General features: G+C 42.2%; 1 protein-coding gene and 1 long non-coding RNA gene across 2 annotated transcripts; one reads left to right on the forward strand and one right to left on the reverse strand.

The window, feature by feature from the left end:
• Window positions 1–5,595: 5,595 nt before the first annotated feature.
• LOC139080376 (uncharacterized) lies at window positions 5,596–10,626 on the reverse strand. The gene is made up of 2 exons (XR_011534849.1): window positions 10,306–10,626; window positions 5,596–5,901 (listed from the first exon to the last, which is right to left on the reverse strand). It is a non-coding gene; the product is annotated as an uncharacterized lncRNA (long non-coding RNA).
• DRAM1 (DNA damage regulated autophagy modulator 1) lies at window positions 10,372–49,402 on the forward strand. Its single transcript, XM_008517636.2, has 7 exons — window positions 10,372–11,214; window positions 29,218–29,285; window positions 32,425–32,567; window positions 39,295–39,472; window positions 43,144–43,202; window positions 46,396–46,488; window positions 47,069–49,402. Exons 1-7 carry the CDS (start codon window positions 11,084–11,086, stop codon window positions 47,111–47,113), a joined length of 717 nt encoding a protein of 238 aa, XP_008515858.1. The 5' UTR covers window positions 10,372–11,083; the 3' UTR covers window positions 47,114–49,402.
• The last annotated feature ends 11,225 nt before the right edge of the window (window positions 49,403–60,627 follow it).

Below are 60,627 nucleotides of genomic sequence, written 5' to 3' on the forward strand. Positions count from 1 at the left end.
TCTTCCTCTTTTTGCTTGAGGAAGATTGTCTCTGAGCTAATATCTGTGCTAGTCTTCCTCTGTTTTGTATGTGGGATGCCACCACAGCATCACTTGATGAATGGTGTGTAGGTCCACAACTGGGATCTGAATCCGTGAACCCTGGGCCGTCGAAGCAGAGCACATGAACTTAACCACTATGGCACTGGGCTGGCCCCCATTTTGGGTGACTTTAATACCTCACTTATATCAATGGATAGATCATCTAGACAGAAAATCAATAAGGAAACATTGGCCTTAAATAGAACAGATGGACTTAACAAATATTTACAGAACATTCCATCTAAAACCAAGAGAATACACATTCTTCTTGAGTGCACATGGAACATTTTCCAAGATATGTTATGCCACATTATACATAACATAACATCACATCATATTTTAGGCCACAAAACAAATCTTAATAAATTTAAGAGAACTGAAATCATATCAAGCATCTTTTCTGACCACAATGGTATGAAAGTAGAATTTAATTACACAAAGAAAACCAGAAAACTCACAAATATGTGGAGATTAAATAACATGCTACTGAACAACCAATGGATCAAAGAAGAAATCAAAAGAGAAATAAAAAAATACCTTGAGACAAATGAAAATGGATGTAACATACCAAAATCTATGGGATGCAGCAAAAGCAGTTTTAACAGGGAAATTTGTAGTGATAAATGCCTACCTCAAGAAACAAGAAAAGTCTCAAATAAACAACCTAACTTTACACTTTAAAGAACTAGAAAAGAAGAACCAACAAAGCCCAAAGTCAGTAGAAGGAAGGAAATAACAAAGAATAGAAGAGGAATAAATGAAATAGGGACTAAAAAGACAATAGAAATGATCAATGAAACTAAGAGCTGGTTCTTTGAAAAGATAAACAAAATTGACTAACCTTTAGCTAAACTCACGAAGAAAAAAAGAGATAGGACTCAAAAAAAGAGAAATGAAGGAGATGATACAACTGATACCACAGAAACACAAAGAATCATAAGGGACTACTATGAACAGTTATACACTAACAAATTGGACAATCTAGAAGAAATGGATAAATTCCTAGAAACATACAACCCACCAAGACTGAATCATGATGAAACAGAAAATCTGAACAGATCAATTACCATTAATGAGATTGAATCAATTATCAGAAACCTCCCAGGGCTGGCCCAGTGGTGTAGTGGTTAAGTTCAAGTGCTCGACTTTGGTGGCCCGCGGTTCATGGGTTCAGATCCCAGGTGCAGACCCACTCACTGCTCATGAAGCCATGCTGTGGCAGCATCCCACATGTAAAAAAGAGGAAGCAACAGATTCTAGCCCAGGGCCAATCTTCTTCACCAAGAAAAGAAAGAACTCCCAACAAACAAAAGTCCAGGCCCAGATGGCTTCACGGGTGAATTCTACCAAAAATTCAAAGGAAAATTAATACCAATCCTTCTCAAATTCTTTCAAAAAATAGAAGAGGAAGGAATTCTTCCAAACTGATTTCACAAGGAGTTTAGAGTCTAGTGAGTAGGCTGACAGGTTAACATTGTGAAATATATAATAGCAGTAGGCCAGGATGCTTCCAGAGGCAGAGAAAAATAGCACAGAGGTGAGAACTTGGGGGCTTTAGGGAAGACTTCCCGAAGAAGGTGATTGCTGGGGTAACTATATTCAGCAAAAATTTATTAAGCACTGCTCTAAGCCTGGGAATATAGCAGTGAACAAAGCAGGAGGAAAGTCTTGCCCTCCAAGAACTTACACTCTAGGAGAATACCTAGAAGAAAGTTTGCCTGATGAACAATCTAAAAAGAAAACAAACAATATATCTTAAAAGGTTAATTATGGGCTGGCTTGGTGGTATAGTGGTTAAATTCACACACTCTGCTTAGGCGGCCCAGGGTTCAAAGGTTCAGATCCCAGGTGTGGACCAAGCACCACTCATCAAGCCACACTGTGGTGGTGTCCAATGTAAAATAGAGGAAGACTGGTACAGATATTAGCTCAGAGTCAATCTTCCTTCCACACACAAAAAAGGTTAATTATGTACAAGTGAGTATAGTTTAGGCATCAAAAAAATCTGACTTGCCATGTAACCTCTGTCCTATTTCAAAACATATGGAGAACACGTTGACATTTCCTGCCTTTGTATACAGTCAGGCGACTTCTTCCACTCCTGGGAATGGGGCCCAGAATCCATTCACAGCTTAGGGGCCCCTGCCATAATAAACACACACACACACACGTATGCAGAGGGACGTTCACATGGTGACCAACACCCAGGTCTTGACATCCCCATTGTGACAGTGTCCCTTTGCCAGAAGCAGGAATACAGGGAAGAGATTCTACCCAGCTCCTAACCTCAAGAGCATATTTTAAGTTTCTTCCTGATCATAAAAGGGAAAGTAGAACTTATGCACGGTGCCTTTTAAAGAGGTGATACACGTTAGTACATGTGTCCTTTTTCTCGTAGCAATGATTATACATATTCACTCAGATAAATTTCCTTGACTGTTTCAAAAGGCTTGAAAGGGGAAGCATAGGGATATGCCACTTGGTGTAATGCTCCCTGTAACCACGCCGTTCATTGAAAAATATATTTTGACTTAATTCTAAATGTTTTGAATTACCATAATTTTTATTCACTTTAGTTCTTCTCTATTTGTTTGCTGTTCACAGCAGTGTCTGTTATCTGCCTGACCCTCTCTGGGAATCTAGAAATACCATGTAATGTTCACTAGTCCAGATGATTTAGACAAGGTGGGGGACTCAAATTAAATAGATGTATTTTTTAGTTAAGGTAATGTGAGCCGCCGTGGCAGATAAACACAGAAATCTCGAGGGCTTCAGTTTTGTATTTATGTAAAGATCCAAAGGAGTGTCTCTTAATGGCTGGGCGTGGGGTTTGGGTCAAGCGCTTTGCTTCACAAAGCTGTTCAGGGACCTAGGTTGACATTGTATCCACAACATGTGACTTCCAAGGTCATGGTGGGCGCTGGCATCCAGCCAGCTGATGGGAGAAGAGAGAAAGTAAAGAAAGCACACCCACTTTTTCACCATCCGGCCTGGGAAGTGACTCACGTCTTCGCTTGGCGAGAACTAGTCCTCTGATCCCGCCAGAAGGAAATGAAGTCCCTGCCTGTGAAGCCCCTTCCTAGTAAGAGCTACACAATGGAAAAGGAGCAGGGATCTTTCATTCCATTTGCACATCTAATCATTCCTGCCACAATGTATGTTTTCTGCTTCTACAGTATAATTTAGAACCTCATAACATTGTCATAAGGTGACTAATGAAATGTGAGATTTTAAATATGAGATCTTAACATTGAGTACTGGTAATTAAATTACTATAACTTTAAACAATATTTGGAATAATTTTAGATTTATAGAAAAGCTGCAGAGATAGCATAGAGCATTCCCACACACTTGACCCAGTTTTCCCTAATATTAACATCTTACATAACCATGGTACACTTGTCAAAACTAAGAAATTAACATTGACACATTACCATTAACTAAGCTATAGGCTTTATTCTAATTTCACTACTTTTCCCACTAGGTCCTTCTTCTGTTTCAGGATCCAAACTTGGATACCAGATTGAATTTAGACATCAAGTCTCCTTTGGCCCCTCTAGTCTGTGATAGTTTCTCAGTCTTTCCTTGTTTTTCATGACCTTGACACTTTTTTTTTTTTTAAGATTTTATTTTTTCCTTTGTCTCCCCAAAGCCCCCCAGTACATAGTTGTATATTCTTCGTTGTGGGTCTTTCCAGTTGTGGCATGTGGGACGCTGCCTCAGTGTGGTTTGATGAGCAGTGCCATGTCCGCACCCAGGATTTGAACCAACGAAACACTGGGCCACCTGCAGCAGAGCGCGCGAACTCAACCACTCGGCCACGGGGCCAGCCCCAACCTTGACACCTTTGAAAGTACTAATCAGGTATATTGTAGAATGGCCCTCAATTTGCGTTTGTCTTGTTTCCTCCTGGTTAGACTGGGGGGAAGGGGTTTTGGGGAAAATACTACAGAGGTAAAGTACCTTCTCATCACATCATATTATGATATCTTATTATATCAATATACAGAATATCAATTTATTACTGATGATGTTAACTTTGACCTTCTGGTTAAAGTGGTGTCTGACAGATTTCTCCTCTGTAAGAATATTTTATTTCCCTTCCCCTACTCTCGTCTTCTGGAACAAGTTGCTAAGTTCATTTTACATTCAAGGAGAGGGGGTACTGCAACTTTTATTTATTTATTTTTTTTAGGAAGATCAGCCCTGAGCTAACATCTGCCAAGCCTCCTCTTTTTTGCTGAGGAAGACTGGCCCTGAGCTAACATCCGTGCCCATCTTCCTCTACTTTATATGTGGGACGCCTATCACAGCATGGCTTGCCAAGTGGTGCCATGTCCACATCTGGGATCCGAAATGGCGGACCTCAGGCCACCAAAGCGGAAGGTGTGCACTTAACCGCTAAGCCACCAGGCCAGCCCCTGCAACTTTTAGAATAGAGAAATAATTGAAATTTTTACTGCCTGTGAATAAAAGTATATAGAATAAGTAACGACTTGAGAGAAATGGAATTACCAGTGCTAATTTTTATACTTTTTTATCTGATGTGAAAGAGTTAAGTAATGAAAAGTGACCAAGCTACGGAACTGTGAATTTTTAAAAGGTGCTTTTGCAAGAAAGATGACAATTTATTCTTAATAAAAGAAATGGACCTAATGCAATGCCCCGGCTTCTGCTTCTAATCCTATTGGACTAGGAAACTGAGACAACTGAATGAGGAGTTTTTGGGCCACGATCTCTAAAGAGAACAGAAATCCAGAGGCGTGAGCCCAGCTCTGGGGCTGTTTTTGCCTGGGGGTGTCTGCTAGTCAGGAGATGCCACTGAGCAGGGCTTTCAAATACTTTCTAGGTAGGGGCTAGGGGAATAAGCCTTGGAGGCCAAGGCCGTGGGATGGAAGTAAAGGAGAATAAGAAATAATCAGCACTCATATATACCGCAAGTCTGGCTTCAAGGTAGCTGAGTGGTGCAGAAAACCTCAAGGCCTAAAATGGGGTCCAGATGATGCTGAATAGCAAGTTTCCCCAGGGCTGGCAAGAAATAAACAAAATTCTCTCCACAGAAAGGCGATATCATTCAAGACCTAAAATTATTTCTAAAAATAATTTTTCAAATACAGGGTCTAGTAATCAATCCAGGATATGTGTTGCCTTAAAGTAGAAACTCTAAGGATGTAAAAACACACTTTAAGAGGGGAACAAAGAGACCAGAGTTTGAGTTTGTAAAATTATCATGACCTGGTAGAAGAAACAATCAAGTGTCTTAAGCAAATTTAGCATATGCAAATCCAGATTTACAGAAGGGATACGTTATGGGGTAATTTACGAGAGGATTCATTATATACTTCAAAGTTGGTGTTATTTAGAAAGATGAATTTATACTCAGTTTTCTAGGAATATAACCCATTGAACAACCAGGCACCTGAGATTTAGAGACATCATAAAGGGGATGTGGTAAATCAACTAATATAGGAAGTATTAATTGTGGCTACACGTAAGAGAAAACTCCCCAAATAATAGTGTTTAAGTAAGATGGAAGTTTATTTCTCTTTCATATAAAAGAAGCTCAGAGGTAAGCAATCCAGGGCTGCCTCAGTAGCTCCACAATGTCAGCAGGGACTACGGCACCCATCTTTTTTGCTCTACTATCCTCACTTATGGCTTCTCTCTTCAAGGTTGGTGACTGCATACTCCAAGATGGCTGCTGGGGTCCAGCCATCCCATCATGTTGCAAGCCAGCTTCCCTTATGCATCCTTCTTATATCACATAACACTTCTTATTATGTGCCATAGGCCAGAACCAAGTCACATGGCCACCCCTACCTGCAAGAGAAGATAAGAAAGCTTATCTTTTTGTATGGGACAGAATGTGCCCCACTCTAAATTAGGGATTTATTACCAAAGAGGAAGGGGAAATGGATGCTGCATCGGGTAACTAGTGATCTCTATCACAACAATGCAATAAAGAACTGATAGCTTTAAAAGGAAGTATAAGTTAAAATCTTGAGTAGTATTTTATGGCTACAGTACTAGGTAAGACTAACAATACAGAAACGGAGCGGCTGGCCCTGTGGCGTACTGGTTAAGTTCAGTGTGCTCTGCTTTGGGGGCCCAGGGCTGACCCAGTGGTGTGGTGGTTAAGTTTGCATGGTCCACTTCAGTGGCTCAAGGTTTGTGGGTTCAGGTCCCAGGTGCAGACCTACACACTGCTCATCAAGCCATGTTGTGGTGGCATCCCACATACAAAATAGAGGACGATCACCACATGTTAGCTCAGGGCCAATCTTCCTCAGCAAAAAGAGGAGGATTGGTGGCAGATGTTAGCTCAGGGCTAATCTTCCTCAAAACAACAAGAACAAAAACAAAAAAAACCAGGGGCTGGCCCTGTGGCCGAGTGGTTAAGTTCGCGCGCTCTGCTTCAGCAGCCCAGGGTTTCACTGGTTGGGATCCTGGGCACGTACATGGCACTGCTCATCAGGCCATGCTGAGGCAGCATCCCACAGGCCACAACTAGAAGGACCCACAACTAAAACATATACAACTGTGTACCAGGGGGCTTTGGAGGAGAAAAAGGAAAAATAAAATCTTTTAAAAAAATAAATAAAATAAAAATAAATAAATTAATTAAAATACAGAAATAACTAGATAAGCATAAATGTTTAGCGTTGGGGCAGTGAAGTAAATTATAGTTCATTAATTTGGTGGGTTAATATAGAGTAATTAAAAGTGGTAACTCGAAGACTGTAACAGCATGGAGTAGATACTTAATACAAAAAGACAATCGAGCTACTTGGGGCCGGCCCAGCAGAGTAGTTAAGTTCGCATGCTCCATTTTGGTGGCCCAGGGTTCACAGGTTCCGATACTGGGTACAGACTTAGCACCACTTGTCAAGCCACGGTATGGGGGCATCCCACATGAAAAACAGAGGAAGATTGGCACAGATGTTAGCTCAGGGCCACTCTTCCTCACAAAACAAACAAACAAACAAACAAACAAAAAGATAATCAAGCTACAAATTTGTAACTATAATTCGATCTTGAATATTCCTATGAGTAAGAGCCAAACAGAAACTAAGAAACTGAGAAAGTTGACTTGGTAGGAAATTATGGATGCTTCTCAATTATTTGTTATATAATATAGTGCAAGTTTTTCAAATTGCATAAATATATCCATGCACACATACATACACATATACAAAAACACAAAAATAAAAGATAGCTACATATATTTTTAAGGAGTTTCCTCCTGTAATGCTGGAGTTTGAGGAATTAGAAGAGTAAGACAGTTCCTCCCAATGGTTAGGGCTGCAGGCTTTTGATTCCGATAGGCCTGGATTCAATTCTGCATCTCTGTTCCTTAGCTGCGTGACCTTGAGCCTCAGCTTCCTCACCCATAAAGAGGGGCTGATATTCCGCCTTTCAATACATGGTGGCCACCAAGGAAGAATGACTTCATCCTCAAAAGGACAGTCCATTGAGACCCTTACTTTGAGTCAGTGTAACTTCCTTTGACAGAGAGAAAGTCAGGAATCATTTCAAGGGAAGAAGCACAATTTTTACTATATATCTTTTTTGGGTTTTTTTTTGAGGAAGATTAGCCCTGAGCTAACTACTGCCAGTCCTCCTCTTTTTTGCTGAGAAAGCCTGGCCCTGAGCTAACATCCATGCCCATCTTCCTCTACTTTATGTGTGGGACGCCTACCACAGCATGGCGTGTCAAGTGGTGCCATGTCCCTACCTGGGATCCGAACCGGTGAACCCCGGGCCGCCGAGAAGCAGAACGTGGGAACTTAACTGCTGCGCCACCGGGCCAGCCTCTTTACTATATATCTTAAAGGTACCCAGTGCTGGGGAGGAAAAATATTTTTTCTTGTACTCTTCTAGATTCTCAGCTGGGTCTCTGTTAACAAAAAGCAGATTAACAAGAGAAAAACAAACGGAAGTTTATTAATATGTATATCTCATATATACATGGGAGAAACTCAGGGATGAATAAGTCAAAGAGGTGGCTTGTGTATATAGCATCCTAACAAAGGAACAATAAATTTGTACAGAAATGACAGGACAAAGGAAAATGTAAAAGGCTTCCAAGTGTGGGAAACTGGGAAGGTAAATATATGCGAGGAAACTAATGGAGTAAGATTTGTTTGTAGATTCCTCTGGTGCTCTCTGTGGGCTGAGAGTCTAGTCATCTCCGGTAAGGGGAATTTATATCCTGCCTTTAAAAGAAGGAGAGAGAGCCTTTCCTGCTTCTTAATTGCCTTCAGCTCAAAATAATTCTTATGTCAGAGAGGTATATTTTGGGGTGACATATTCTGTTTTCCTTCACCAGTAAGGTTGTTTTCTAGGACTTTTGCATTTCTATTGTTTTTAAGGTATGTGGGGTTTTTAAATTTTTTCTTTTCTTTTCTTTTCTTTGTTGGTGAGGAAGATTGGCCCGGAGTTGACATCCATTACCAATCTTCCTCTTTCTTTTCTTTTTTTCTTCCCAAAGCCCCCAAGTACATAGTTGTATATCCTAGTTGTAGGTCCTTCCAGTTCTTCTTTGTGGGATGCTGCCTCAGCATGGCTTGATGAGCAGTGCTAGGTCGGTGCCCAGGATCAGAACCAGCAAACCCCACGCTGCCAAAGTGGAGCACGTGAACTTAACCACTGCACCAGGGGACGGCCCCTGCATTTCTTACCATAAAAACTTTACTATTCCAAACAGAGAGCGTTATACAATCTATGGTACTGAATGCTCTTAGAAGGGAAAGCAACTCTGTGCTTCTCAGGGCTGCATGACACCATATGTACATATGTTCGGTTAGTTATAGTTATAGTTACATACATGCTTTAAATATATCCATGTATACATATTTTAAACTACAAAATACCTATTGCCGTTATAGCCAGACAATTCTTGTAATTATGTTTGTGTTAAAAGTGATTAGCCAATTGGGTTGCTTAACGGAATTAATTACGTCAGCAAAAGATAAGATGATCAGGTGAATTCCACTTAATGTCATAACTCCTCTGCCGCAGGGAAGGTTTTTAAAATCAGATGAATCAGTAGTAGAGTAGGCAAAAAAGAAAAGGGAGGGCGTGGGGAAAAGGAAGGAAAACCAGGGAAGAGAGCGGTTTTCAGAGCTTACAAACCTAAGTGGAGATGTGCAATGGACGGCCATGGATGGCCGCTTTGGTGGTGTTTTAAAAGCCTGGAAGCTCCCCCTTTATTCAGTGTGGGAGTCGCTCCCCACCAGCCACAGAGATCTCCCGAAAGACAAGTCCGTCCACGTTCCTACACTCTCCTCACAGCCCAAGTGAAAACAAAACCAAAACCCCAAGATTCTTAGCAAGGCTCTGGAGACACGGCCTCTGTGCCCACCTCTCCATTCTCTGCCTTATACTTATTTGAATGCTTTTCTAGTTCCAGAAAAACAAGCAATTCCAGTTGTTTCTCCAGAAATCGAGTTCTTTTCCAGAAAACAAGTTCACTTGTTTTTCCGGAAAAACAAGCAATTTCACTTGTTTATGCATTTTCTCTTGCTGTTTCCGCTGTTTCCTCGGCCTGGAACGCTAGTCTCACCCTTCTTTACCCGGTGAGCAATCACGTACTTTTAAAGCTGTAACATCGCTCGCCAGGGAAACGTCCGTGGTTCTTCCTCTGCGCGCCGGCCGCTGCCTTTCAGCTCTGTGCATAACTCTATTTTATTTTTTTATCTTTTCCTATTTAATATTGCATACCATTTTATTTTATTTTGATATGTCAGTCTCCTGGACCCCATGGAACTATTTAATCTTTGTATCCTGTCCCCCCCCGCAGGGTGTGGCACCCAAGAAACGTTTATACGGCTGAAATGAATGCAGTGACCTCGGCCACATACCTGGGCTCAGAATCCCTAAACTACACCTCAAAATCGCTACGCTTGCAGGCGCCTCCTGAACACAAACCTCTTTGGCAGGGTTTGAAACGTATCACGTCACCATTACTCATCTTAGGTCGTGGCTTCTAGCCCCGGCTAACCCTGATCCGTGAGAGGAGATAGCGAAATCTAATTTCTAGGAAACAAATTCTCCAGGTCGGCTCTGGCGGAAAGCAGAAGTGTGGGCAGCGCACGGAGCCGTCCAGGCTCTGCTCGAGCTCGTCCCACCCCGCCCCCACACGCCCCTACACACACTTGGTTTTGAGGGGGACACTATCTAGGTGGGCGTCACATCGGTGCCTCGTGGCCTGGGGAAAGTCACCTGACACTCTGTCCCCACCCCTGCAGCAGGAGCAGAAACAGCGCGGCAGGATGCGGTGGATGTCACCACACGGTGGCCACCCTCTCCCCCGCGACGCGCGGGCGGCGGGACCTCGGAGGGGAAGTTCTCGGGGTTCAAGGCCTGGTACCCCGGAAACCCCGAGGGAAGGAGTGGCCGGAGGACTCCATCTGTTGCTCCGGAGTTGTGCAAGAGCGGGGCGGCCGGGCGCGCTGGGACGGCCAGGGCAGGCATCCCCGCCGGCGCCCCCAGCGCAGCCTGTCCGCGCCGACCCTCCCACCCCGGAGAGTCCGAACCAAAAGCGAAAGGAGCCCGGCCACAGCAGCCCAGTAGCCCCGGCGTCGCGTCCGCGGGGAGGTCGCCGCGCGCCTCCAAGCCGATCGGGCCGCCGCTTTGTGACTTCACTCATTTCGCAACAAGCCCGGGCCGCCCGCGCCCCACCCACCCGGCCCGCCCGTCGCCCGCCGCCCGCCGCCCGCCGCCCCGCTCCGCTCTCCGCCCGCCCGCCGCCCCGCTCCGCTCTCCGCCCGCCCGCCGCCCCGCTCCGCTCTCCGCCCGCCGCCCCGCTCCGCTCTCCGCGCTCCCTGCCTGCGGCCGGGCCTGCCCTGCCGTCGCGGAGCCTCCAGTCCGGCCGCCCGTGGCCGTGCGCGCCGTGACCGCCGCCTGGCGGGCCAGCACGTGCGCAGCCCCCGCCTCCGGCGGCCCGGAGCAGCCCCGCGCCCTGGCCCCGCTGAGCGCAGCGCCTCCCGGCGGCGGCGCGATGCTGTGCTTCCTGAGGGGAATGGCCTTCGTCCCCTTCCTCCTGGTGACCTGGTCGTCCGCCGCCTTCATCATCTCCTACGTGGTCGCGGTGCTCTCCGGGCACGTCAACCCCTTCCTCCCCTACATCAGGTGAGGGGCACGGTGGGCAGCAGGACTGGGGACCAGGCAGAGGCACCCCAGGGCAGCGCTGCGGATGCAAAGGGAAGGGGTCCAGACCCAGCTGGGGCGTCTTGTGGAAAGACCGAGATCTGACGATGAGGAGAGGATGCTCCTGGCAGCCCTGGGATGTACAGGGAGGCAGCGGGTACAGAGCTGAGCAGTTCTGACTTTCCCCTCAACACTGGACACTGAACAGAGTGGCAGCAGGAGGGGTTCAGGATAGAGTGTAGAACTTTAAGACGGGGCATGGGACAGAATCTCTGGAAGACGCTTCTTTGGCGATATTGAAACAAGGATGGGTTCTGATGGATGCCACTTATTGAGTGTGTGAGAGGCAGATCCAGGTGTGTGCTAAAACAGCTCACATATTTCGCTTCCGCTTCCCAACATCTTCGTGAAGTGGATGTCTGGCTCACTTTTTGTTTAAGGAAACTAGTTTAAGCAGATGTTGAAATATCATCAATGTGACACTGATGTCATAGCTAGGAAATGATGGGAGCAGAATTCACACCTAGATCCGTCCCATAGCAAAAGCAACACTATGCTCCCTCCAGATCTTTGGGAATCTGGCTTAAGCTCTTCTGGATGGAGATGCCCAAGATCTCTCTGGGTACTGTGCCCCCAAAGTCAGAGCCCTCAGATTGTCAACAACTTGTGACCTCTTGTGTTGTCATTATACCGTTTCCTTTTTCATGAGTTTCGGCCTCCTCCTTTCTGAGGATCACTTCATCAGTGCCCAGGACATGTGTCCAGATTCTCTTCATATGGCTCCCAGCTCTGTGCTTGCCCATGGTAACGGGCGTTCCTTAAACATTAGAACAATCTGTTCTTATCCAAGTAGTGTGACCCCCCCCGGACCTGTATTGGTCAGTGAGAGGATAGAGTGGGTGACACCCAAGGTTTGTGACTACTTTGTGATTGTAGAGATTATAGAGACTGCAGGGCTTCTCCCTCCTGCAGCCGTTCCGCCTGGTGAGCTATGTTCTCTAATGTTTTTTGTGGATGAGGAAGGGGGAATGAATGTGAGGGAGTAGAGTTTAAAGATGCAAGGAAGAGAGCAATATGAAGAATAGTGCACAGAAGCAAATCTATAGTAATGGTGGTGGTTTTGCCCGCAGAAGAAGAGGGGTTCCATGCATCCAGGATTTTCCCATCAGGCCTTGTGCTCCTGCAGAAACCTGGGCTTGGTTTCTCATGGCTCATTTCAGTCCAAAGTGCCATTGCCTCCCTTCTCTCGATTCTGAAGCAGGATAGATCCTCTTAGACTTGAGTGGAAAGGAAGAGCTTCTCTCGTGGTAATGCTTTTTATTGAGAAAATTATAACTGTGTTTGTCCCGGATCTGAAGTTCAGGGACAGATAATATTTGATATGTGTTGCCCAGGTGCTGAGAGGCAGGGTTTGAGTCTGTGTAGAGGTGTCTGATGTAGTTGTGATTAATATCATCCCAGGGTGAACTTGAAATGGAAGGCATTCAGAAATCGGGAAATGAGCTGAGAAGACGAACCACTTGCGAGATGCTCAAATTACAGACATTCCAAGGAAAGGGTTTTAAATTTAACAAGGAAAAGAAGGCTTCAGGAAGAGAAGAATTAATTATAGGAGAAAAAGGCATGAGATTATCCTCTTGTTGCCAGGAGCCGTTAGCCTACAAACAACAAACATATTGCTTGCCCATGTGTCTGAGGCTTGTAGGTTGTCTGCTCTCTCTGCTCAGGGAGCAGCTGGGGCACTGGATTGCCTCTGCCCCTCGTAGAAAATTAAGTCACTGGGGTAGGGCAAGATGTAGACAAGAACGAGGTGTCAGGAAGTGATAGGAGTAATGCCAGATTTATCCATTTGACCCAGAGATTTTTGGCCTTATCTCCTGTAACTCATCTCTGCTCTCTTGGCCTCCCTACCTCCCTCCAGATAGCTCTAACCATGCTGGCCTCCTTCCTGTGTCTTGAACACGTCAGGCCACCACCTCCTCATGGCCCTTACATTGGCTGTTCCTCTGCCAGAATGTTCTTCCTCCAGATATGGCCAGGCTTTCTCCCCTCACCTCCTCCTTTGTTCAGGTATTATCTCGGTGAGGTCTGCTCTGATCACACTATTTAAAATCACACCCTAAGCCTCCTGATCCACCATATCTAGTCTTATTATTCACCATAGCACCCATCACGTTCTTTTTGTTTTTTGTTGAAGAAGATTGGCTCTGAGCTAACATCTGTTGCCAATCCAATCTTCCTCTTTTTGCTTGAGGAACATTGTCGCTGAGCTGACATCTGTGGCCATATTTTGTATGTGGGATCCCGCCACAGCCTGGCTTGCTGAGTGGTGTGTAGGTCCGCATCAGGGATCTCTACTGGGGTCTCCGGCTGCCGAAGCGGAGTGCATGAACTTACCTGCTACAAGACCAGCCCCCCCCCACCACCCCTGCCCATCACCTTCTAACAAACCATACAATTTACCTATTTATTCTGTTGATTATCTGTCTTCCCTCGCTGGAACGTAAGATCCATGAAGGCTCTCAATACTTGTTGAAGGAATATTGCCTGGGCACTCACCATGGGTATTGTTATTCTTCCCCCTTGGACAGGGCAGATCCCTTTAGGGAAGGCTTGATGAGGTCATTGGTGGTTGGTCAGTGATTTGGACATATTTAGGATAAGCCCCCTTTGACTCAATGACTTGAAACAATCTGATGTTCTGATATTTTTTTAACAATGTCGAACACTTTAAGAGCCATTGTGTTTTAAATAAGAGCCGGAGGGGCCGGCCTGGTGGCGCAGTGGTTAGCTGCGCACGTTCTGCTTTGGCGGCCCGGGGTTTATTGGTTTGGATCCGGGTGGGGACATGGCCCCGCTTGGCAAGCCATGCTGTGGTAGGTGTCCCACATATAAAGTAGAGGAAGATGGGCACGGATGTCATCTCAGGGCCAGTCTTCCTCAGCAAAAAGAGGAGGATTGGCAGCAGATGTTAGCTCAGAGCTAATCTTCCTCAAAAAAAAAAAAAAAGAGCCAAAACCCTAAGAGGACCTCTCTCCAGTATGACATGCAAACTCAGCTTCCTTATCAGATATTTTCTGGTAACATTGCAATTCATCAGTATATTGGATAAATGGGCAAATAGCTCTTAGACATATGGAAAGATGCTCAACATCATGAATGGAATAAAAATTCAAATTAAAACTCACTGATGCCATTTTTCATCTCCTGGATTGGCAGAAACCCAAATGCTTGATAGCACGCTCTGTTGGTGAGACTTTGGGGAGACAAGCTTTAATGCATTGCTGATGGGAATGTAAACTGATTCAGTCCGTATGAAGGGACTTTGGCATCATCTATCACAATGACAAAAATATATATCTACAAGGTTACTCATAGCATTGCTTTTAATAACAAAAGTTTGGAAACAATACAAATGTCCATCCATAGAGGACTGGCTACATAAATATGGTTTATCCAAAGAATACTTCAAATGAAAGCTCTCTATACATAGAATACGCTCTTTAATACATTGATATGGAAAAATCTCTGATACACTGTTACATGGAAAAAAGCAAAATGTAGAACAAAATATGCTTCCGTTAGCGGGGATAGGGGGTGGAGGGAGGAGGTCATGGTCAGCCAGACCTTAGCAGATGGGAAATAAGGATGGGCATAAGACTTCCTGCTATGATTTTTAAAAATAATCTTTTTTTTTTTGAGAAAGATTAGCCCTGAGCTAACATCTGCTGCCAATCCTCCTCTTTTTGCTGAGGAAGACTGGCCCTGAGCTGACATCTGTGCCCATCTTCCTCTACTTTATATGTGGGACGCCTGCCACAGCATGGCTTGCCAAGCTGTGCCATGTCTGCACCCGGGATCCGAACCTGTGAACCCCAGGCCACCGAAGTGCAACGTGGGCACTTAACCGCTGCGCCACCGGACCAGCCCCATGATCTTTTTATTTTGAGATAATTGTAGATTTACATACAGTTATAAAAAATAATACAGAAAGATCCCATATATCTCTTACTCATTTTCTCCCAAAGGCAACATCTTGCAAACCTAGTATACCTTTTTGTATATATTTATTTTTTAGCAAAATGGATGTGTTTCCTATCAGAAAATTAAATTAGAAACATGAGATTCAAACAGCCACTAAATTTGACAAGTTGGAATATCATAGTGTGATGTTTCTGTATTATGAAACCATTAATGCAAGAATGTCAAAACCAAGGACAAATAAAATTCAACCTCAAAGGAGTAGTTTAGATTTTTACCAGGCCACACCAAAATTCTTGAGCACAATCATGCTTAATTTTTTCTTTTAATTTTTTAAAATTTATTTATTTATTCATTTATTTATTTTTTGATGAAGATTAGCCCTGAGCTAACATTTGCCGCCAATCCTCCTCTTTTTGCTGAGGAAGCCTGGCCCTGAGCTGACATCCATGCCCATCTTTCTCTCCTTTATATGTGGGATGTTATGTGTGGGACGCCTGCCAGATCTTGGCCTGACAAGCAGTGCGTAGGTCTGCACCCAGGATCCAAATTGGTGTACCCCGGGCAGCCAAAGCAGAACGTTGTGAACTTAACCACTGCGCCACTGGGCTGGCCCCACAATCACGCTTAATTTGTTATAGCTTTTTGTCTTTCCTCTGTGACCAAACCCCTCAGACTATGTTGAATCAACTTTACTCATCAGCTCCTCCCAGTTGATCAGCCACTCTTTTATGTCTTCTTTGCCTTGTGTCTCATGCTTCCAGAATATTCTGCAGACTTTTACTTTTAAAGCTTTGCCAATTCTGCAGCCTGGTTGCTTTTTATTATTAGCCTAGTCTCATTTTTTGTGCAAGTACTGTTTACCGGATGGACTGTGGTCTTTGGCCACTCCCATCGTGTCTCCTCATGACCACAAACCCTGCTCAGTGATTGGTAGCAGAAAACTGGGTCACCTAGAATTAAGGCATCTTTAAAGGAGGACCAGAAGGGTGTAGTAAACAAAGTCAGAGAGGTTGGGTCTCCAACTCCAAAAATGAATCTACAAAATTAGGGAAATTATTTTATCTTTCATTTAGTTAACATTACAACATTAGGTTAGGATCACGGTTATGTGTTAATTCTTATAGTGAACAAAATTCATTATAATGAACAAAATAAAATGAAAAGACAAAATCCTTACAATGAACAAAAATCTTAAAATCATTCGGGTGCTGATTGTTTTTATTTTTTTTATTTTTTATTAATGTTATGATAGATTACAACCTTGTGAGATTTCAGTTGTACATTATTGTTAGTCATGTTGTGGGTACACCACTTCCCCCTTTGTGCCCTCCCCCCACCCCCCCTTTTCCCTGGTAACCACCGATCAGATCTCCTTGTCAATATGTTAACTTCCACCTATGAGTGGAGTCATATAGAGTTCGTCTTTCTCTGACTGGCTTATTTCGCTTAACATAATACCCTCGAAGTCCATCCACGTTGCTGCGAATGGGCCAATTTTGTCTTTTTTTTATGGCTGAGTAGTATTCCATTGTGTATATATACCATATCTTCTTTATCCAATCATCAGTTTCTGGGCATGTAGGTTGGTTCCACGTCTTGGCTATTGTAAATAATGCTGCAAGGAACATAGGGGTGCATGGGACTCTTGGGATTGCTGATTTCAGGTTCTTAGGATAGATACCCAGTAATGGGATGGCTGGGTCATAGGGTATTTCTATTTTTAACTTTTTGAGAAATCTCCATACTGTTTTCCATAGTGGCTGTACCAGTTTGCATTCCCACCAACAGTGTATGAGGGTTCCTTTTTCTCCACAACCTCTCCAACATTTGTCACTCTTGGTTTTGGATGTTTTGCCAATCTAACGGGTGTAAGGTGATATCTTAGTGTAGTTTTGATTTGCATTTACCTGATGATTAGCGATGATGAACATCTTTTCATGTGTCTATTGGCCATATTTATATCTTCTTTTGAGAAATGTCTGTTCATGTCCTCTGCCCATTTTTTGATCGGGTTGTTTGTTTTTTTGTTGTTAAGCCGTGTGAGTTCTTTGTATATTATGGAGATTAACCCTTTGTCGGATAAGTGGCTTGTAAATATTTTTTCCCAATTAGTGAGCTGTTGTTTTGTTTCAATCCTGTTTTCCCTTGCCTTGAAGAAGCTCTTTAGTCTGATGAAGTCCCATTTGTTTATTCTTTCTATTGTTTCCCTCAACTGAGGAGTTATAGTGTCCGAAAAGATTCTTTTGAAACTGATGTCAAAGAGTGTACTGCCTATATTCTCTTCTAGAAGACTGATTGTTTCAGGCCTAATCTTTAGGTCTTTGATCCATTTTGAGTTTATTTTGGTGTGTGGTGAAAAAGAATGGTCAATTTTCAATCTTTTGCATGTGGCTGTCCAGTTTTCCCAGCACCATTTGTTGAAGAGACTTTCTTTTCTCCATTGTAGGCCCTCTGCTCCTTTGTCAAAGATTAGCTGTCCATAGATGTGTGGTTTTATCTCTGGGCTTTCAATTCTGTTCCATTGATCTGTGGACCTGTTTTTGTACCAGTACTATGCTGTTTTGATCACTGTAGCTTTGTAGTATGTTTTGAAATCGGGGATTGTGATTCCTCCAGCTTTGTTTTTCTTGCTCAGGATTGCTTTAGCAATTCGCGGTCTTTTGTTGCCCCATATGAATTTTAGGATTCTTTGTTCAATTTCTGTAAAGAATGTTCTTGGGATTCTGATTGGGATAGCATTGAATCTGTAGATTGCTTTAGGTAGTATGGACATTTTAACTATGTTTATTCTTCCAATCCATGTGCATGGAATGTCTTTCCATCTCTTTATGTCGTCATCAATTTCTTTCAAGAAAGTTTTGTAGTTTTCATTGTATAAATCCTTCACTTCCTTGGTTAAGTTTATCCCAAGGTATTTTATTCTTTTCGTTGTGATTGTGAATGGGATTGAGTTCTTGAGTTCTTTTTCTGTTAGTTCATTGTTAGTGTATAGAAATGCTACTGATTTATGTATGTTGATTTTATACCCTGCTACTTTGCTGTAGTTGTTGATTATTTCTAATAGTTTTTCTATGGATTCTTTGGTGTTTTCTACATATAAGATCATGTCGTCTGCAAACAGCGAGAGTTTTACTTCTTCGTTACCTATTTGGATTCCTTTTATTTCTTTTTCCTGCCGAATTGCTCTGGCCAACACCTCCAGTACTATGTTGAATAGGAGTGGTGAAAGTGGGAATCCTTGTCTTGTTCCTGTCCTCAGAGGGATGGCTTTCAGTTTTTGTCCATTGTGTATGATGTTGGCTGTGGGTTTGTCATATATGGCCTTTATTATCTTGAGGTACTTTCCTTCTATACCCATTTTATTGAGGGTTTTTATCATAAATGGGTGTTGGATCTTGTCGAATGCTTTCTCTGCATCTATTGAGATGATCATGTGGTTTTCGTTTTTCATTTTGTTGATGTAGTGTATCACGTTGATTGACTTGTGGATGTTGAACCATCCCTGTGTCCCTGGTATAAATCCCCCTTGATCGTGGTGTATAATCTTTTTGATGTATTGCTGTATTCGGTTTGCCAGAATTTTGTTGAGGATTTTTGCATCTATGTTCATCAGTGATATCGGCCTGTAGTTCTCCTTCTTTGTGTTGTCCTTGTCAGGTTTGGGGATCAGAGTGATGTTGGCTTCATAGAATGTGTTAGGGAGTACTCCATCTTCCTCAATTTTCTGGAATAGTTTGAGAAGAATAGGTATTAAATCTTCTTTGAATGTTTGGTAGAATTCTCCAGAGAAGCCGTCTGGTCCTGGACTCTTATTTTTGGGGAGGTTTTTGATTACTGTTTCTATTTCCTTACTTGTGATTGGCCTATTCAGATTCTCCATTTCTTCCTGATTCAGTTTGGGGAGGTTGTAGGAGTCTAGGAAGTTGTCCATTTCTTCTAGGTTGTTCAATTTGTTGGCATATAGTTTTTCACAGTATTCTCTTATGATCCCTTGTATTTCATTGGTATCTCTTGTGATTTCTCCTCTCTCATTCCTAATTTTATTTATTTGAGATTTTTCTCTTTTTTTCTTGGTGAGTCTGGCTAAAGGTTTGTCGATTTTGTTAATTTTTTCGAAGAACCAACTCTTTGTTTCATTGATCCTTTCTACTGTCTTTTTTGTTTCAATATCGTTTATTTCTGCTCTTATTTTTATTATTTCCCTCCTTTTACTGACTCTGGGCTTTGTTGGGTGCTGATTTTTTAAGGGAGGAGTACATACTTTTTCCGATATGGTTTTATGATTGAATGATGTAAAGTCCTTGATTTCACATTTGTCTATTGAAGGAGGATATGAAGAGGCTCGTTTTTGCAGAAATGTTTTATGACTTCAGTTCTCCCAGTGATTGTTTTTAATCTTTGTGTAAGGGTATTGATCTCGTTTATTGTCTGTCTCTCACACAAAATGTAAGTTCCACAAGGGTAGAGATTTAGGGTTTGTTCACTCCTGCATCCCCAGCATTTATGACAGTGCCAGACCACAGTAAGTGCTTAGTAAATATTGGTTGACAGCTGACCGAGATAATTCATATCAGATGGGCCTGTTTTATTTATTATCCCTGTTCTAGTAATCTTGTCGGCTTCTCTTCTGCCGGCGCTCACCGTTCATTAACTCTGGTTATGATTCCAGTCGTTCTCCAACACCATTTCTATCGGCTTCATGAAATTCTCCATGTTTTACAAGATTTGCAACCTCACTTTGTAGTCAGTTTGGCTTGTATTGTTGAATATTTACAACAGTTGATAATCCTACTGAGAGGGAACGTAGTGTGGTGGATAAGTTTTGGAGCAGAGATCTGGATAGAATTCAGCTCCACCATGTGCCCCGGCTATAGGACTTTGGACGAATTGCTTGACTTCTCTTTGCTTTTCTATGGGTTAATAATAACATCGCCCTCATTAACATGTGAACTCTCTTAGGACTCATTAATACCCTGGTCCAAAAACAGAATAAGTTCTCTGTGAGCATTTGCTATAAGTATTATCAAGGGACCGATCCACATTGATCTGGATAGATGCCAGTGTTAAATAGGAAAAGACAATTGGTCGAGGGCTAATTTTATAAGTGATAGGTTTTTTTTTTTTGAGGAAGATTAGCCCTGAGCTAACTACTGCAAATCCTCTCTTTTTGCTGAGGAAGATTGGCCCTGAGCTAACATCCATGCCCATCTTCCTCTACTATATACGTGGGATGCCTACCACAGCATGGCTTGACAAGTGGTGCCATGTCCGCACCCGGGATCCGAACCCGGGAAACCCGGGCCGCCGAGAAGCAGAACATGCGAACTTAAGCGCTGTGCCACCAGGCCGGTCCCTATAAGTGATAGGTTTATTTGTGAATATAACAGAAGCTTTCTTAACCAGCCTCAACTTAACTTCCTGGGTAACTGATAATCTCATTCTCAGTATTTTCATTTTCATTCTCTGCAAAATATGGTTGTCCCTTGGTATCCTCAGGGGATTGGTTCCAGGAGCCTGTGGATACCAAAATCCTCAGATGCTCAAGTCCCTTAAATAAAATGGCAGAGTATTTGCATATAACCTATGCACATCTCTCTCATACACTTTAAATCATCTCTAGGTTACTTATAATACCAATAGAATGTAAATGCTATGTAAATAGTTGTTATACTGTATTGTTTAGGGAATAATGACAAGAAAAAAAGATCTGTGCATGTTCAGTACAGAGGCAACCATCAGGCCTTTCATCTGTGGTTGGTCGAATGCGCGGATGCCGGACCACAGGTTTGGAGGGCCGACTGAACACTGACTGAAGCCAATGGTCCCTGAAAACCTCTTCCAGTGGTGACCACTCTCTGGGCTGTTTGCTGCCTTCTCTCACTTGTTTCTTTGTATCCTATGTATCAAATGCCAGCTGTGTTTTTCCCCAACTCTGTTTATGCCAGTTGTTTATTTTATTGAAATTGTGTGATTTAACTCAATATACCTATAAACTATTGGTCTGTGAATGTGAAAAGAGAATTGTATATATATGTTTTTTTTGGTGAGAAAGATTGGCCCTGAGCTAACACCTGTTGCCAGTCTTCTTCCTTTTGCTTGAGGAAGATTGGCCCTGAGCTAACATCCATGCCAATCCTCCTCTATTTTGTATGTGGATGCTTCCACAGCATGGCTTGATGAGCGATGTGTAGGTCCATGTCCAGGATCTGAACCCGTGAACCCTGGGCCACCAAAGTGGAGCACGTGAACTTAACCACTATGCCACCAGGCCGGCCCAAGAATTGTAATTTTTAAGAAAACTCAGTTCGATGCTTTGGAAAGATTCAAAAGAGACAGTTGTCAAAACAAGTAGTGGTTATGACAAATGTAGAGATTTACGAAACTGATAAAAAACTAGAAGGATTCTGCACTCAAATTGCTTCAAAAGTGTCTTTAAGATTTTCCCTCCACTTTAAAGAAACCAAAACTGGAAATGAGATGATTCAGAGTAGATGTGGTTTATATGCCAGAAAGACATACAGTGGACTTGTACACACGTAACGTGCCTTGGCCTACTTCAACAGGTAGGCAAATGAATGTGTGTACATTTATATGTTTGTGATGTGTATGTGTCCATATAATTTTTGATGACTTCCTGCTTAAGCCAACTTTCTTGATTACTAACTACTTTGAATTTCAGACAATGGTGACGTTTGCTTCCCTGTTCAACCATAACAGTGGAGGCCAGGATAATAAATAATCAGATAATGAGGTCTCTGTGTATAAAGTCACATTCTGGCATGATGTTAATGACGCTTCAGTTTACGACTCAGTGATTATTACCTCATAGTATCACTAAGTCACAGTGTCATGAGGACAAAAAGGCAGGTATGCCATTTACAGCTTTTAGCTAGAAAAGTATCATCTTTGAAATGATAATTTGTAGTTTAATATTTTCTTCAAGAAAGCATTATCCAAATTAGTTAATTCTAAGAGAAGCATAATAAGAAAATTGAAGATCTCAAACTTTTGCAGCTCAAAAATTAATTGAGGTGGGGGCCAGCCTGCTGGCATAGTGGTTAAGTTCGCATGCTCTGCTTTGGCTGTCCTGAGTTCACAGGTTCGGATCCCAGGCGCAGACCCAGACACCACTTGTTAAGCCATACTGTGGCAGCATCCCACACACAAAACAGAGGAAGATTGGCATAGCTGTTAGCTCAGGGCTAATCTTCCTTACAAAAAAAAAAAATAATTGAGGTGATGGATGCAGTGTTGCTTGGCTTCTGAGTCAATTGTAAATATATAATTTCTCCTCTGTTTAATTTAAATTTCCCATTGTCGTTTGATGTAAAATTCTCTTTTTTCACTGAATTAAATAAAATTGTGAATGTTTTTTTTCTTCTTTTCTTATTCCTACTTTTAAAAAGCAGTAGGGTATTGCTCAAAAGTCTTGACTGATGCAGGTCTGACAACTTTTAAATATAAAAGCTCAATTTCAACTTAAAAAAGAAGAGTGCCCCGTTTAACAGTCCGCCTTACCTGACAGTAATTGTATTTTTCGTTGCATCGAGAACATGCGCTGTAGAGTTCTCACATGCCGAGGACAACTAATGGCTCCAGAAGGAATAGCTGATGTGAGCCTGGTTGTAGATGTAGAATACTGTACACTCACATGGAAATGATACGTAATCATAAAAAGCATCGCAATACAGCACAGCAGAGAAGAATTCCTAAGTTGTGTCCATTGAAATTAGATAGCTCTGGATGCACGGCTTGGCTTCCCCATTTATAATCTATGTGACCTTGGGCAAGTTACTTTTCTAAGACTCAGTTTCTTCATCTTTAAGATGGTGATAATAAGTACTTTCCTTTTTTTTCTTTTCTTTTCTTTTTGTTTGCTTTTTCTCCCCAAATCCCCCCCAGTACATAGTTGTATATTTTAGTTGTGGGTCCTTCTAGTTGTGACATGCGGGACACCACCTCAGCATGGCCTGGTGAGCAGTGCCATGTCTGTGCCCAGGATCCAAATGGGCTAAAGCCTGGGCCGCCAAAGTGCAGTGCGTGAACTTAACCACTCAGCCACAGGGCCGGCCCCCAGTACTTTCCTTATGATGTTATGAAGACCAAATAAGATGTGCCTGGCCAAGTGTAAGTGCTGAGGAAATGTTAATTTTTCTTTGTTTTGTAATATTAGCAGCTGTCGCCCAAGTGGGGATGGTTTCTAGAGATTCCTCCAAAAAACTTCCAGCATCTGACATCTTTTCACCTCCCTCTTCATTACCACCCGTGTCTGAGCCATGGTCATCTCTTGACAAAATACTGAAATAGCTTCCTAATGGTCTCCCTGGCCCACACTTGCCCTTCTAGTCTTTTCCCAACATCTTTTAAAAACATCTATCAACTTGCTATCCCTTCCCTGCTTTCAGCCCTCAACAGCTTCCCATCATGCTTCGGGCTCTCTGTGACCCCTCCCTCGTATGCACACACATCCTTGCCCACTCCCTCCTCCAGCCACACCTGCTTCCTTGCAGTTCCTCTAACATATTGCCACCTTAAGGCCTTTGACTTTGTTGTTCCCTCTGCTTGTAATTTTCCTGGCCCAAATATTCCACTTCATTCAGCTCTCTGTTCAAGTACCCTTCCCAGATTAGACGGTCCCAAGTAGGCGGCTCACCCCTCTCTGTCCTCTTATCCAGCTTTCCTTTTCTTCACAGCATTCATCACTCCTAGACTATTTGTATTGCCCCCCACGAAAATATACGTTCCACGAAGGAGTGGCTTTTCTCTTTTATTTGCCACTGCATTCACTATGCCTCCAGAATTGCCTGTTACATAGAAGGCAGTTAGTACTTATGTGTTGAATCAATGAATCCTTGAACCTTTTGTTAGATATTAAACTTTAAAGGTAGTGAATTATCTTTGTATTCCTCTCACTTGGCACAGCTCTCAACTCTTAGGAGGTGCTTAACAGTTCTTTTAAAATGTTGTATGAGGGAACAAGGAAGGAACTCAGATTGACAGAGAGGGCAAAGTGCTGGTGGGTAGTGTGAGAAAAGAGCAAGTTGTTTGCATTTATGAGTAGAAATTTCTTTTTAAGTTTAAAAATAGTTGATAGAGCTATATGGTACCTCACACTCTAGAATAATCCTATCAAGTGAAGCTACCAAAAAGTTAGCCCTAATAATTAAAAGTATCTAATAAAATGTAATTACTTTTTATTATTATACTTATTCCTTTTAAATATCATGAGGATAAAGGAAGTAATGGTCTCCTTTTACTGGTGCATTAAGTATTTTAGGTTCTTTTTTTAATTTTTTTATTTTTCCTTTTTCTCCCCAAACCCCCTGGTAAATAGTTGTGTACTTTTGGTTGTGGGTCCTTCTAGTTGTGGCATGTGGGATGCCGCCTCAGCATGGCTTGATGAGAAGTGCCATGTCCACGCCCAGGATCTGAACCTGCGAACCTTGCGAACTTAACCACTCGGCCATGGGGCCGGTCCCTAAGTGTTTTAGGTTCTAAGTCCTGATTAATCTTCCAAGCAATGGGCCTGGGATTTTAGGGGAATGTAACAAACCCGTCTGGATACACAGTTAATTTTGCATCTCGTCAGCATCTCAGTCCCCCGAGTGACTCCAGGCTTGGGAATAATGGAATCACATGTATCCAGTGATTAAAAGGACAGCATTCGACCAAGCTTATATTATCATGTACATTTTCTTTGTACTATTTTCATTCTTTTGAGCATCAAATGATTATGCACTGGCTTATCATAAATTAGGTTGAAGAAGGGGGTTAGACAAACAACTTGGAATTTTCCATGATAAACTTAGCTTGTGGAAATGTAGGGGCTGCCCTGGTGTGGCAGCCGTTAAGTTCGCACATTCTGCTTCAGTGGTCCGGGGTTTGCAGATTCCCAGGTGTGGACCTATGCACCGCTTGTCAAGCCATGCTGTGGCAGGCATCCCACATATAAAGTAGAGGGAGATGGGCACAGATGTTAGCTCAGGGCCAGTCTTCCTCAGCAAATAGAGGAGGATTGGGGGCAGATGTTAGCTCAGGGCTAATCTTCCTCAAAAAAAAAAAAAAAAGTGAATACAAGAAATACAGACATAAACTGATTTCCTAGGTGCAAACTACCCTAGAAACAACTGTGTACACATAACAGTCTCAACCGCATCTAAGCCACATACAGATGAACCATAGTTCCTAGCCCCACTGCAGTTTCCAGGAAATGTCTCATTTACAAGGAGGCAAATGAGGAGGTGGATGGGACTGGGGCAGGGCTGGAACTGTATTGCTTAAGCACATGGTACAGAATCATGTGATGGGAGTCGGGTGGGAAGCCTGCTTCTGCCGGATTGGGAGGTTAACTGGTTTCACCTCTCACTCATTCTCCAGTTTCTTGAATCAGGCACTCAAGCATAGCTATGCCAACCAAATACTACCAGCTCTGCTTTTGCACAATAACATCGTTTAGTTTGAGCATAAAAATAAAAAATAAAAGGAGGCTGCTCACAAGGTCTCTTGGTACCCCCTTGGTGTTATGCTCATTTGGATTCTAACATCAGGCAGAAGATGCGATGCAATATTTATGATGTAACATGTATTAGCTCAGACTGAAAGCCTTAAAAGAACGTTTTAAGGTAAGAGAGACTTTCATTTTTATTAACAATAATAAGCAACCATTATGATTCTTAAAAGTTCTTAGAAATGTCCACATTTTCATTTGCTTCTTGGAGAGTTTTCTTGAAATATTCTCGAGCAAAATTTCACCAAATATAATTAGGCACCGCTTTGTCACTTAATGGAAATAAATCACAAATTGACCATTCTAACCTGATGGAATGGGACATTTGTGACCCAGATTATGTCTAACACATAATAAGTAGGTGTCCCAGAAATATTTTGTTGATGAGCAGATAAATTTTATAGTTATTTGTGGAGCCAAATAAAAAAAAACTTAAAAGAGGCTTGCATTTAATCAAACAACTGGTTATGAATGCAATGCACTAATATTTTCCCCAATTTTTGTAGTATTGACACTGCTTATGTCATAGTGCCAAGTGTAGGAATGTAGGCCCATTGGTACTCATGCATTCATGATGGCTGTTGTAGACTTGGTAATTCTGAAAGAAAATTAGATTTACCATGGAAGTGAAAATTTGTCAAAGATGGTCTACAATTCAATTATGGCATTTGAAAGCTATGAGGTCTTGCCTAGTTTATGCCTTCCTGGTACACAACAAAGGCACGATGATCCCTTCTCATTACGATCATGGTTCATTCCCATGGTATGCTGGAGCCAGCTGGTATGTGCTCCTAAGAGCCAATTGCATGCATTTCTTCTTAACTCCATGTTCAGTGACCTACATTTTGGTAGGTTGAATTTTGCCATGTTGGGAGTATTTACACCATGGAAGTTGACCTGTGGTACAAACCAGGCTCCATCCAGAGCTAATTGTTAAACATTTACCAGCACATCAGTGTTTGTTCTCTACCCACACCCCCAATCGTGGTAACTGCTTTGTTCCTTGCCTGCTGTTAGAGCACAGTGGAGGCAGGAAAGCCAAGGAGTCAGACATCTGGATTGGAATATAAATGCCTGTGTTTAATAGCTCTATGACCTTGAACAACTTATACAACCTCTCTAATATCCAGTTTCCTCTTCAGTAAAATGAGGTTGATAGAGGCTCCACCTTAGTGTTCGAGGATGAAATGAAATGATGGATGGTAAGCACCTAACAGTGCCTGCTACAGAGTAAATGCTCAATAAGTGGTATCTATTAGGTCAAAATTTTTTTTCCAGTAGTGATAATCATTCATTCAACAAATACATCTGGAATGGCTATTTGAAAAGCATTTTTGATTCTGCCTGGATAGTTTTGAATGTACAAATAAAGAAGAATAAAATACCACCCAGAAATTCTGAGCTTTCAGATCGCATGTTTGATGTCAGGTGGACTGTACATCTGGGCCCTTCACATGTGTCTTGGGTTGCTATCAATGGACAGTTCTCAAGTCTGGCTGTCTTCTCATCTCATGTTAGAGCACCTTTGTCCCCCCAACTACCTGTCCCCCTAAGTATCCTCCTCGCTCTGCCATTTCCTCCCCTTTCTCCGCAAACAAGCAAACAATCTTCCCAGCACATGGCAGATTACTCTCAGATCTGTGGTTTAAGTACTCTTGCATAAGTGACCAGGTGGCTGCCTGTTCTTTTTTTTCTTTCTTTTTTTTTTTTTTGCAGAGGAAGATTCACCTTGAGCTAACATCTGTGTCAATCTTCCTCTGTTTTGTATGTGGGTCGTCAGCCACAGCATGGCTGAGGAGTGGTGTAGGTCCATGCCTGGGGTCTGAACCTTCGAACCCGGGCACCTAAGCGGAGCGTGCCAAACTTAACTACTTCGCCACGGGGCCAGCCCCAAGTGGCCGCCTTTTTATACCCTGAGGCCAAGACTAGAAGCTTTGATTTCCCCATGAGAATTAATCTTCCGGCAAAAGCGCTGCCCAAGGCTACGAGCTGCCTCCACCTTCTTCCTGTCGCTGGTTGCCATCCCCTCCTCTCGCCCACTCAGCACCACCCTGTGCTCAGAAGGGCATCCCACACACTGGGCGGCATCTCCACCTCAGCCTGCCTTTAGTGAGATAGATGGTTTTTCCCTACATTTTTACCTATGTAGGAAAAATGGTAATGTTAAATTCTAAACCCTGCAGATTCTTACAGGGGCAAGTGAACCGAGATGGAAATAATTGAGAATAGAGGCCTTTGTTGTAAGGGGAATATTAACCTCTTTCTACTCTTCAAGTATTAAGTGTTCACAAAACCTACAGCCTCCTGCTTTCTGCGCACACAGGCTTCTTGTGGAATTCTTCAAACACTTTGAAGTGCGTCTTTGCAGCATGATCAGTTTTTAAATAGTACTTAAATTTCAGAGCCATTTGTAAACATGGGAACACTCAAGATGAGTATGAGCTGTTTCATGTTGGGAGCTCTTTTGCCATCAGTTTTAAATCATTGCTTTATGTGAGCAGCTTGAAAATGTAAAAATGTAAACCTTGGCATTAATGTATAGAAAACAGAACATATCAAACTCCACTTTCCAGCTCATTTAATTAATTAATTGATAGACTGCACCTGAAAAATGTTTTATAGAAACTATTTTTTGTTAAAATAATTTATCACCATTAATATGTCTTCAATACTCTATGATGTTTCCATAAAGTACTGATAGATATCAATGATATTCAGCTTTCCATGATTGTATTTTCAGCAGTGTAAATTCTTGTGCATAAATCAAATTGTTAAAAAAACTAAAATGATGTGTTTATGTGTATTTAATATCCCAATAGCAGATTTTTCAAATGTAACTTTAGACCAGTTTTTTTTTTTTCCAAAATAGTCACACTCAATTCTTCACCAAGAATGAACACATATCAAGTTTACTGGGCTCGATCACTTGAGAAACAGCACCACCATTCACTTTAAATATTTCCTAGCTTTTTACGGTGGAAAAAAAAAAATGTAATCTCTCATGGTAGAAAAATGAATTTTAGATTTTTTTCTTTTTTCTATTTTTTTTTTTAAAGATTGGCACCTGAACTAACATCTGTTGCCAACCTTTTTTTTTTCTTCCCCTTCTTCTCCCCAAAGACCCCTAGTACATAATTGTATATTCTGGTTGTGAGTGCCTCTGGTTGTACTGTGTGGGATGCCACCTCAGCATGGCTTGATGAGCGGTGCCACGTCCACGCCCAGGATCCGAACCAGTGGAACCTCGGGCCACTAAAGCAGAGTGTGTGAACTTAAACACTCATCCATGGGCTGGCCCCGAATTTTAGATTTTTCAGAGCCAAAATGGAAACACTTTAGAACAAAATCAGGCCAAATCTTTGGAATTTAAAGTGGCTGAACACCCAGAAGAAACACAGTATAAAAACTGCCAATTACAATTACAATTACAAACCTGCCTGGAGGTCTGAACTGAATTCCTTTTTAATAATTTGGACATTTCTTCTCTTTCTTAGTGATACAGGAACAACCCCTCCAGAAAGTGGTATTTTTGGATTTATGATAAACTTCTCTGCATTTCTTGGTAAGTACCCAATAATTATTATAAATATATGAAAAATTCACAATCTCAGGTGAGGTGAAATATGTTATTTACAGTTATATATAATTTTTTAAATTTTTTTAACAGATTTTATTTTTTAGAATAGTTTTAGGTTCACAGCAAAATTGAGCAAAGGGTAGAGATTTCCCATCTATGTGCCTCCTCCTGCCCCATAACTTCCCCCAGCAGAGTGGTAGATTTGGTAGTTAATCAACCTACATTGACACATTATAATCACTCGAAGTCCACAGTTTACATTAGGGTTCACTCTTGGTGTGTATGATTTTTTAAAAGTATGACCTTTGCTCTACTTTGAGAAACTAAAATGACTAGAAATCCAAAGTTATTTACAGCTTCATTATAGAACTATTCTTCACTTCATCTCGTAATTTGCTCCAGGATTTTGGAATGGATTTTAAATGTAACTTAATTTTCTAAATTGTGAATTATATCCGATGCATTTGTGTAAGCCAAAGACACCTAATGCATAAGGTAATGTTTCTCAGAGTGTGTTCTGAAGGCAACTTAGATAAAAATCATCTGGGGCGCTGGTTAAAAGGCATGTCCCAGGGCCACACTGCAGATCCACCCAATCAGAACCTCTGGGAGAGGGGACCGAGAATATGCATTGCGAACAAGCTCTCTCGGGCACTCCGGGACTCACTGGGGCTTGCGAACCCCTGGCAAAGGTGTTGTCTCGCCTGTTAGAGAAAGGGGGAAGGAGAAGCGGGGAAGTTTGTCTCCCACTCAGGCATAATTTTTCTTTTCAATTCCTCAAATGCACCTGAGATGCAGTTGACAGAATACAACCCTCTCATGAGCCAGTTAATGTAGGGACTGGAAAACTCGGTCTACTTCGGGGTGATTTGGGTGTACGGCCGTAAGGGGCAGGGCGCTTTCTCTTGGCGCTTCCGTAAACCTCTACCCTATGGAACAATGGAGTATCGTCCAGGGGCCTCTTGGGTAACCAGCACTCTGTCCCGCTCTGCTGGTGCAGGATGGGAAGGGACGGAGGTGCCGGAAACCCTACTTAGTGACTTGGCATCTTTGGAATTTGTTCATCCTACGTGGTGGAATGAAAGTTTCACCCCATCCCCATTTGTGGTTTCTCCTCCCAAGGTTTTGCAGGTGACAAGGGGAAGTAGAAACAGGAGTGAATCAATTCCAGCGGCCTCTTATGCCATCCTTGCCCGGAGTCCAGATTTAGAAGACAGATTATCACTAACAAGCGATAAATACGGCTTTTTGCTTCTAGGCAAGGCAGAATCTGATATGAATATCTTCGTTTAAAACTGTCTATGATAAATTGTTAGCTTTTAACCTACTTTTTAAAATTCAGCAACATATTACGGCCATCATGCTATATCAATACAGAGAAATCTACTTTATCCTTTTAACACGTGCATGATATCCATCTCATGGCTGTATTATAATTTATTTCATCAGTCTCTATTGTTAAACATTTATTTCTGATTTTGTAATTTACAATGCTGAAGTGAACATCTTTTTGAATGTATTTTTGCATATTTATGTGAGTTTTTATACAAGATAAATTTGCTGAGTTAAAGGGAATATGTGTCTAAAATTTTGATAGCTATCCGTTTATTCAGCCTTCATTTACTAGGTGGCTACTTTGTGTTGGGCTCTGAGCTTATGCTTAGTGCTGGGGTCACAATAGCAGGCAGACAAGGACCTGCCCTCCTGGAGATTGGACTTTATTGTCAAATTACTCTCCAAAACACTAAATGGTATTGATTAATTGACTAGCTCTTTAGAAAAACATCCCTTCAGTACCATCCTCGCACCATTCAAAACCAATGGCAATTAAAGAACTAACATGAAAAGCAAAACTATTAGAGGATTAAATTATAGGAAAATATTTTGAGAACCTTGGAATGGAAAAGCTTATCTACACTTACACAAAACCCAAAAGCTAAATAGGAAAGAATGGACAGATTTGAGTAGATAAAAAATTACAACTTCTAAGTGATGAAAGATACAAGAAACAAAATTAAAGACAAGAGACCAGAAGAAAATTTGTAATATTTATAGAAGACAATAGACTAATGTATATAATGTGCAAAAGGCAACTACAAATTAAAAATGGATAGACAAACTCAAGAGAAAAAAAGAAAAAAATTGTAAATATGCAGTTCTCAGAAGAAGAATTGCTAATGACCAGTTGACATACTGAAAGTTGGACAATCTTACTAATCATCAGATAAATCCAAATGAAACCAACAGATTGCCATTTTTCATTCATTAAATTGGCAATAATTAAAAAGGCAAGGTCAGGGGCTGGCCTGGTGGCATAGTGGTTAAGTTCATGTGCTCTCCTTCCACAGTCTGGGGTTCACAGGTTCAGATCCCAGGCATGGACCTACACACCTCTCATCAAGCCATACTGTGGTGGGGTCCCACATACAAAATAGAGGAAGATTGGCAACAGAAGTTAGCTCAGGGCCTGGCTTCCTCACCAAAAAAAAAAAAAAAGCCAAGGGCATTCAGAATTGCTATGAAATTGTGCTGGTGGGAGTATAAATTGCTACAATCTTGGAGCCACTTGGAGATATTTCTTAGCATTCTAATTGTGCATGGTTTTTTGACCCAGTAGTACTACTTCTAGGATTGGTCTTTTAGAAGCACATGAAAGTGTGCCAAAGACTTATATACGAGGATGTTCATTGAGTGTTGTTTGTAATAGGAAAAACATGGAAACAATGTGGAAATCTATTATTAGGAGAATGATGAAATAAATATGGCATCTCACTATATACCATCAAGAGACCTCTAAAAATGATGAAGTAGACCTATTTGTACTGACATGGCAAGATCTCCAAGGTACATTTTTAAGTGGAAAAAAAGCAAGTCACAGAAAAATACATGTACAATAGCATTTATGTGAAAGGGGTAACAGTGGTGTGTGTCTGTGTGTGTGTGTCCCCATCACACTGCGGAGAGGGTAAGACGCAATGAGGAAGGACTATGGTGGGCGAGTGGGGATCCTATTGCAATCAAGAAATTGAAAGTACAAATTTTGAAAAAGCAATACAAAACTCTCTCTGTGTTTTTCATTCTAAAAAATCAAATAAAAATTCATCCAAGTGCCCTTCTTTTTCAGGTGCAGCCACGATGTACACAAGATATAAAATAGTAGAGAAGCAAAATCAAGCCAGCCATTTCAGCACTCCTGTTTTTAACTTGGTGTCGTTGGTTCTCGGATTGGTGGGATGTATCGGAATGGGCATTGTAGCCAATTTTCAGGTAGGACCTGAAGTTTTTTCAGTTGGTGGGGGTGATGGAGTAAATATAAATATGTCCGGAGGAGAGAAGCAGGACACAAGAGGCATGATTGTGCCAGTATAGCTGTCAAATGATGAGTTTATAAAAATTGGGATAGGTTGCTTTTTAGAAACGAATCTTTATCACTTGAAAATCAGTCCTGCTTGGTATGTAGGACCGATGGGGGTGCGTGTTTGCTTGATTATGAGAGAGAGAGCAGTTTGACTATTTTATGGGCTCTGCATTGCTCTACGTTCTTACTGATGTGGTTTGATGTGTTGGGAGAGCTACTTCAGCCATTGTAAGGATTTCACTAAGAGAGTGAAGATATTTGTGTGTATGAGTGTGTGTGTGTGTGTGTGTGTGTTTACTGATTCCCCTGTTTGAACCTCCGGTGTTCAATTCAAAGAGCAGCATCTGATCTCTTCCTTTCGCAGATAGAATCTAGGTACATGGAGGTGAAATAGTTTGCTCAGGGTTACTCAGCTAATTAGGTGCAGGGTTACAATATGGCCCCACTGGAGCAAATTAACTTACATCATGTCTACTGCGGAGTCTGCTCACTGTGTTCTTACCGTGTCAAGTGTTTGAAAAAACCTTACTCGTTTTATTCCAATTTGTGGATTCCTGTTCATCCCAAGGTCTCTTTCAGGAAGGCATGGGACCTATTTGTCTATGGAGACAATATTTAATATTTTAAAAATATTTGTTGTATTTCAAATTAATACTCATTATAATAGCACTCACCTCATAGGGTTATTGCAAGGATTTGATGAGATAAGGTACAGTGGGCAGCCATCATGGTCATCATCGTTTCATCATCATAGGCTGACACTACAGTGGTCCTGATCTCTCCATCACTCCATCACTCCATCACTGGTATCTGTTTGTGACAGCAGAAAGGAAGTTACTCCAGGAGGACTTTTTGTTCTGCCCAGGGGTCTTCCTTTAACTTTTTTCCCATGAGAAGTGGGGTGATCTTATGTGATGCTGTCCCCCCCCCCCCCCCCCGCCGCTTTCTCTTAAGTTTATTGAATTAAGAGCAAGGTGTATAAAAGGTAGTGATCCTATTCACTCTTTGAGACCTTGGGACACACACAGCATGTGCTTTTCATATATATGAAATAAATAGATTGATTTCAAACCTAAAATATCCCTTAGCTCTGGTTGAGCCAAGGCCCATTCCTTTGCCCACGAGGAAACTGAGCTGGCTGCTCAAACAAACTTACAGCCATAACTCATTCAAAAGTAATTCTTGGGGCCAGCCCTGTGGCCGAGTGGTTAAGTTTGCATGCTCCGCTTCAGCAACCCAGGGTTTCGCTGGTTCAGATCTTGGGCATGGACATGGCACCACTCATCAGGCCACATTGAGGCGGCGTCCCACATGCCACAACTAGAAGGACCCACAACTAAGATATACGACTATGTGCTGGGGGGATTTGGGGAGAAAAAGCAGGAAAAAAAAAAAAAAGAAGATTGGCAACAGTTGTTAGCTCAGGTGCCGATCTTAAAAAAAAAAAAGTAATTCTTTCTCGTAGAATATTTTGAAAATTTAAAGTATAAAAAGAAAAAATACTCATAATTTCATATCCCAGAAATTAACACTGTTAATAAGGATGTATTTACCTCTAGTGTTTTTCCTCCATACACATGCTTATATGTGCAAATGCTTAAATGTATAATCATATATTATGTATAATTTATTTTATTCTTTCACATTTATTATTTATTTATTTGGTGAGGAAGATTGGCCCTGACCTAAGATCTCTTGCCAATCTTCCTCTTTTTTGCTTGAGGAAGATTGTCCCTGAGCTAACATCCATGTCAATCTTCTCCTATATTGTATGTGGGACACTGCCACCGCATGGCTTGATGAACAGTGTATAGGTCCTCACCCGGGATCTGAACCCATGAACCCTGGGCTGTTGAAGAGGAGTGCATGGACTTAACCTCTATGCCACCAGGCTGGCCCCCTTTCAAATTTATTTTAATTAACTGACATGGATTACATTTTCATTCAAATTAAGAAAATACAGTAAAAGCAAAATCTCTCTTGACCAATAGCATAATCACTTTGCTATATTCAAGCCTGTTTATTTCATGTTTCAGAATGCATTTTGTTAGTAAATCTGTTTACACAAGGTCTGGAAATAAATTTCTGTTTTGATAGTTCAAAGTTATGCTCAAATTCTGTCTCATTCGTAAATGGAGAACAGCCAGTGAACTAGAGGAGCTCCACCCATTTTTGGGGAGTTACTCATGAGAGGCCCCTGACTGTCAGATGTAAAGTTTGTTATTACCTAAACAGCAACCCTGGGTACTTGCCACTTTGCTATCTTTCTTTGGAGCAACTCTACACACTGGAGACTAGTAATTATTGTCACAGAAGGGTGTCAGCCTTCACTGTTGCAAAAGCACATGTTTGCACACAGTCTGGGGGTGCTGCAGCCTAGTATTGATCTAGGAGGATAATAACCCCACGCCTCTACCTCTGCCGTCCACCTGCTTTCCATCCATTCGCTAATGTTCGCTCCTGCATGAGGTCAGGCTGTTGTCAGAGCTGACCTGCACTGACCTGCACTGCGTGGGCCTGCAGAATCACCTTTTCTGCACTGCACTCGGGGGTAATCTGTCAGTGGGAGGGACATTATCATAAAGTGCTCTGGAAACCCAGTGCTGTGCAGTGAGGGCTGAGGGGGAAGGAACCCTTCCTTATATGACACAGGATCTTCAGGACAACCTGCAGGGCAGGGATATAGGCCCTAAACTCAGGGCAATGAGCTTTTGGGTTTGGACATTAAAAAAACCGTAATTATAAGTGTTTCCTTGTTAACACTGGGAGCTAGAAAAGTGAGAGCCAAATGTACAGAGCAAGTGTACAGAGCATCCTGGAAGGCATTTTGTGAACTAAATGTGCTTCAGGCTCCTTTACTTTCCTCCCTTAATGTCCCTATAAGGCGAAATAAGACAACGCTGCAATGCAGGGTTGCATGTGACATTTGTCACATGGTAGAGTCTCTCTATGACACTATGTTTTATGACTGTATGCATTTTGTTTTCATAACACTTCTTGAAAATTTTCCATGTGACAGACATTTATGAAAATGTTCAATACTTTAAATCATCCGGTTCTTCTAACGACCTTAGAAGATAGGTGCTTTAGTTTCCTCATTTATCAAGGAGAAATGGCCCAGAGAGGTTAAACCTTGTCCAAGATCGTATGAGTCGTGAAAGGCAGAAGTGGCCTTTGAATCAAAGTCGTCTGTCCAGAACCTGTGGGAAAGAGTTAACCTCAAAGCCAGAATGAGGAAATCTCTGTGAGGAAAAAACGCGCACACAGTTTGCAGTTCTAGCATCAGAAAGCACAATGGAAACAAAAAAAAAAAGAAAAGAAAAGGGACGGGGAGACCCGGAATGATATAATTTGTCCAGTAGAGTGTGAATATGAATTGTTCATGGGGGATGGTACGCGCTATATAATGTCCTATCACATTCTTCTCCAAATAACTCAACATCCTGAGTGGTACAGCTGTCCAATTTTACACCACAAAGGGCAGACTTTAAGAAGAAAACTTAGATGGTTAGATAATTGAAGTTTTAGTTCTCTGTAAGGCTTCCATGAAGTGATTACATCTTCACAAAAAACCAGAAATAGAATCTTTAACTTCCCTGAGAGCCAAGTATTTGCCTTGACATTGTTCCCATAAGTATATCTTTACAACTTCCTTCTTTTGATATCCTGTAAGTCATTTTCAGCATGCCATGAGCAAACCAACTTGAGCTGTTACCTCAAGAAGAATTAGAGATGTGAGGGCAAGAGGTGGTGGTTTTTCTTGAGTGAGAGTAATTGCATTTATCAGAAGTTCACAGATGGTTCTCTTTCCTGAACTGGCGAGTGGGATGGCTACTTGTTGCTGTGTCCTCACCAATCTCTGTCAATGTTTTACTTTCCCTCAAGAAGTTTCCTTTTTGGGAAAGTCAAGTTTTTTGAGATTTAACCCTCTCAATATTCTAGTTTTCTCAATTTTTACTCTCTTTTGAATTAAGAAGAGAGTTTCAAAAAAGAGATCCAAAAAAAGGTGCCAGGTTTTCATGTTATCCTCTATCCAAAATTCATGTCTGATCTAAGAATCATTTTCCTTCTAGAAGACACCTTTGATGAGAGAGTATGTACTCCACAGTGAAAAAGGCACATTGCAAATACAACTCCTGCTGAATCAAGGGCGTTTTGATCTGTTAATGTCAGGTTGATGTGGGGACCCAGCAAGTTTGCAGATTAAGATCCTAAAGGATGGGTTGAATTGGTCAGGGTGGCGGAAGCAAATTCCTTGACAGTGTTAGGGGAGGAATCAAAGTGTGTACATTCAGGATGTTGATTTACTCAGCAGGAAAAGAAAATGGAGGGTGGAAAGCACCAGGATCCTCAGAAGATTATTCTGGAAAATGACTCATTAGCAGTAGATGCCTTATCTTTTGTTCATTTTTCCTTTGCCCAAATGTGCCTAACATCCAAGGGGTGAAAAGGATTTATTTTTCTTAATTCTTTTATTATTATTATTTTTGGCTTAATATTGTTTTTTTCCCCAGTTTTATTGAGATGTCATTGACCTATCACATTGTATCAGTCCAAGGGGTACAACATAATAAATTGTGAAATGATCACCACGATAAGTTTAGTTAACATCTATCACCTCACAGTCACAATTTTTTTTCTTGTGATAAGAACTTTTCAGATTTACTCTCTTAACAACTTTCACATATACAATACAGTTCTGTTAACTGTAGTCACCATGCTGTTCATTACATCCTCAGACCTTATAACTGGAACCTTTTACCTTTTGACCACCTTCACCCATTTCTCCCACCCCCTACCCTCTGTCAACTACCAGTCTGTTCTTTGAATCTATGAGTTCAGTTTTTTTTAAGATTCCACATAGAAGCCAGATCATACAGTATTTGTCCTTCTCTGTCTGACTTATTTCACTTAGCATAATGCCCTCAAGGTCCATGCATGTTGTTACGAATGGCAAGACTTCCTTCTTTTCTATGGCTGAATAATATTCCATTGTATATATACCACATTTTCTTTATCCGTTTGGACACTTATGTTGTTTCCATGTCTTGGCTATCGTGAATAATGCTGCAGTGAACATAGGGGTGCATGTATCTTTTTGAGACAATGATTTCATTTCCTTTAGATTATTAATTATGGTAAAATACATGTAATATAAAATTTACCATCTTAACCATTCTTTCTTTCTTTCTTTTTTTTTTTGCTGAAGAAGATTTGCCCTGAGCTAACATCTGTTCTAATCTTCCTTTATTTCATCTGTGGGTCACTGCCACAGCACGGCTGCCGATGAGTGGTGTAGGTCCATGCCTGGGAACCAAGCCCAGGCCACTGAAACACGGAGTACACTGAACTTAACCACTAGGCCACAGGGCTGACCAGAATGTATTTTATTTTTCGTATATAGCTTCCCTAAATCTACACACTCATGCTAGGTATCCTAGGAATACAGAATCTATACCTAATAAATGAGAAATTGATATGCCATGTTGCAGAATGTTAATGCAGCCATATTTGAATATAACACAAATCAAGCAGTGGATTTTCCCCTATATTCCCAGGTTTGATACCAGGAAAAAAATTTCCTTAGAAAATAAGTTTAAAAGTTGGTTTTTTTAAAAATCTCTTTTTCCCATGCGGAGAATAAAGATTTAACATTAGCTTATTCATGAACAGTCTGGATGGAGAACGTTAAGATTGTGGGGAAACCTGGGTGGCCCAGGGCAAAGAAAAGTCCTGGAGGAAGGGCTGTGGACAGTGAATTGGGGCCAGCAGGGGCCAGGGGCCAAACCCAGGCTCTCTTGGACAATACTTTAACTTGCCCCTTTGCAAAGCTCACGTTTTCAAGTTCAAGTGGAGACTCAGTTGTTCAATCTAAACGTCATTGTTATACTGGAAGGAGGGCCCTTGTTGCATATTTGAAAGGAGACAAAGTAAGTCTCCTTTGTCAGTCAGTTATGAGCATATTTTGGGTCAACACCAGACTTTCTGCCTAGACTGGGCCTAAGGGCTGCCTTCTGGTTGAAATGGCTGCTTGGAGGATGGTGGGGGCTGGAGACCTGATTTGAAGTTGCCTTTGCATCACAAGCACAGTGATTTTACTTAGATTTGTGTGTTCATTTGGGATGGCTTGGGAGGGACAAATAGAGATTATTGGGGAGCAGGGAGCCTAAAAACCCCCAAGCTACCCTTGACACTTTCATGGAACAAGTCGTGTACTTTTATATGAAATTTATCCTATAATCTTCACTGCAAACTTGCAAGGCAGAAATTATCATGCCCCTTTTACAGATACAGAAATTGAGGTCACAGAGCCTAGCGGTGGAGTTGAGTTTTTTAATCCAGGTCAGCCAGACTCCAAAGCTCACCATACCCAACTCTCCCCACTCTAAGGTAGATGTCACGCTGTCCTCGTCCCGTGGGCCCAAGTTTGCTGTGGAGCGACCGAGTGCTTAGCGTGCACTTCAGCGTTTGGAAGGCTTTGCTCGTGGTAGTTTTCCACAAGCAGCCACATTTTCTAAGAAGCGGTGGGTGCCCCGGTGACGACAGGGCTTTGAGTAGCCCAGCCTGAGTGCGTAATCAGGGCCTGATGTGGACGGACGCATGCGGAGTTACACGCATTTGTGCCTTTCTCTCTAGGAGTTAGCTGTCCCCGTGGTCCACGACGGCGGCGCCCTTTTGGCTTTCGTCTGCGGTGTCGTGTACACGCTCCTGCAATCCATCATCTCTTACAAATCGTGTCCCCAGTGGAACAGCCTCTCCACGTGCCACGTCCGGCTGGCCATCTCTGCCATTTCCTGCGCTGCTGTCATCCCCAGTATCCTTTTCACATTTGTCAGTGTCCCCACAAGCTTGACACCCTCCCCCTACCCTGTCCCCCCCAAAAAGCATGAAAAAAGCAAAGATTAAAAGCCAAATTTCCACATGCTTCAGAAGAACAATTGGGAGAAAGGTGTAAATCATTAAGAAAATGTCTCAACATTGTCTGGTTGGATCAAAGGAACCTTTGGGGAAAAGAATTCTGTGAAAGGAGAACGGAAGAATGTTAGAACACTTCAGTGTCTGTTTACTTTCCTCCCGCAGGATCAGTTTCATGAGCCATGTGAAAATATTTATTTTTCTTTGTAGTGCTTGGTTAAAGACACCAAATATTGATATTGTCCTTAAAGTAATAGCCCCGTGGAGGCCCAAGAGGCCAGACTCTCCCCTCTCCCCACATTCGATTGTTTAATTTACTCATCCTTATTCAGAGGTTTTGAAAAGCTCTGTATCATTTATTTCTAAGTCAATTAAAATACACTTAGTATCTTTCTTTTTATCACTGATTTCATTTTCAAAATGAAATTTCATTTCCTTTTCTAATTCAACAATGTGAAAAGAAAATATGAATTTGTCAGGCTTGTATATTCTGATTTAGAAGAAATGAAAGCTTGTTCTTTCTCTCTTTCTTTCTAGATGTATTTAACAAAGAGAATAAAAACGATGTGGTCTTTGAGGGGTGGAAAATTCCCCATCTTTCGAAATACCATCTGCGGTCATGTGAGAGAAAGCTGCACAGTCATTAAAAAATGGTGTTACTGTCAGATTGTAGGAAAATAGGAACTATTTAATTAGCAACAATTTCACTAGTCTGGGTTGGGTGGTGGAATAAAGTGGGCAAGCTTGAGTAAAAACCCACCATATACTTCTATACATTAAGTATTGCATTTCTCTTTTAAAGTAGGAGCTATATAAAATGTGAAGTCTAAGTATGATTTTGGGTTTTTTTTTTTCATCTTTGAGAAGGAAATCTTTAATTATAAAGTTTCCAAGCACAGAGGAACCAAATCCTAGTGTTGAGAAATTTAACAACCAAATAACTATATACCTTGATTTCTAAGATAGTTCCTTCTCAGTTTTCTTGTCCTATTTATGGGTTGAAGATGTTCATGCTTTCTCTTCAAATTCAGCTCCTGAAAATTAGCTCGGGTTCGTTGTAAAATTCATAAAAGTGTTTATAGTGTTACAAGCAAAGTTTCTTGATGTAGGAAACCTTTCCCTGCTTCAGGTTTGGAGACACTTCCCTAGATATTAAAATCAGAGGGAGTTTTAGCAGAATAAACATTTCAGTCATCAGAGTTTCACAGACTGATAGTTTCCCTTTCTAGACTGTTCTTAGGAGCCACACCAAACAGGGTATGTCCCTCTATCAAATTCACTCGTACAAATTCATCCATTTGAACAAGTCTTTTGTCTGAAACATTAGCGTGGTGTTTATATTTCCTTACAAAGATTTCAAAGCATCTTTAAAATGTCCTCGTTACTCCTTACTGTAATATTTCTGTGAAATGGGCTCATTTGACTACTGGAGAAACTGTGGCACACAGCGAAGCACTTGTGGAATCACGCTTCTAAGCCCTCCCTGCTAAATCATCTGTCTTGTATCCTGCTTCCTGAGCTTTCACAAGCCTTCATGGAATCACAAACAGCTCAGGGTCCAGCTTCCTTTGCTTGAGACACATGGCCTGAGACTGCCTATTTTTTCGACCTCATCTTTTACGTTTTCTCCCCTAGACTTGGCTGTTTCCTGTTCTCTGCTTTTGCTCCATGCTCTCCTCCCTGGATTATCCTCCTCCCCCTTGTCTTTCTAGAGCTGCGCTCTCCATCCAAAAGGGTAGCCACTAGCCAGCCACGCGTGGCCATTGGGCACTTGAAACATGGCTTGTCTGCATTGAAACATGCTGCATTAAAACACACACCAGATTTCAGAGACTTTATAAGAAAAAAAGAATGTAAAATATCTTATTAATAATTCTCTATATTATCACATGTTGAAATGATAATATTTTTTATATATTTGGTTAAGTGAGATATATTATCAAAATTAATTTCATTTGGCTCTTTTTAGTTTTTTTTTAAATGTGGCTACTATAGTAGAAAATTTAAAATGACGCATGTGGCCAGCATTATATTTCTGTGGGATGGCGCTGTTCTGGAGAGCTTCTCAAACCTCACAACTTAGATTAAGCTCAACTCAGTGAAGCCTTCCTGACACCCCAAACCCCATTCCGCTCTGAATTAATAGTTTTCCCTCTGACTCATCACTGGGCCCTATTCTTTTCTCTTACTTGGCATATTCCCTGGGCTTTGCCCAGCAAGACTGGGATGTTTCTGCAGCTGAGACCAAGTCTGTTTGGCCAGGGTTTTTTCTCTGCCTCCCCCACCTTCTCCTGCAGTGTGGTACCTGGTGCCCAGAAGATGAAACTAAAGAACAAATAAATGAAATGATTAAGAACTTGAAAACTATTACAAACAGAAGTATGGTAATGAAATCTTCTATGCTTTCTGCTTCTTTTATTTTGAGAAACAGAGAAGTGTTAAGCATTGCAAAATATTTTTATTGTGCTAAAATACACATAAAATTTACTCTCTTAACCATTTTTCTTCTTTTTTTTTTTTTCTGCATTTTCTCCCCAAATCCTCCCTGTACGTAGTTGTATATTTTAGTTGTGGGTTCTTCTAGTTGTGCTATGTGGGACGCCACCTCAGCGTGGCCTGATGAGCGATGCCATGTCCGCACCCAGGACGCCACCTCAGCGTGGCCTGATGAGCGGTGCCATGTCCGCACCCAGGATCTGAACTGGCGAAACCCTGGGCCGCCGAAGCCGAGCACGAGAACTTAACCACTTGGCCACAGGGCCGGCCCCATCTTAACCATTTTTAAGTGTATAGTTCAGAGATATTAAATACATTCACATTGTTGTGCAGCCATCACTACCATCCATCCCCATAATTCCTTTCATTTTGTGAAACTGAAAACCTATACCCATTAAACAATAACCCCCCCACCCCCTCCCCCCAGCCTCTGGCAACCATCATTCTACTCTCTGTCTCCATGACTTTGACTACTCTAAGTACCTTATATAAGCGGAATCATACAGTATTTGTCTTTTTGACTGGCTTAATTCACCAAGCATAATCTCATCAAAGTTCATCCATGTTGTAGCATATTACAGAATTCCTTTCTTTTTTAAGGCTGGATAAGATTCCATTGTATGTATACATACAAAAATTATTCATATTTTGCTTATCTATTCATTCGTCAATGGAACTTGGGTTGCTTCCACATTTTAGCTATTGTGAATAATGCTACTATGAATATGGGTGTGCAAATCTCTCTTTGAGACTCTGCTCTCAATTCTTTTGGGTATGTTCCCAGAAGCAGAACTGCTGGGTCATATGGGAATTCTATGGTTAATTTTTTGAGGAATCTCCACACCGTTTTCTACAGTGGCTGCACCATTTTACATTCCCACCAATGGTGCACAAGGGTTCCAGTTTCTCCATATCCTTGCCAACACATGTTTTTTTGATAGTAGCCATCGTAATGGGCATGAGGTGGAACGTTTTAACACTGTCTATGATTAGATCATTGGAAGAATAATCTAGTCTTGGCATTAAAGGGACCTATTTTCTTGTGTAGTTTCCTTGACAGTTTCCTTTTCTTAGTGATCGCCTGTGCTTCACTCATTTCTATAACCAAGCTGGAATGGAATCCGAAAGAAAAGGTAAGGTTTAAGTTGTTTTGAATCTGATTGTCGAGCTGGTTATGTGCGACTATGGTTGGGTGAAACCTAGAAAGAATCACTGCCATTTCTTAGAACAAGGTACGAAATATGGAGTAAATATGGCATAACATTAACTTACTGTCCAATTATTTGGCAATGCCTGTGTTATAATTAGCTATCAGGATAATCCCAAATGGTTCCTGGGATTAGTTTCAAAATTTTGAATTCCTAATTCTCTCTTAAGCACTTCAACCATCTATTAAGTAAGAGAGGTCAGACATTTAAGGGGAAGGAGTTTGTGGAAGGCTTTAAGAGGTGGGCAGACTTGACTTAGGTGACCAGAGTAAGCCTTTAAAGGCTTTTGAACAGGAAGGTAAATGGAGAGACCATTATTGGATGAATATTATTCAGAAGCAACACCTGTGATGGGTTGAAGAGGAGAGCCAGGAGATTGGAAGGCAGGGAGAAGGCGGTTCTGCCAGTTCAGATCTCAAATCAAGATTAGCCTAGATTGGCAGTAGTAGGGGGACAGTATGTGACAAGGCACTGGCAAATAATATGAGAATGAAAGGACATGATGAATTGAAGATGACTTCCAAGTTTTTATCTTGGGTGAACCAAAGAATTGGTTCCCATGAACAGAGAGAGATAAGGTCCCTAAGAGAAATAAATGATTTCACAGGGGGAAGTGGATGGGTTTCGTTTCAGAATTGTTGACTCTGAGGCTACAGTGAAACATCAAGGAGAAATGTCAGGTTAGACTCGTGGGCCTAGACCTATGGTGGGATTGATAGCCATCAGAGCACAGGGGAGAGTGGCCAGTGATTTCCAGACCAGACATCAGCACACACGGGACGGAATGTTTGGAACTGAGATGGGCTCATGCCATTAGATACTTACAGTGGTGGTTCATCTAGATGCCACACGGGAAGGTCAAGGATGCCCCAGGAGAGAAGAAAGCTAGTGAGAGAAGGGGAGTTTTTTTTTCCCAAGGGGCAGGTGGAGTTACTGAGGTTTTTTTCAAACGACAGTTTCAGTAAAATGTCGGCTTTAGAAGCCAATTGCAGGAGGGTAAAGAAACGGTGAGAGGAGTGGTTCGTTCATTCAGCTATCAACCGAATGTTTGGAAGCGAGAGGCACAGAAAAAATAATATGGTGGCTAGAAGCAACAGCAGGGTCAGAGGAAGGATTTTCCAAGATAGAGAATTCTAGCACGTGATGGAAGACTGCAGGAGACAAGGGAGAGACTAAAGATGCTGAGGAAGAGAATGACCGGAAGGACATTAAAAACAAAGTGCTTCCTGAAAGTGAGGCCTCACAGCACAGCAACCTCAAGTGTACTTTACTTTTTAACCACTTGGGGGAGACCTTCCACCGCAAATCAAATGAATTCGCTGCCTGGACGGGTTCATCAAAGTGTATCCCCAGACAGTTAAAAATCTTTTTTCATTTCATTTTCTATCTTAAAAATGTGAAAAGTCCCCGTTTTTCTACTCACTCCATAAAACACCTTGTCCCTCTTGTGTTGCCTTCTGTTCCCAATATCAGCGAATGCAGAGAAAACCCTTTACATTAGTTCACTGAATAGATAAATCATTTAGGTGCTGCCCCAAACTTTGGTGGAACTTTAGAGCTTTCACAGCACATTCCTATGAATTGTCTTACTTGGTGGGGAGGGCGGGAATTATAATGTCATTGTCTCATTTTACACAGAACAAGATCAGAGGCTCGCCTGCATTCACATGCGTGTGCTGGAGAAGTCTGGATTCCTGTTCAGTGCACTTTCATTAATATCAATATCATGCTAAAGAGATTCCACCCCCTCACCCCCAGTTCTGCTTCTAGCTTTGTAAACCATCTTCCTTGTCCAGGGATGATATAGGATGGCGTGGATCCCATGGTGCTGTCACCAAAAGGAGGTGGCCTCTGTTCTCTACCCACTAAGGAAGGCTGGTCAGGTTCTCCCCAGGGTGAGCTGGATGAGAACAGGGGACGGATGTGGGTGTCCGTGGGGAGAGTGAGGGTGGTGCCTGTGAGAGTTTGATGCCTCTCACTTAAATATTTGTGGATGAAAACTGAATCAAAGAAAATGACTGTTACCATGGAACCAACCTGCAACCCAGCACATTTGTTTACTCACACTTGTGACCTATAGCAGAGCAGAAAGTGAAGTAGGAAAAAAACCCACGTCATTATTTGAAGTCAGGGGGGCAACCTGACAGTCCATGGGCCTAATGTGGCATGTAGGCTAAAGTCAGAATGCAGATGCGCATTTTTGACTTAGATGCTGTTTGAAAACGCTTTTAAAGTAGTTTCCAGGTTTTAAAGATCAGGAGATTACACACACACATACACACATGCGCGTGCTTCTTTTCTCTCTCTCAAAGCAACGCTGGGGTCATATTTTCCCATTTGGTGAAAATGGAATTGATCTGATGAGGTATGGGCTCCCCATCTTCCCTCTCTTTTTGCAACCATCAGTTTCATTTATTTTGATTAATTTCCTGGCCTCCATAAGCAGCTGACTTTGTTCCCTGCCCATTAAAGCCATTCTCATTCTTGCCTTCCATTCTCTCATTCCTCCCCCAAGAAGACAGAGTCAGTTAACACGTAGATGACCTATTAGCATTTGCTTTGTAGCTGTGTTTACCTAATAATGTTAAGCAGAACTATTTTCTGAACTGACATTTTCTATAGTCACAGAGAAACACAAAACCCAGTGGTGATAGTCAGCCAATTTTCTCTAGATCCAGACACTCATTCTTTGGAGTAACTAGATGAACGCTGAATAGATGCTTTTTAAGCGTGCCTTTCAACATTGGGATTCCCAACAGTGGGATAGCAAGTCAGGGTTTGTATGGAAAGTTCTTTTTTCTTTTGAGTCCAAATTCGGTTCCCAGTCTCAGCCATTTTGTGGTCTTTAGTTTGCCTTTTGAAGTTACATAGACTAAATCTGAAAGCCAGGGTGTGTGAGAGCTGGAAAGAATTTTCCGGATAATTGCATTCTTGTTCTCACTGGGTAGGTGCCCTGATGTTCATCGATGTGGCCTTGCTGACTGTGTCACCTCAAGGGGCTGGTTTGTGCTCCCTGGACAGCTTTTTCCTCTGGCCTGACCCACTCATTATTATTTCAATACATACACTAAAGTGAATCAATTTAGGCTAAATTCTCTTTCTTTCTTATTGCTCTTAGGATTATGTTTATCACGTAGTGAGTGCGATCTGTGAATGGACAGTGGCCTTTGGTTTTATTTTCTACTTCCTAACATTTGTCCAAGATTTCCAGGTAGGTATTTATCAATTCAAATGTTATAAGTTGCTGATGATTAGGATTATTAAAATCCGTGGAAAATTTCTTACATTTAACAAAATAAGAGCGCTGTCTTTCTTTCATTTTACCCTTACGTGTTTGAAAAAATATGTTAAGAATCATGCAACTTAGTTATTCCCAAAGGAAAGAGTCTTTAACAGCGCTCCCAAACAATGAAAGTTTCATATGTCCTCTGCCATTTGTTGCTTATAGTCATATATCTTGGTTATTTTCTTTTTGAGGCAGTCTCACTTACTAGTTCCAAATAATAGGAAATAATGTCTTTGTAAAAAACAGAAGTATGTTGTTGAAAAATGTTTCCAAGGCAGACCGAAGGTAGGACCTTATCAGATCTGGCAGGAAGGAAAATATTACATATTGAAACAAGTGAATGCTTAGCTAAAAGGATATAGAAAGCCAAGAAAATTCTTCAGGACCCTCAAGCTCAGCACAAACCATAGTGAGATCATGTCTGAGGGGGGACAAAGCTGTCGGGAGTTCCATAACTGGCACTGGAATTGTTTACCTTCTTTTAAACCTCGTTTTTTTCTAATAGAGTGTCACCCTAAGGATATCTACAGAACTCAATGGTGCCATTTGAAGAAAGAGGAATCCTATCGCAGTCGATGAAAGTCACGGACAATTTCTAGAAGTGGTACAGAGGACGGACAGGGTTTTAACGCTGCCCTAGTGGAATGGGTCTGTGGCACATCCAGGACTTGCATTTTATTAAGATTCCCAATGGTTGTACTATTTTCAAAGGTATGTTTTCCTAGAGAATGTGGAGCATTTATGACATTGTAGCAATGTTTTTTTTAATAATTTTCCAAGTATGCACTTTTTTATATTAAATTCGTTACAGAAAAGATAAGGTGTCATAGAAAGCGGACAACTCCTATTTTTATAGATTCCGTTTTGTTTTTTTCTTTGTGTGCGAGTGATTTATGGAAATACACTAAATGAGGAATTCACTAAAATGTAAAATCAGGGGATAATCATTTTTAAATTTCATTTTTGGAGACTGAACTGTATAATTTTATACCACAAGGGGATTTATAAAATTCAGTTTATGATCATCACAAAGATTTAGTTAATAAATTAACACTAAGTTACTCTGATTTTTAGATGAACTAAGCAAAATGCTTCTAGCAAAAGGCCTTAATACCACTATGCACATTAACTCTAAGTGGACATGATAACCTCAGTTTTGAAATTCTGCCCCCCGTGGGCCTCCCTGCGCACAGGGCTGCAGCTTTTACCCCGCTGCTGATTGGCAGTCAGAAGTGGGTGTGATTCCAGGTGAGATGGATTCATCAAGGCAGGTTAGAAATCAGAAGCCTTAGAGCAGCAGAGTGAAGAGGAGGTGAGAGACTAATGGGAAAACCTCACCGATTCCGGATTGTTGTGTTTGCTACATGAGCAAGAAGGAAGAGTGTGTCTCAGGGAACATTCGTGGAAGGCAGGGGTATGGGGAGGAGACTTTTGCTTAATACTAAACCTCTGCAAAGCCAAACTGTGAAAAGCATTAAGACACAGATTTATAAAACCACCCTTCATTGTTATTGGCGTAACTTGATACACAGTGTGACTCAGAAGCTGAAAGTCACATCTCGAATTCATTTAATGCCAGTCAACACGTCAACGAGAACATAGGTCTGAGAAAGAGAGAGAGAAAGGAGAGGGTGGCAGGGTGCACTTTCTTTGCTCCTCTTTGTAATGCTTGTGGCAGGATGTTTGCACGCTGTACAGAACGTGAATCATGTCCTTTGTTAAGCAAGAGCTACACATTCCCCCTTTTCACCCAAATCGCAAATGACAAATGAGAAACAAGTCATTCCAGAGGAAGAAGTGGGCCTTGAAATGTTAAGGCTTAGGTTTGAAAGCTGAAGAGAAGGAACTCTCCTTCAAGGACCCTCCAGACCACAAACCGGCGTCTGGCTAAGTGGGTGCAGACCTTGAGGGCATATGCCAAGGGCAGAGCGGCCCACTTGATCAGCCTTGGAGGCAGTCTGGGAGCAGTGAGCATGTGATGGCGCCTCAGTAAGGACTTGTTGAGTGAGTGAAGGGCTGAGACTCAGCAGTGGTCACCCACTCTGCAATGACAAACTGTGTCTCCCCTAAGTGTCCAACAGTGGGAACCCGATCACCATTCTGGGTCTGTTGTAACTTGTCATAATGCTGTGGGTCCCCACTGTAACACTGGAACCAAAAGACTGATTAAAGCTTTGCCAAGTGTTCATTATTCAGAAAAGAGGGAGGAATGCTTCACACCTTTACCATGGAACCTGTAGGAGATGCATCTGTGGTTGGGTCTCACTTTGAACCGACTTTTGTTGTCAGTTCTTCTCATGATGCATTGTCTCCATTTCCACATCTCTCTGTGAGATTAGACTGGGAGCTCCTTGAGGGCAGAGTCTGTGCCTTAATCTTTATCTTTGTAATTCCAGCATTTACCAGGGTGCCTCCTGGTCCATAGTAGGTGCTTAATAAATACTCATTGAATGCATGAATGAATGAGTGAACAAATGAAGGAGTGCATTACTCTGGTTTAGTGATAAACAGATGGTGTGTATCACTCAGTAATGTTGACTGTTCTGCTTTGAGTACTGTAAACATTCCAGTTGTCTGGGTGTCACCATTCTATGACAACTTTCTTCAACCTGGACAGTTACCACAGACACTGTTACATGGGCTAGACAAAATGGGACACCTGCCTTGGCAAACTGAGATGGCCAGAAATCACTCCAGACAATCACATTCGGCTGATTCCATGCAACCTCAAAGCTGGTCTTATCCACACTTCAGTGTTATTTCTAATTTCCATGAACTTGCATTTCCTTGGACCTCATGGCTGAAAGAGTAAAATAAAATAAACTATTTCTTTATTTTAGTACTTTGTGTCTCTGTTAAATTATAGTTGGTCGCCTGGGTACTGCTATGAAATATATTTATTCAGGAAACGATTCTAGCTCCAGTTGGATTTTGTAAAGGTATAGTTTAAACCGTATGTTTTCTTAATTCATGTAGCTTTGCCTATGGGCATGATGGGCCATCTTTGTAGAGATTTTTGAACATTCGTATCAGAAGTTCGCGTCAGTCAAGACTCTTAGAGTTGAAGGCACCAGAAATACAACTCAAATTTGTTGAAGGAAAAAGGGGCAGCTATTGACTCAATAACAGAAGTCTAGGGGTGGAGCTGGCTTCAGGGATGGCTGGATCCAAAAGTGCCACCAGGACTCTGCAAATATTCTCTCTCCTATCAGCTCTGCTTTTCTCTCTGTTGGCATCATTCTCAGGCAGGCTTTCCCCTGCTGGCAGTGAGATGGCTTCTAGAAGCTCCAAGCCTACAACCTGTCCAGTGGAAAGAGAAGACTTCTCAATGGTTCCAACAGAAGTCCATGAATTGAAACTCATTGTCTCTGATTGGCTGGCTTGGCCATCCTGTAGCCCAGGGAGGTGTGATGCTCTGATTGGTCAGACAGAGTCACATGTCCACCTCTGTAGCAGGGAGGAGTTAACATTGCCCAAACTACTGGGCTGATAGTAGGTGAAAGTTGTTTCTGAGAAGAAAGGGATGGGAAATGGATCTTGGACAGACACAGCAGCAGATTCCACTGTGGAATTAAAGTCCCACCCACCATACACACCAGAAAAGCCAACCTAACGTGTTTCAGGGTAAACCAAATTATACATGCTGACAGCCTTTTCAGGTTAAAAAAAAAAAAAAAGTAAATGTCAGCCCTTTAGGTAATAAACATGCCTTCAGTTAACTCCAAAGTTACGTTTATTCTTTTTCAAGCTTCTTGTGTTCTTATTTAACCTCTGTGACATTGCTCAGGCAGTTAATTATCCCATGTTTCAGATGAGGAAACTACGCAGAGAGGTCCATTGGCCTTCAAGAGGTTCTGCTGACAGATGGCAACAGATTCCAGTCTGGGACTCTTGCTTTCCTGATTCCTAATCAAGTGGGTCTTTTTTTTTTTTTAAACACTAACACAGAGGATTCCACAGAAATTGCGTTTCATAAACCAAATTAAGTACAACAGTGTTGTGCCGTGTTTGGGTTTCCTAACATCCTTTACATGTGGCATTGTCCCATGTTCCCATTTTTTACTCCGCTGGAGACATACTGGTCTGGTGTTTGGGCCTGGAATGAGGAAGGACGAGTAGGAGGGAGATAAGTGGTATCCATTCTTTCCCACTCCCTGATTCTGGCAAGCCAGTACGTCCAGCCGTCTCCCCACACACATACTCTTGGTCTGGCTCTGAATGCACCACATTCTCAAGGCCAGAATGTCATGCATCTGCGTCCTGTCTGTTGCACAAGAGAGCAACCACAGCCTCGAGCTCTGGAGAAGCTTCTGACTCTCCTTGGTCACCCCCAGCAGATTCATCTTCTAAAATGAAAGGCGGCAGGATGCCAAACTCATATTGGGGGTGGCAGTGAGCTCCAAAATCAATGCTTGGAAAATGCTGTAGGAGATACCAATGTTCTGCTTTGTGGTTTGAGCCAGAGTGCCATGAGATGCCTAGTAAGCCTGCGGCTTAGGCAGTCGCTCGGCAATGAGCAACGCTCTGTGCCCTACCATCCCCAGAGCCAGCTCCGCCTCTGGATTCCACTGACGTGAGTTGATAGAGTCTCTTTTTAACTTCAGTCCACTTGAGTTGGATTTGTGATGCTTATACCTATAAGAGTCCTGCCTGATACAAAAACCCAAGAGTTCTCTTCATCCGCAAATACAGTAAACTCTTGTTATCTGGACTCAGCATGTTGGGGTGGAAAGATAATTTTTATATAAGTGGGGATTGAACTGCCCTCACTCACAGCCCTTACTCTCTGAACCATTTGTTCTTATTGAAAAAATTTCGAATCAGTACTATATTCACATGGTTCAAAAATCAAAACAATATAAAAAGATGTTCTGTGAAAAACCTTTGTATGTTCCTGTACCCACATTTATTCAATTTACCCCTCTCCTTGCAGATATCCACTTTTTATGAAAATACAAACAGAAATACACAGTTAGAAATGTTTCCTTTTTAACTTCTACCCAAAATGTAGCATACTGTACAGACAGTTTTGAGCCTTCCGTTTTTGACTAAACAATGTGTCTTGGAGATATTTTCTTATCAATACCCAGAGCGCATCCTCAGTTTTTAGTTTGCTTGTTCTGTTTTATGCCTGAACAGTAGTCCATTGTATGGCTGTGCCCTCATTTATTGAACAAGTCCCTTATTTGTGGGACAGTCACATGGTTTCCAAACTTTTGCTGTTATAAGTGAATGACTTGTACATACATCATTTCACACATGTGCCAGGAAATCTGCTGGAGACATTCCCATAAGTGGGGATGCTGGGACAAACAGGAACCTCATCTGTCATTTGACACATACTGTCATCTCACCTTTAGAAACTTTTTGTTTGAAAAATCCAGCTGTTTCACACCTCCTACTAAACTGAGGATGCTGATTATAAGCTCGGCTTTTCGTGGTGACTTGTTCATTCACGGACAGGCACAGACAGTGGATTCTGCTGTCGGTGTGGGCAGAGGCCCGCTGACTGTCACTGCTCTTCTACACTCTCTCCCTGGTTCCCTCTTTTATTTAAACTCCTAGGGCAGGGAGGGCAAGGCTGTTTGCTCCCCTCTCTGTGGACAGAGAGCCTTACTGTCTCCTCCCCTGTGCCTCCTACTCTCCTCCTGGTGGCCGAGAGTGTCTCCGGCTCGCGTGGGTGTCCCCTGTGATCTTGCACTTTGGTCGCTGCCTCTTCTAATCTCATTCCTTTCTCATCCACTTTCTCTTTCTGGATCTCTTTGAAGGGTTGCCATTTCACTTACACTTCCTTATCTTTTGAGAACGTTGTGCTTTTGTAGACAGCGTCATCAGCCATAGCGTTGCCTGTCCCCTTTCTGGCAAGCTGACCCAGTACACAACACCAGGCGGAGTCCACAGACCTTTTGGCCCTCCCTGACCTTGTGGCTTGGTGGTCAGTGTGGAATCACCCAGTGACTGGGGGACACCAGCAATGCAGTGGCCACAAAGAGAGAGAGAGGAAACTCCGACTTTGAAAAACTTTAAAAATTTATTTAGAAATAATAGGCTTTAATTTTGCTTAAATGTACCTTTTATGTCATTTAAAAATCAATTAACTTTATTTCTTAGAGCAGTTGTAGGTTCACAGCAAAATTGAGCAGAAAGTTCAGAGTTCCCATATAGCCCCTGTCCCACACACTCACAGCCTCCCCTCCTACCCACACCCCCCACCAGAGTGGTATGTTGTTACAGTCGATGAACCCACACTGACACATCATTATTGCCCAAAGTCCATGACTATATTAGAGTTCACTCTTAGTGGTGGGCATTCCATGGGTTTTGGCAGATATATAACGTCATGTATCCACTTTTGTAGTATCATACAGAATACTTTCACTGTCTTAAAAATCCTTTTGTCACTTTGAAAAAGAAAATCCTACTTGGAATTACCTATGGAGGAGCATCATAACTTTTTTCAGTACCAGGTATCCAGGGTCTTTTGCTTAAGCACCAAGGACGTTTCTCTACCTGCTTGTGTTACCACTCAGGTTCTGTTAACATCGATTGAGTATCTACCATATGGAAGCCACTGTGAGAAGGGTTTTCCTCATAGCCCCATTTTACTAAGGAAATTAAGGTACGGTAAGATTGTCACCAGGTACCAAGTGGTGGGGCCAGGTCTAAACCCAGGGCTATGAGTCCTACAGTCAACCTTTTCCGCAAAGACAATGTGACTATCAACCATTTTCATGTGAGTATGAATTAATTTCTCAGATTTTCTAGAGTCGCATAACACAAGGCCCTGAGGAATGAAATCCCTAAACTGGTAAGTTTAGAGAACTGGGTGAAATTTCTGGGTTGTTGCTTCAAAAAGGCAGGTCCTGGTTGAACTCTTTGCATCTAAGACTTTGGGGGTCAGGAAGTAGGTGGTGGGAATCAGGAGTTGAAACATAATAGAGCTTGTGTGACACATTCAATATTTGGTGGGAGATTGAGATTAGCTCTCCTACACCCGTGCTTGACCCCTGAGGAGGAGCACTGAAATAGCCAAGGATGCCATTGGGCAGTGGGGCTGGGGTGGGGGTGGAGGGCTTTCAGTGTGATTAAGGCCCTGGGGGCTGTGAGGGGTGGTTTCTTAGGACTTGCAACTCTTAGCATCTTTGCTTCTGCTTGATGCAGTAAGATGGACCTGGTACTGTCTTCTGTTTAGAAAGAAACATCTGCTCTCTTCCCAAGGTGGATGTCATGGTGGGGCCCAGAGGAAAGACCATTTAGGCTTCCCCCTACTCAGTAAAAGAAGTCCTCAGGATTCACACTTGTCAGACCCATGGACTTGCCATCTGACCTCCCGCTGGTGAGAGAGTTCTCAGAGCCTCCAGCAGCAGCAGGAAGCAGTAAAGGTCTCAGGACTCGGGCTCTGGGTTCCAGCTCTCTTGCTCATCGGGCTAACATTAGCACTGGTGGTAGGAATGCTTGGAAGACACATTTCACCTTCTTGAACAATCCTTTTGCTCAGGGTCAGCCCAGAGTAGCAAGTTCCGGGTACCACCCAAGACATCTGATTTAAGGCGAAGAGTGATGTATTTAGAGCTGGCCAGCGATTTGACAGCTGCTAACATAACCTTTAACACGTGTATTAAAATGAATACCGAGCTTAGTTCAGTCTGTCATTTCCTCTTAATACTTGAAAAGCCTCAGTTTTGTTTGAAAGTTCCCTCAAAAGGCTCTAGTGGGGGAATTTATTCTTCTGCTTGACCGCACTTGGATCCCTTAAGTCAGAGCCACCTTGAAATTGAAACCGGGAAAATCCCGGGTCTCTCTGGCCAAGAGAAGAAGCAAAGGTATGTTCTGAGGTTTATTAAATAATTACTTAGTTGTTGACATGTTGTGAGGGGAGGAAAAAAGGCGAAGGGTTGGCAAGTATGAATAGAGATTAGTAAGGGTCTTGGGTCACGTGGCTTATAAACGAGGTAGAATATTTTGGTGTTCCCTGACCTTTGACTCACGTCGAACCTGGCAATGTGTAATTCCAACTCAATTAACCAGGACTTGGCTTGGTACGTCATTATTTTGACTGTCTAAATGACCTGGTCGACTGTGATCCAGTTAATCCTGGAGATACTCAAAAATCATTGGTGTTGGGAACAGACGCAGCAGTGACTTGAAGGGAAGAAAATGGAGAGTGAGAAAACCCCAAATTAACTGACCGTTTGACTTCCCATCTGCAGTTGGTCTGGACGGCAGATTAGGGCGAGTCTCCTGATATAACAAGTTGCTCTGAGACTAGCTCAACTCAAAGCTTCCGGGAGGGAGGACGTTCTCAATTTAGTGAAACCTTCGATCGGTATTCCCCAAACTTCAGCCGTAGGTATGTCTCCTTTGCAATTTTTATCGTCCTCTGTACAGCAATTTACTTAATGCTTTTCAATGACTCAGTTTTTAACTCAAGTATTTCTATTTTAAAGAGAAGCTTCTCCCACTGCTTCTCTTCCCGGATTGTCTGGTTTGGTGAATGGTGTTACCATCCACTGGGTCGCCGAAGGCAGAAACTTGAGAGTCATATCCTAGCTCCTCACTCTGCTCCCAATCCCCACCCAACAGTCTTGTAGTTTTATCTCCTAGGTAGAGTGTGAGCAGATAATTATCATCCAAACCAGAGCATTTTGGGGAATGAGAGAGGGTACTATTAGTAATTTACCCAGAGTAAACTGGGTCTGTCTGAATCAAATGGGAACGTGTGGTCAACCCATCTATGTGGTCTTGAATCCTCTTCCTCCTCTCACTCCCACCATCCATACCTTAGTGCAGGCCTTCATAATTGTTTGCTTGGACTAGTGCAGTAGCCTGCTGTTGTTTCCTTGATTTCAGTCTTGGTCTTTTCTAACATATCTTACACACGCCACACACACATTTGATATACCATTCTCTGACTTACTATCCTTCAATGGCTCTCCATAACTTCAGGATAAATTTCAAATGCCTTAGTCTGGGTTATGAGGTTCTTCACAGATCTGGTTTCTTTATATCCTTACAGACTGTGAATTCATTTATTTATTCATTCATTCAACATTTATTGAGTGTTACTCTGGGACAGGCACAGTGCTAGACTCTAGGAATACAACAAGTAAGATGAATTTCTGCCCTCAAGGTATTTACAGTGGAGTGGAGAAACCACCAAGGAAACGTTGTAGTAAAACGTGCTGGGGAAGTGCTGTACTCTTTGACTTCACTACTCAAAGTGTGGTCCAGGGGCCAGCAGCATGAGCATCACCTCGGAGCTCGATAAAAATGCAGACTCTTAGGGCCCCACCCCAGGCTCACTAAGTCTGACTCTGCATTGTAACAAGATCCCTGGGTGATTGGAGGGCATGTTAGTTTGTGAAGCCCTGGTCTGTGGGCCCTTGCTAGTTGAAGCACTTGGTTTAGATCCCCAGGGATGGTCATGCCAGGAGGGAGACGTGGAGGAGAAGATGGAGTTTGCTGAATGAAGGCGAGATGGGAAAAGGGCACACACGATGGAAGGATTCGCCTGTGCAGTGGCACAGAGGCAAGAGAGAATATGCTGTTTGGTGGGAATTACACGTTGTTCAGTATTTTGGGAGCACAGGCTGCAGGTGGGGGCCTCACCTAACTCAGGGATGCCCTTATTAAAGGAAAAAAAGTATCAATTTCCACACCACCATTTCTTCTTTGAGCCCATCTGGAAACATAGTGATTCAGAACAAACACTTTGATTCATAGAGACAGACAGCAGCATAGAGGTTACCAGGGGTGGAGGGAGAGGAGAATGGGGAGGTTTGTTAAAGGGGCACCGAGTTTCTGTTTGGAATGATGAAAGAGTTCTGGAAATGGGTAGTGGTGATGGGTGCACAACATTGCCAATGTACTTAATGCCACTGAATTGTGCACTTAGTGGCGAAAGTGGTAATTTTTATGTTATGTACATTTTACCACAATTTTATAAAAAAGAATGAGTGAGTACCTTGAAGTCAAAGAAGACTTGATTTTCAAGTTCCAGCTTTGCCGCTTCCTTACTGTGACGTCCCAGGCAAGTCAGGTAACTTTTTGAAACCTCAGTGTCTTCCTCTGTAAAATGGGAATAGTGATGGTACCTGCCTCATAGATTTGTCATCATTGGAGCAATGCCCATCAAACACCTGGGAGCTTCCTGGGTCATCCTTATGCCCATTAAAGCTGGAAGCACGTTCTTAGCCCAATGCCTGGCACAGCCAGAGCTCTGCATTGTGGCTGTTATTACCCCTTCGGCCTCCTCTTTGAGTGCAGCCATGGTTTTCAACTTTGATTGCACATTAGAATCATCTGGAAAGCTTGGTAAAACCCCACTGCCTGGAGTAATTAAAGCAATTTCAGGAAATGGAGCAAAAGCATCTTTATTCCAGGTGATTCCAATGTGCAGCCGAGGCTGAGAAACTGCTGTAGCCACGGTTCTCAAAGTTGAGTGTGTAGCAGAATCACCTGGAGGGCTTGCTGAAACTATTTCCAGGCCCCACCAGTTTCAAGTTTAGTAGTTAAGGAGGAGCCCTCCCCTTTATTCCACCATTTGCCAGTGGCTCTTTCCTTTTGTTTGCGGTCTGTATTGTTCACCCACTACCTAACCTCTTCCAGACCCGTTACATTACTGAAGTTTTTCTGGAAAACATTTGCCAATAGCTTTCTTCACATTCATGCCCATGGTCTCAAGATTCTCCAACCTGTTCTGGCTTCAGACAGTACCACATCTCAACATTATCCTTTGAATTCAGATCCACTACTCTTTCGGTTTTCCTCATCTCTCTTTCCTTCTCCCTCCCCCTTGTGGAAGTAGGGATTCCCATGTGGGACTCCCATGGCCATTTCCTTGGGTCCCTATATTTTTCCCTTAAAGAGATCACAGTTTTAGAAGTGAGATAGACCTGGATTCATGTCTTGTACTTTGGCAATTTACTCAAACCCTGAGTCTCATTTTCCTCACCGGTGAGTCATGGGTACTGATAATAGTGTCCCAATAAATAATACATTCCTGGTGCATAAAACTCAACTATTAGCTGTTATAGTGTTTCACCTTTAAGACAAGGTAAAATCTTGACCTTGAAGAGAACTCCAGGAGTGATGGGACTGGCCCCTGGGATGCTGAGGACAGAGTCAGGGATATCAAAAACACAGCATGGAGGAATAAAGCTGGGATTTACCCAGAGGCAAGAAAATGGTCGCAACCAAGGATTTTCCAGAAAGCCTGGGCAGAAGGGAGGCGACAGATGGGATCTGACAAAGGGAATTGACCAAGAGATTCCCTGTGATTGAATTAAAATGTGAGCCTAGGGTCTGGTCCATGCACAGGGAGTGTGTAGTTAATGGTGCTGGGATGGTCTATGGAATGGCCCCAGAGGAAAGCCACAGGGAATTTCAACCCCATCAGTGTGGAATTCAGTCCCTTTGGCAAGAAACAAAATGATAAAGAACCTGTTACAGTTTGCACCATTTATTATAGTCATGTGCAAAACATGACCGTGGGGTGTTACACAGAGCTCTTGTTACAAGATAAGTCTCTGAGCGCTGTTTCCCGTCCGTGACGTTATTCACCAGGATGGCTCACATGTTGAAATTTGAAACTCCTTGGGTGAAGAATCCCTCTGCAGGCTGTACCAGATGTTGCTTGTGTAGCTCCCTGAGCCCAGAAAGATGAGTTAATCCTTGAAGGAAATTATTCTGAACTTGCATCAAACTCAGAGGCTTTGATCCAACAGGCCATGGCAATAAAAAACAAGGCTATCAGAAGAGCTGTGGGTGGTAGTCCTGTCTCTGAGAAAGGAACAGGGCCACTGGCCGACGGCTGCATTCCAGAAGGCCTCCAGATGCACAGGGCCTTGAGCAAAGGGCCTCACTTAGTGCGATGTTGTGAAAATCCTGCACTTGAAACACATGTAGTCATAAACAAAAACTTCCTCACCCTTTAAAGACCCTGAAGAAGTATCACCCTCTCCAAGCTGCTTCCCCTGAATGTTCCAGGCCTCATTGACCCCATTTACCTCCTTCTACTTTCATCACCCACAGCACACAGCTAGCCAATTGATACATATACATATACACAAATATATAGTCATCTTTCTCCAGTTAAACGGCAAGTTCCTAGAGTCCTAAACCAAGCATATTTTATATTTTTTTGTATCTCTGAATGCCTAGCACTCTATGAGGCATCCTGGTCATTTTTTCATCCCTAAAATCTAGCATAGTACCTGGCATGGAGCAGACGCTCAATGAGTGAATAAGTGTTTATTAAATGAATGAATCATTGACTGATAGCTAAGTTGAATTGGCATGAAAAAATAAACAAAGGAAAAAATAACAGGCACTTCTGGTTTCATTTGCATGGCACCTCACCTCCCTTCTTCCAGAAGTTTCCTCTTCCTTGGCTCCATCCTTTTGGTTCTCATAGGAGCTGCCATGTTGTTTCATGACTCTGGGGTTTACATGACTCGAAATGCTTCTATGAGTCCTTCCCTGGGATTTTTTTGACTTGGTTCCAGCGAGAATGTTAAGATAGTCTCTTCCTAGTGACCAAAGCTATATAGATGTATTGGTAAATTTGGGAGCTATTGGCTTCCATATTTTTCACCACATGGAAAAAGCTGATTGCTAGCTAGAAGCAAGAATGAAACTAATGAAGAGAATGAATGGAGGCAAAGAGACAAGAAGAATTAAAGAGAACCCCAATGGTCTTCGACTTCCTGGTTTCAGTCGTTCCCATGCCCTAGGCACATTCCCGTCTTTGAGTTTCACGAACATCACATTATTCCTTGTAATAACCTCCCCTTTTGCTTAAATGAGTTTGAGTTATGTCTCTGTCACTTGTAACCACGCAAGCCCTAACTAATACAGAAGTGCCTGCTTTGTGGTAGACGCTCAATAAAAAAGAATGGATGAATAAAATCTCATTATGCCAAGTTACGAAGTTTTGCAAATGAATTTTTCAAAACATCCCATCCTTATTTGTGGTTTTCATCAATACTTCTTTGATATGCCTCCCAGAGCTAGCACAGTACTGAACATAGAGTAGGCACATGGAATACATGGAAGCTACAGTTTCTGGTTACATTGATTCTTCATTTTTCATTTGCAATTACTTTTTATCCATGTGTGCATTTGTTGAATCTCAGATGCTTGGGGCTGCAGTGCCATCTGCGCATGATGGAAACCATTTGTAAGGACTTTCTAAAGTACACATAGAGTGACGGGCTCTGAACAGCAACCACAGATGGAACACCAAAGGATGTTCTTTGTGAGCAAGGGCGATGGGCAAGAGCATTTGAATAGCTCCATGGTAGAGAAGATAGTACTGGAGACTTACTGGTGTCCACATTTTCTGAACTTCAAACCCAGGCACACGGCCCAGTGCATATGAGAATGTTTATGGGAACAGTGGGACAGCTTATTCGATGTTGGGTGACCAGCTCAGCATCTCTGTCTACCATATTTGTGGAGCTGATCTTTAGCGTCAAACCCTTCTCTAGACAAGCTGCTTTACTTACTGCCACCAAAATAGACATGTGGGCTTTTTCCTTGGCACATTTACTGACAAAATTCCTGGGGCCAGATACCTCTCCCTCCCTTACTTCATCTCCTTCCTTTCATATCAAAAGCATCCTCCAGGTCCATCTATCCTACTTCCTCCTGAAACGACTATTCTATCTAATCTGCCACATCTGGCATTTCATCATTCATTCTAAGAATGGCAAGTACATGCCATATAACCTTATCTCCACACTCCCCATTCCCATGAAAAATATCAGTAATTAATATTGATGCTCTTTCCCTGCAAGGCTGGCATGAACCTCACAATCCTTCTCAACATAGTACTCGAGGCAGCCACCAAAGGCTCACTGGAGTTGGCAAGTAACATGAGACCTAGTTGCTGTCTCTGATCCATTCCCTCATATTATTATTTGACGTTTCTGAGTGTGCTTGCCTTCTTTCTCCAACTGGGCTGTTAAGTCCTTGAGGGCAGGAATCTTCGTCATCATCATCATCACAATAATAATATCAATAATCATTACAACAACAACAATAATAATAGCACCAGCAAAT

Source organism: Equus przewalskii, chromosome 29, assembly GCF_037783145.1.
Source record: "Equus przewalskii isolate Varuska chromosome 29, EquPr2, whole genome shotgun sequence".
Taxonomy (NCBI): domain Eukaryota; kingdom Metazoa; phylum Chordata; class Mammalia; order Perissodactyla; family Equidae; genus Equus; species Equus przewalskii.

Bases quoted from the DNA above. Each gene is read 5' to 3' on its own strand.
- DRAM1 (XM_008517636.2), top strand. From the start codon at position 11,084: ATGCTGTGCTTCCTGAGGGGAATGGCCTTCGTCCCCTTCCTCCTGGTG. The intron at 39,473-43,143 runs GTATCCTTTTCA...TCCTTTTCTTAG, and splicing joins CTGCGCTGCTGTCATCCCCA to TGATCGCCTGTGCTTCACTC. The intron at 43,203-46,395 runs GTAAGGTTTAAG...TATTGCTCTTAG, and splicing joins AATGGAATCCGAAAGAAAAG to GATTATGTTTATCACGTAGT.